Source organism: Cannabis sativa, chromosome 1 (genome assembly GCF_029168945.1).
Source record: "Cannabis sativa cultivar Pink pepper isolate KNU-18-1 chromosome 1, ASM2916894v1, whole genome shotgun sequence".
In the NCBI taxonomy this organism is placed as follows: Eukaryota; Viridiplantae; Streptophyta; class Magnoliopsida; order Rosales; family Cannabaceae; genus Cannabis; species Cannabis sativa.
Genome location: NC_083601.1, coordinates 19,420,393 through 19,492,481, shown reverse-complemented (window position 1 = coordinate 19,492,481; position 72,089 = coordinate 19,420,393). Strand labels below are relative to the sequence as shown.

Here is a 72,089-nt window from a genome sequence, read left to right as displayed (position 1 = left end):
CACGTCATTAGTTATCCATTGTTATAACCCTAATGTGATCAATGATCCTCTATATAGATGATCTACATTGAAAAGGCACTACTGTTACCGCTACACCTTCAATGTATTTTATCCTTCAAACACTTAACCCTGTATAAATAATATTTCAGCTAAGTGAAATGAGATCTCCACCATTTATCTTCGTTTGGTTAAGCTCGAAGGAAATCATCCTTTACTTTCTATTTGCCAAATAGAAGCTATAGATTCCATATTTATGTTAGCGCTCCCACTCAATTGCATTACCGTGTTCCCAAAATGTACTGTATGTATCACTCTGACCCAAAAGTAGGCTCAACTAACAAATCAAAGAACACGAGTAACACTCTTGAGATTGAACCTAACCATATCAGGATTAAGATCATTTGATCTAGGATCTACAGGTGATATTAAATTGAATAGATATTACAGTAAATTTTAATATATCTAATCAAAGTTCGATATCGGTCCCTTCCGATGTATATTCCATACATCCGATACTGGTAAACTTTGCCAATGTCCAGGAAAGGACATAACACTTTTCCAAGGTGTAAGAATACCTATCGCTGATTATACCATGTCAGTCTAAATCTAGTGTTCTGACAAATCAGGGAATAAACTTTTGAACATATAATTAAGATTATATTCCACTGTGCTGACAACACTATAATCTTAACAAATTCATATGTTCTAGACTTAAAAAGAATTCATACATTATATACATATAATCATGAAATAAATCATCTGAACCATGCAACATAAAATGTTATTTCTGATCTTTATTAATAAGTAAATCTGATTATATGAAATGAGTTTTATTTAGGGCATAAAACCCAACAGTTGGCAACCCAGGTTTCTTCATCTTCCTCTTCGAATTTCCAGAGCAGTGATGAGTCTCTGAATACCATTTCCCACCCGTCTTCGTGTCGTGGTGGTTCTGCATTAATGGCGATTGACAGCCATCCGTCAGCCTCCTCTCAGCTGGGATCAGAATCGTCAACTTTGCTGACGATTTGGGGGCAGGTGTGCCATTCCATTAATGCATCCCTTACAGGTTTGATCCCCTCTCTAAAAAAATCTCATAATGATCCCTATTTGTTCTTAATCACGGCTGTCTATTCCAGTTCTAATAGGGGTTATAGTTTTAATTGCTATTTCTACCTACCTGGTCAGTGGATGGATTTGGATAATCCCCCGCCTGATCCGGTATTAAATGTCTGTCTCTTATTCTTCCTGTATCACTCGAGTACAACTCGAGATACGGAAGATCTATCAACTAGGTCTTTGATTGCTATATATTTTGCTTCCTATTTAAACCCAGTTCTAGATTTAGGGCAACTTACCCTTTTTGTGCTTTATCCATCTGTGCTTTCTTCGTGCATTCCTTTATTGCTGAAAATGGAAGACTTAGCTAGATCTTTTTCTGCAGCCCTTCACCTCACTGATACTGAAAACACAATTCACTCCCTTGCTGAGCATGTCGACCCAAATGAGGGACTTCCACTAGCCCCACCCCAGTTTCACCTTATGGCCACCCTTTTCACAACGAAAAACTTTAACCACAATGCTCTCAAAAATTTTCTGGAAAAACACTGGAAGGGACGTTTCCCAGTGAGTGTTAAGGAAAGAGCACCCAATTCCAACCTGTACCTTGCTGCTTTCCATTGTGAAGGAGATAGACGTAGAACCATCCTCAACCAACCATGGGTCTTTGACAAGTGCCCTATCCTGCTGGAAATTCCTAATACCGACTCCACTCTATCCCCAGAAACCAAGAAAAAAATTCCCTTTTGGGTTCAAGTTCACAATATCCCTTTCTCTCGAAGGTCTATCTCCCTTGCTAAGTTGTTGGGGCAAATTGCTGGCACTCTCCTTGAAGTCCATCAGCCCTCTCTGCTTGAAACCTGGGGCTCTTACCTTCGAATTCGTATTATGTTTGATGTTACCAAACCTTTACCCCGTGGCATTCCTATTATGTTTCCAGGCCTAGCTTCCCCAACTTGGTTAGAGTTGAAATATGAGGACATACCTGATCACTGCTACTACTGTGGTCGTCTAGGACACTCTTACCCTTCCTGTACTGAGTATATGAGAGCCTCTGATGAGTCTACCCAATCCCCACCCCTTCCCTATGAAAATGTCTTGCGAGGAACAACCCGTCAAAACCATGGCCCTTTTGGACTTCTCCCCAATCCGTTTCTCCTTAACTCCACATCCATAGTGTCCCTCCCCAATGCTCCTACACTCAACCCATCCACCACCAACTTGATACCAGTCAATCACCCTTGGGGACAAGTCCTGCAACAAGATTTCTCATTCCACAACAACCCAACCAATTACTATGATGCTGCGGGGCTATTTCTAGGCTCGAACCAAAACTTGGGAAACACTTTGCTTACGGATCATGGAGCAGGCCCCTCAAACTTGGGTCCAATCCATTCCTTTGCTCCTCCTGGACAACATCAATCTCTCACACCCTCAGGCCCAAATGTTGTGGCTCTTTTATCGGTGGCCAGTGGAGGAAACTTATTGTGCTCTGTTTCCCCCCAACAGTCATCCACTCCAGGGTCCCGAGGCTCATCTTCCCCATCTTTCAGCCAGCTGCAAGCCCCCCCTGATGATTTCAACTTCCACTGCCCAATTGGATTCTCTTCCTGTTGCTAACCTTGCTGAAATCCCTTCGCCTCTGGCTTTTGCTATAGGCAGTAACGATGTGCCACCCCGCCGTCCTCCCCAGAAGAAGAACCAAACCACTAGCACGAGTAGTTTCAAAAGGCAATTGGATACGGTAGGCAATGAACAGAGGGAGATGCTGAAGAGACATAGACCTCATTTAGGCCAGGATGTGGTGGAAGTTGTCTCGAGTGAAGAGGCAGGTCCTGTGGATTAATAGGCTTGCCAAGAGTAATGAATCTCATCAGCTGGAATGCTCGTGGGCTTGGGAGTGATCGAGCATTCCGAAATCTCTCCCTTCTTGTTAGAATGTATAAGCCCTCTTTACTTTTTGTTATTGAAACTAAACTGTGTAAGAACTCTGTTGATCGTTTTAAGTTTAAGTTAGGCTTTGATTTTGGTTTTGAAGTCCCCCGTGTTGGTCTTAGTGGGGGACTTCTTCTTTTCTGGAACTCGGATTTGGATGTAATTATAACTAATTACTCTGTTAATCACATTCACTGTTTTATTTCGTCTGCTGTGTTTTCTAATTTTAATCTTACTGCTTTTTATGGTGCTCCTAATCCTGGAAATAGATCTCATACTTGGGAGTTATTATCCAGGATTGGGCTGTCTTGCATTTCTGTTCCTTGGTGTGTGTTAGGTAATTTTAATGATTTCTTAACCTGGGAGGATAAATCTAGTAGTAATCCTAGGAATGGCCCCTCCCCTCTTTTCCGCACTTTTATGAACAAATTTCACCTTCAAGCCCTGCATCCAAATGGCCCTCGTCTAACCTGGACCAACAACAGTCAAGGTAATAGAAACACCCTGGAACGCCTTGACTGGGCAGTTGGGAATAGCATTTGGCATTCCCAGCATCCCAACAGTACCCTAAACCATCTTGACTTTTTTGGCTCTGATCATAGAGCCATCCAACTCTCCTTCAATCAAACCCATAATTCCCAATTTTCCAGGAAAAAAGACAAACGATTTCTTTTCGAAAATGTTTGGCTTTCTGAACCACAATGGAACGATGTCCTTTTGGAAGCTTGGTCTTCCAACACCCCAAGTGATGACCCCTCCACAAATCTTTTTTTAAAGCAATCCACTTGTGCCACTTTTCTTTCCAACTGGAAGCATAAAGCCTTCTTTGGTTTTCAGAAACGAATTAAGCAAGCCCAACTTGCCCTTGAGCAGGCTAGGAATTCTCAAGACACCTCTTCAAAATCCTACTCTCGACAAAAGGCTCTCCAAGCAAACCTTGATTCTCTCTTGTTCAAGGAGGAAACTTATTGGAGGCAGCGTTCTCGTATTCAATGGCTCAACTTGGGTGATAAGAATACTCGCTTTTTTCATAAGTTTGCTTCTAACAGGAAGCGAAGTAACAAGATTGATTCCCTGACTTCTGAGGATGGAATTGTTTTTCATGACTCTGATTCAATCCTCTCCCTAATTCAATCGTATTACTCAAACCTGTTTACTTCCCAACATCCCCATGATCTAGATATAGAAGCTGGGCTCTCTGACCCCCTTCCTAGGATTGACCCTTCACACTGTCAACTTCTTGAAGTAGCTTTCTCTCCCTCTGAGGTGAAAAAGGCCCTCTTCCAAATGGGACCTGATAAAGCTCTGGGTATAGATGGTTTCAATAACCAATTTTATCAAAAAAAATTGGAGTGTTGTAGGCAAGGATATCACTGAAGCTGTTCTCAATGTTCTTAACAATCTTACTGATATCTCTCAATTCAACACCACCCTTGTCACCTTGATTCCTAAGGTTAGGAAGCCAGTTTCTCTGAAGGACTATCGTCCTATTAGCCTCTGTACAACTATTTACAAAATCATCTCGAAAGTCCTTGCTAATAGGCTTAAGCTTGTCCTCAGCCCTTTGATTTCCCCAAATCAGAGTGCTTTTCTCAAAAGCCGTCTCATTTCTGATAACATTCTTATGGCCCAAAAAATTTTGCATTCCATCAAAAACAAAAAGCATGGAAGGGTAAGTTGGATGGCTGTCAAGCTTGACATGGCCAAGGCGTTTGACCGAGTGGAGTAGAAATTTCTACAAAAAATCATGGAAAAATTTGCGTTTCCCACTCGGTTTATCAAATTGATCATGGCATGCATCACCACAGCCACATTCAAATTTAACCTTAATGGGCAAGCTATGGGGCTTGTCACTCCTTCTCGGGGGATTAGGCAAGGTGATCCCCTCTCCCCATACCTCTTTCTCATGTGTGCTGAAGGTCTCCCATCCATTCTTAAGCGTGCTGAAAGCCATGAGGAGGCTTTTGGTATCAAAATTGCGCGTACTGCCCCAAAGATTTCTCACCTCCTCTTTGCAGATGATAGCATTTTATTTTGCAATTCCAATATCCAGGCGTGCAATGCCATTAAAGAGGCCCTTGATCAGTACCTAAAAATCTCTGGCCCGCAGGTTAACTTCCGAAAATCTTCTATGTTTTTCTCCCCAAACACAAGCCTTTCCTATCAGACCCTTACTCAAGACTACCTACAGATTCCCACGACAAATCACTTAGACAAATACCTTGGTTTGCCTCAGTGCTTTGGTAGGTCCAAGAACTCCTCTTTCAACTCTCTTAAAGATCGAATTTGGTCTTACTTGTCAAAATGGCAAGGTAAACTTCTCTCAAAGGGAGGAAAAGAGGTCCTTCTAAAGGCTGTGGTCCAAGCTATTCCCATCTATGCTGTGTCGGTCTTTAAGCTTCCTGACTCTTTTTGCAGCTTTGTGGAAAAAGAAATGGCAAATTTTTGGTGGGGAGCAGCAAATGGTCAACGCAAACTTTACTGGAAGAATTGGAAATCTTTGTGTAATTCTAAAAGTGTTGGGGGGTTAGGGTTTACAGCCCTCAAGCCCTTCAATCAAGCGATGCTAGCAAAGCAGGCTTGGAGAATCCAAACGAACCAGTCACCTTTACTCACCAAACTCTTCAAAGCCAAGTATTTTCCCAGAACATCCTTTTTAGACTCATCTCTGGGGCACTCTCCATCATATGTCTGGCACAGTATTCATTGGGGCAAATCTCTTCTCATAATAGGCCTTTGCAAAATAATTGGGAATGGGACTACTACTAAGATTCTGTTTGATCCTTGAATCCTAAACCATCGATTTATCCCCACCCCAATCCCACATTCCCTAGTTCATGTTTCTGATCTCCTTCTACCCAGTGGAGATTGGAATATACCCTTGTTGCAAACACATTTCCAGCAGGACATTATAAATGACATTCTGTCCCTCCCTCCCCCTGATAACTCCCAGCCGGATTCCTACTTCTGGCAGCACACCCCTTCAGGCCACTATTCTGTTAAAACCGGCTACCATGTTGCAAAACGATCCATAAACTCAACACAACCTTCCTCTTCAGACATGGGAACCCTTACCCGTTAGTGGAAATCCCTCTGGAGTCTTCCAATCCCTCCTAAGATTAGGCACTTCATCTTTAGGCTTGCTCAGAACTCCATTCCTACTGCTGAAAATCTTTATCATAGGCACTGTCTTAACTCTCCTATTTGTCCTAGATGTCATCTTTGTTATGAGTCGGTACAACGTGCTTTGTTTGAGTGCAAGAATATGAAGAAGGCTTGGTCAGGTACGTCTTTTAGATCTTCCATAAAGGATACTAAACACTTGCACATGTTGGATATCATTTTATACATGCAGCTTAATTTTTCAGCAGGTTCTTTTAACCTATTTCTTTGTATGTTATGGAAGTGTTGTAATGGCATGAATGCGGCTGTATTTAGGAACCATGACTCACATCCACTGCGCATTGAACAAGAAGCCCAGGATTACTTTGACTTTTATCAAGCAGCTCAAGACAAGCGTACGATGCAGCCCCAATCTACCACAGATCTTAATAATTTGACATGGGAACCACCACCTATGGGAACTCTCAAACTCAATGCTGATGCTGCAGTGTCTACCCACCAGAATAAAACAGGAGGTGGGGTTATAGTTCGTGACTCCACTAGAAAAGTAATTGCAGCAACATCCTTCAGTCGCTCGGGACAGCTGCAACCAAAAGCAGCAGAAGGCTGAGTTTTGTGGGAAGGTCTTAAATGGAGCCTTCACAATGGAATTAACATTGATCATATAGAAGTGGACTGCAAAAACCTACTCACTGATTTACAATCAACTGATGATAATCTTTCAGGCTATGGAACCATAATCAACGCTATTCGACGGATGTTATCTTTGCTCCCCACTGTAACCCTTCACCACACTCGAAGGCAAGGGAATACAGCAGCTCATAATTTGGCACAAATGTCCATAGGGTTAGATAACACATGGTGTTGGAATAGCCAAAACCCTTATCCTTTTCCTTTGTAACTCCTTGGGTCTTTACTTTCAAAAAAAAAAAATTATTACCTTTCTTTTATTACATGTACTAAAAGATGAAAAATATGGCGATTTAGCAATAATTTAGTAATTTTTATTTTATTTTGGGCAATTAACTAAAGCAAAGTAAATTTAGCAAAAAAGGCTCAAAGCAAAGTAATATTAAGTGACGTATTCTAAAGAAATCATGACAAAATTATTTTGCACTCTTATTATTTTTTTTCTTCTATCACATAACTGCAACATACAAGACCATGTTTCTTTATTTTTTTTTAAAATAAAAAATTTTATGAGCTTTGGTAATCTAATATGTACCAATTTTTCATATCATCGAACAAATTCAGCTGAAGAATCTCATACATACTTTACGAAACACAATTGGAGACCAAACCATAATTCTCCCTATCAATATCATCAACCCAATACTCTTATTCTTTTTCATTCTATAATAACAACAAGCTCTAATATGTGGGAATAAAAAGAATACACACAGTTAGAGCATAATGTCCCTCTTCTACGTACATAATACATATCTATATATGCACTGTTCACACTCATGAAGCTTCCAAACGACACTCCAATGCAAATTCAAAAACTTTGTCATCCTTTCTATATGCAAGAAAATGCTCCAAAATACAAAGATGAAAAGAGACCCCAAAATCAGAGCCTATTTCTTTACACTCTTCTTCCAACAACATATATCATAATAGTACTATTATTTTCTATTTTATAATATATTATGTTTATTAGATGTTTCTGTATGTCCCTTCAAAGAAAGCAAAAGCCCCATAAGCAAACAACTTGAGGTTGAGGATAATTGCCAATTTCACAGCTTTCGTTTTCCCTTGATCGAGTTTATAATCTTCTCAAGCCTCCACCCATCGTACAACTACAACCTTTCAATGAAAGTGCCGACCTTGATGTCAGTACGTCTGGGCTAGGGCAAAACACTGACCCAAGTCCATCTCCACCGTTGATCATGTTGACTGATTCTGATTCTTCTTCGGTAATTGACGATGATACAGCCTCGTCCATTGGATCAGGGGAGTCGCAGCGAGAGCTTTGAGCGCTTTTAATTTTAACGAAGTCTCCACTAACCAAGTACTTGAACTCCGGCATTTTGAACGGCGGAGGAGGTGGTGGCGGAGGTACTTTCGTGTAATGAGACTGTAGCTGTTAAGTTGGAGAAGACGGAGTGGAAAAATCGTAATTATTTTTCGCAATTCTCTGCTTCTTCTTCCTCTTTCTCTGATTATACAGCGAAGTTATAGCCATGGTTATTTCTCTTTTCACATTGCTCTGTATTCTTTCTAGTTTCTTCTGATTCAGCCGAATCCGTGCCGGTGACGGCGGAGGTCTGGGAGGAGGAGGAGGCATAGGTGGTGGAGATCGAGCTTTAGTGAATTCACTACAGTGAAATTGGGCATTCTAATACTACAAAAAATTGTGCCTAATAGATAGCTATCAGAGGCGAGGCGACATATCACTCTTCAAAAATCACTTCTAATATTTCGCGCCAAAAATAATACTTTTAGAGCATATTTTTTGAAGATGCTATAAATCTACAATCATCTAAATATATAATATTTTATTTTATTTTATTTTTCATATACATTTTAAAAAGTATGAAAACTATTGAGATTAAAAAATTATTATTAATAATCAATAATATGTGATCTGAATAAAATAACTCATCACAAAGCTCAAAAAAAAAATATATAAGTGTATGGAAGCTTTATTACTCATTCACAACACATTCTATTTTTTTGTTAACATATACATAGCACAAAATAAGTATTCTACAAATAAAAAAAAAAAACCAAAAGGCCTTAATAACCTAAAGCTTTTGACAATAATCCTCTGTGAAAAAAAATACAAATTAATTTCAGTTTTTTACTTAATAAACTCAAATATTTTTTTTAAAAAAGAGAAAATCAGATTAAATAAGAAAAAAAAAATTAATAAAGCATACTCCTAAAGTTATAAACGAGAAAAATCCCGCGAAAATACAACAAATATTTTTCAAGTTATTAAATGTGTCCCCTAATACTTTTAGGGGCGACACTGGCGACATTTCGTTGCCCATAATTGTTTACAAATTAAAAAAAAAAAAAAACAGATTTTTTAAGGAGCTACACAATGTTATAATTGTTTGAGGCCTCTAAATTTGTTGCCCCTAAAACTTGAGTTTGTTGCAGTGATTCTCTATCACCATTTTCATCTGGCTTCTCCACCATCTCTGTCCACTCACCTAATTGATACGTTCTTCTCCATATCAAATGATTCTTCGGTTTCGCAGGTGGAGGCGGCAGAGCAGGAAGAGGAGGAGGCGTAGGTGGTGGAGATCGAGCTTTAGTGAATTCTCTATCACCCTCACAATTTTCGTCTAGCTTCTCCACTTTCTCTGTTCTTCTCGGAGGCGGCGGAGGAGGAGGAGGAGGAGCCGGCGACTTAGGGGGCGTAGAAGGACGAACAACAAAAGTATCAACTGGAACTTCTTTAATTTCATCTTCTTCAACTTTGCTTCGTTGCCTTGATCGATGTCGATGATCAAACGACACCGTTTGGCGGTACTTCTTGATATCGAAATCATCAAAGAATAGGAACTGAAACTTCTGATCGTCTCTGTTATCATCCCAAACCGATTCTTGCCTTAGATCTGGATACGAGCTACTACTCCTCCTCAACCGAAGTGTGGCAGAATTTTGATTAATTTGCATTGAATTTTGATTTGTTGGATATATTTAATTTTAGTTTAGTTTGGTTGGAAGGGAGAGAAGAGTAGTAATGGATGGATGGTATAAAGCTTATAGCTTTTGTCAAGTTGTTGACTTGAAGCTTTTCTTCGGGAGCACACACAGATAGATACTGAGCTGTATGAATTATAAAATATTCATATAACAGAATTTTTGGTTTATGAGAAATTCATGGGTGACTTTTTATTTATATTAAAAATAAAATGGTTTATTATTAAAAATAAAATGGTTTATGAGAAATCCATAAGTCACATCAATCAACATTCCACATAAAAACCCTACAACACCTAAGGATTTGACCATGCATTACCCATGGTATATTCATTGGGAATACCCAACTTTATGGATACTTACAGATACACTTGTAAGGACAATTCTAGGGATTACCCCACCAAAAACACTATAAATACCCCCTCAAAGCTCATTAAATGGGATCGAGAATCTTGGGCTGCATATGAGCAAGTAGAGTAAATACTCACCAAGAACATTCTCTGTATTTATAATGGTGAAATTCTCCCAAGTATAATATCTGTATTAAATACATCCATAAATAACAAAGACTCGTGGACTAAGGCTCGTTAACACCCCAACCACGTAAAAATCCTTCTCTCACTTTCTTAAAACTCAATAATTTTATAATATTTTATTAGTTGCCGAAAATCTCGGTCAACAGACATTAAAGTCGAATAATTTTTAGTTTATTTTTGGATTAGTTTGAGAAAAATTTGTCGTTAGATAATCAAGATTTCTTAAAATTAATATATTGTATTCAGTATACTTTTAATTTGCAACACCAGGATCCGTGGGCTGTTGCAACAAACTACAGACCAACTTCCGGAGACAGTTTGTCGCCGCAAGAAAGGTTAATCTGGAGGTCAGTGCCTTGACTAATATCAAGCAACTGCCCACCGAGACCTTGAAGAATTACATAAAGAGGTTCCGAGAGGAAGCCTCGAAAACCAAGAAAGTTGACGACGGACAACAGCTTGCACTTCTCCAAGCAGGCATCCGTACTGGGACTCCTTTCTGGAATGAGATGCAGTAAGAAGGAGCTGCAAGCCTCCAGGACTTCCAGAAGAGAGTCCAAAAATATATCAACCTTGAAGAAACCCAAATCGTGGCTTATGGAGGATACTATCCCACCGGAATAGCAGGGTACATGCCCGGAGTATCGCCCTCGGGTACTGCCCCGACCACAACTCCACAAGCAAGTGGCATACAATTCTCTGCTACCCCCGGATATAGCCAAGGCCAAGCCTTGGCACCGGCATCATCCCATTTTGGCAACCCGTCCGGAGTGAATGGACAAGCTCCTTCACACTCTGCTCCGGCTGCTAGCCTGACAGGCCCTTCCCAGGGTTCGAGGAGTAAAAGATCCTCCAAAGGCAGCACCCGGACGGGAGAGAAGCGCCAGAAAAAGGGGTACACCCCCCAGTATACTCAATACACGGAGTTGTCGGACTCTCAAGAGCGTGTATACTTTGCTACTAGGCAAAATACACATTACCGGAGACCACAACCGTTGTACAAAGATAGCTCCCGGAGAGATCCGAGCAAGAGATGCGAGTACCACAACGACATTGGTCATAGCACCAATGAATGTAAGAATCTCAAAGACGAGATCGAAAATATAATCCGATTAGGCCACCTCTACGAGTGGATCAAGAACAGGTTGCCCCACCTCAATCCGTGTCAGGCGACTGTGGGTATGCCTCAGGGAACACCGGGGGGTACAGCAGGAGTATTAGCTCCAGCTGCTCCCACGGGCGACGCCCAACATATCCCCGGTCTGCTGCCCCGGCCTAATGGGAGGGTAGCCATGATCTCCGGAGGTCCCCATATCAGAGGGACTACTCGCAAGGAGCTTAAGCGATACGCCGGGGCCGCGAAACACAATGAGGTGTGGGAAGTTACTCAACTCCCAGCTCAAAGGCCCCGGTTGATGGACCAACCCATCACGTTCACGGAAGAAGACGCCAAGACGGTGCGCTTCCCTCATCATGACCCGTTGGTCATAGAGACCCCCATCGCGAATAAAGTGGTGGCCAGAGTCTTAATTGACAATGGAAGTTCCGTGAACTTACTCTTCAAAGAAGCCTTCACCGCGATAGGCTTAACAGACCGGGACCAATAACCCAGTGGGTCCTAGCTCACAGGGTTTAACGGGACGACTCTTATCCCAATGGGAAAAGTAAGGCTCCCAGTCACCTTGTGCCCGGACACCCCCCAGAGCACATTCAAATACTGCACCTTCGTAGTGGTGGACTGTCCGACAGCCTACAACGCGATCCTCGGCCGACCGGCCTTGGTGGACTTTGGCGCAGTCACATCGATTTGGCACCTGTGCCTAAAGTTCCCTACCCGGGAGGCCGAAATCGAAACTGTGAGGGGAAACCAGGGGGAAGCAAGACAATGTTACAATGTCGCAACCCACCTGCCCGTGCTAATGGTCCGGGAGTCAGCTGAGCCAGAAGTGGCTGAGGAGGATGAGTTGGACCCCCGTGTGGGGTCCGAAAGAATTGTGGAACCAATGGAGGACGTCGAAGAAGTATCAGTGTGCGACATCAACTCCACTAAAGTACTCCGGCTAGGAAAGAACCTAGATCCGGAGGAAAAAGAAAAAATAATAAAAACACTGAAGGGCGCCATCGACATCTTTGCATGGCGCCAAGAAGACATGATTGGCATAAGCCCTCATGTCATCACCCACGTACTCAACGTCAATCCGGACATGCCTCCCGTCCAGCAGAAGCGACGCCCACTCAATTCGGTGAAAGCCGAAGCTCTAGAGAAAGAGGTGGACAAGCTTTTGACTAACGGCATGATCCGCGACGTATACTATCCAGATTGGCTGGCTAATCCGGTCCTGGTGCCCAAGCCGAACGGAACTTGGCGAGTTTGTATAGATTTCACCGATCTAAACAAAGCTTGTCCAAAGGACTGCTTCCCGCTGCCCAAGATCGACCAGATGGTAGACGCCACTTCTGGATTCAAATTGCTATCCTTCATGGACGCCTATGCTGGGTACAACCAAATAAAAATGCATACGGCAGACCAGGAGTGCACTAGCTTCAGGACCGATAAGGGGGTATACTGTTACCTAGTCATGCCCTTCAGACTGAAAAACGCCGGAGCAACCTATCAAAGAATGGTTAACCGGATGTTTAAAGGCCTCCTGGGGCGAAACATGGAGGTTTACGTGGACGACATGCTCGTCAAATCCAAAGCATGCAACAGCCATGCAAACGACTTAGAAGAATGCTTCGAAGTTGTCCGAAGATACGGCATGAAGCTCAACCCAAAGAAATGCACTTTTGGGGTCAAATCAGGAAAGTTCCTGGGCTTCATCGTCAGTCAAAGGGGGATTGAGGCAAATCCGGAAAAAATCCAGGCTCTCCTAAGCATGCCATCCCCCAAAAAACATAAAGATGTGCAGAGCCTGACCGGAAAGGTAGCTGCTTTAAGCCGCTTCATCTCACGATCCACGGACAAGTGCATACCCTTCTTCAACGTGCTAAAGAAGTGCCAAAAGTTCGAATGGTCGGACGAGTGCGAGGAGGCATTCAAAAAGCTAAAAGAGCACATGGCCAAGCCTCCTATCTTATCAAAACCCGTCCTCGGAGAAGACCTATTTCTTTATTTGGCTGTCTCCGAGCACGCGGTCAGCGCTGCCCTAGTCCGGGAAGAAGAGAAAACTCAGCATCCCGTGTACTATGTCAGCAAGCGCATGATAGGGGCCGAAACAAGATACCCGGTCATTGAAAAATTGGTGTTTTGCCTCCTGATGGCGTCAAGGAAGTTGAGGCCATACTTCCAAGCCCATCCGATCAAAATTCTGACCAATCACCCGCTGCGACAGGTCCTCCAAAAACCTGAAGCGTCCGGAAGACTCCTCAAGTGGGCAATGGAGCTAAGTCAATTCGACTTGCACTACATACCCTGAATTTCGATAAAAGGCCAAGCCTTGGCGGACTTCATTACTGAATGCAACGAAGCCGAGGCAACCGCGAATACGCCGGTACCGCCAATCCCCACATGGAGGGTATTTGTAGATGGAGCCTCCAATGAGAACGGTTCCGGAGCCAGAGTGGCTATGGTATCACCAACCGGACTGCGACTCCAGGCGGCCCTACGGTTTGACTTTGCAGCTTCAAACAATGAGGCCGAATATGAAGCCTTGATAGCAGGGCTGAAATTAGCAAAAGCTGTAGGAGCCAAAAGAGTGGAAGTCTATAGTCATTCCCAACTGGTCGTAAACCAGGTATCCGGAGAATACCAAACCCGCGGCGAGCGAATGGCCGCGTACGTAACAATAGTCCGAGAGCTGCTCCACGAGTTCACGGACTACAAAATAGAAAGAATCCCACGAGAAAAGAACGCTCACGCGGACTGTCTGGCTAAGTTAGCCTCGGATAGCGAAATCGAAGAGCTGGGGGTAGTACCAGTGGAACGCTTGGCAGAGCCAAGCATCAAAATAAAAGAGACCACGCTAACAGTTGGGCAAGAACCCAACTGGATGGTCCCCATCATAAAATACATAACAAAAGGTGAGTTGCCCCAAGAAAGGGCACTGTCTCGGAAGATTCAGTATCAGGCTCATCGTTATGTAATGATGGACCAAATTCTCTACCGAAGAGGACTCAGCATGCCTTATTTAAGGTGTGTATCGGACCCTGAAGCTAGACAAATCATGCTAGAGGTCCACGAAGGGTTCTGTGGAGATCATACGGGAGGACCCAGTCTCTCAAAGAAAATATTGAGGCAAGGGTACTTCTGGCCAACAATGAAAAAAGATTGTACATACTATGTCCAAAAGTGTGACTCGTGCCAAAGGTACGCGAACATACCGACAGCTCCTCCAAATGAAATCACCCTGATGACTAGTCCCTGGCCCTTCGCGGTTTGGGGAATAGATCTTATTGGGTCCCTGCCAACAGGAAAAGGGGGAGTAAAGTATGCAATAGTAGCAGTAGACTACTTCACCAAATGGACGGAGGCTGAGCCTATGAAGACAATAACTGCTAAAAAAGCACTAGACTTTGTTATTAAAAACATAGTGTGTCGATATGGCTTGCCTCACAAAATAGTCTCTGACAATGGAAAGCAATTCGATTGTGAGGAATTTACCGACTTCTGCAACCAACACGGAGTAGTGAAAAGCTTCTCCGCGGTGGCAAGACCTCAAACAAACGGTCAGGCGGAAGCAGTCAATAAAATCCTAAAGGTCACCTTGAAGAAAAAGTTGCTGGCCTGCAAAAACAACTGGCCTGAAGAGTTGCCAAGGGTGTTATGGGCCTACCGGACGACCCCCAGAACCACGACCGGTCACTCGCCCTTTTCAATGGCGTACGGTTGTGAAGCGATGGTCCCGGTGGAAACGTTATTCCCATCCCACAGGAGGACGACTTACGATCCAGCCACGAATCAAGCTTTGCTTCAAGAGGCTTTGGATTAAGTCGAAGAACTCCGGGATGAGTCTCAAATACGGATGGCAGCTTATCAGAAGAAGGTGACCAAGTATTTTAACTCTAAGGTTAAAAACAGAAAATTTGCTATTGGGGATATGGTCCTAAGAAGAGTCTTCCCAGCCACCCAGGAACCCGGAGTGGGGGTACTTAGGCCAAATTGGGAAGGACCATATGAAATCGAGGACGAAATCGGCTCTGGCACTTACAAGCTAAAAAGAATGGATGGAACCATTGTGCCAAGAGCCTGGAATGCCGATCACCTCAGAAAATATTACCAATAGCAAAGATATAACTTAGACTTTGTTCAAAGAGTTTGTACCGTCCAAATGTATACCTCCTCTACATGTTGAATAAAACTGAGTGCCTTAAAAACAAAGTTTCTATGCCACTCAGGGGGGTACTAGGGTATACCGCACAGACAGACAGAAAAAAAAACTAAGTAAAATATCCTAACCCAAAGAGCAGGTCAAAAAGTATGCACAAAAATAAAAAGCATAAGTATAAAAATCATGATCCAAAGGACAGGTCAAAAAAGAGAAATATGTGGCAAAAGAGATCACATATAAATATCCTAGCCCACAGGGCAGGTCAAATATATACAAGTGGCCCGGGGACAGGCCTTAAAAAATTGTCTCCCCTTCAAATAAAAAACAGCTACCTAAATATATTGTCCCAAGGTAGCATCAACTATGTATAAAAAGAAAAAATAATAATAATAAGAGAAGTGGGTGGAATCCTGGTTGTACTGGGTTAATCTCAAGCAGCTCAGTCAATACGCGGAGGAAGGCGAGGTCCGATACGCGCCTCTACCATGGCATCAAGCTTCTTCTTCTTCTCCCGAAATTCGGCAATCATTTCCTCAGGTTTGGGGTAGAAAGTAAGCTTGATATTTTGGTCGTTGGTAGACCAAGCCATGAAGACACCATCATCAAAGCGCTTAGGGCACTGGCCGCAGGAAACGGGAGAGAGAAGCTCGACTCTTTTTGCCTTCTTGGAGGCTTGTTCCTTGAAGTCCCTGAGCTCCTTCAGCTCCGCGGCTAGGGCGGCCCTGGACTCTAAGTTTGCTTGGTGAGTTTCCTCTAAGGATCTCACCTTGGAAACCATCTCGTCCAAGGCTTCCCTGGCCTCCCGGAGCTCCCGCTTGGCCTTTGCAGCGGCCTCACTTTCCGCCCTCAGCTCCTCTTGATGCTGGGCCTCCAGCCTGTCCCTCCGCTGTGCCTCATCCCGGATCATGGCCTCCGCCTGTGCTTCCCTCCGCTTGGCCTCCTCCTCATTGGCCTTGGCAGCAGCCTCCCGGTGCTCAGCAGCCTCCTGGTAAAGCTGCCTCTCCGCAGTAAGATCCTGAAGGACCTTCCTGACGTCGTTCATGTCCCCAAAATCAGACAGAACGAAGCTGTGGTTAATTATGTTCTTGGAGAGGCGGCCAGCCTCAGCAGCAAGCTGAACAACAATACAAGTGTAAGAAAGAATCCCCAAAAAAAGAAAAATAAGGGGAAAAGCAAAATTACAAAGCACTTACCACAGTAAGGGAGTGGCAGAGGTCCTGGACCTGGAAGATAGAGTTTAGGGAGGCACAAGTTGCGAACCGCTTAGGCGCGCACCGGGTAAGTTGAGAAGCAAACTCATCAGTCATCTCCGCGGCGAAGGGAGCCAAGGTGGGCCCAAGGAAGCGACGGAACCAGTCCGACAGGGGGTCCAAGTTTAGGTCCCACGGATAATGGTACTCCGGGTTGTTGATGGTTTCTTGCACCTGAACCCGCAGAACCCTCCTAAGGGCTTCCACCTCGGCAAACCCCCGGGAGTATTCGTGTAACGCCCTAATCTATAGGGACGCCACGTGTGTGATTTTATAAACTAGTTTAATACTAATAGAATAATTAATTATTAAAAAACCGTGATAATATTAAAAACTTGACTAAAATAAAACACTAAAAATGGACATTATAACGGCATAAAAAGTGTGTTCCGGGAATCCCTGTTGTAAAAAGTTTTGCTAAAGAAATATGTACGACAACCATTTAAACATAAAATCAAAATACACAGCAGATACAGCCAGTCTAAAACAACTCCTGGCAACTCGGCACGCAGGCCGGCGAGGTCAATATGTACATTGCTGGAGAAGACTGCCACCTCATGGTTGATCTAGCTTTTCTTTGCCTTTACCTGCACCACATAGCACCCGTGAGTCACAATGACTCAGCAAGAAAAGTAATAATAACAATCATATAGCTTATTATTCGAATATTGTCATTTATACACAATAAGAATCAAACCATCACACTTTGTTCATAAGATGAAATCCAAATCACTACGGCATACGCACGAATAAACATTAGTATACAAATATTTGGTAATACAAAACCATTATACCAATAATGGAATTCATATTCATTTAATCATATAAATAATATATATGTTACCTCATAAAGCAACCATCTTCATGACATCATGTTGCCTAATTAGGCAAGTCGATGCTTTAATCTGATGATCTTGTATTGTATCGCCTAATCAGGCAAGCCCATGCCATAGCCTGGCACCCATATGTCGCATAACTGCATCACCTAATCAGGTGAGCCTATGCCCAAAAACCTGCACCCATATATCATACAATTGCATCACCTAATCAGGTGAGCCCGTGCCACAATCTGGCACCAATATATCGCATCGTCTAATTAGACGAGCTCGTACCTACGCCCGGTACTTATCATGTCACTGACGCCTGTACTTACGCCCAGTACGTCGCCAGGAAAATCGCATCACCTAATCAGGTGAGCCCGTACCTACACTCGGTACTCATCATATATCACTAACACCCGTACTTACGCCCAGTACGTTACCAGGAAAATTGCATCACCTAATCAGGTGAGCCAACATATCACATGCATAATATTATCACATTATCAATACTCAACTAATCAATCTTTTCAATATATAACTATATTAACTATATCTCAATATTAATCAATTCATAACAATACTAATTGTATTACATACAACGTACTATGCAGTACAATATACTTTTCAATATATAACAATATTAACTATATCTCAATATTGATCAATTCATAACAATACTAACTGTATTACATACAACGTACTATGCAGTACAATATACTTTTCTATATATAACAATATTAACTATATCTCAATATGGATCAATTCATAACAATACTAATTGTATTACATACAGTGTACTATGCAGTACAATATACTTTCCTTACCTTTAATCCAGATTCATATATTTCAGCCAACCCAAGTGGAGAACTATCCCCGATGATTTCAGCCCTATGTCACAACAACGATAAACCAATAAGTGTTTATCCCAAAACACTGCTTATATTCACATAAGACAATCGAGGGTTTTCTACCGAACCCCGCAGTATAAATACACTAAAATAAAACTTATATTTTGGCTCTAAAACATACACCATGTTGTAGAGCTCGTCGCAATCTTCGAAACGGTATATAGAATGTCCAAAACGGACACCTGAGTCAAAAGTTATGACAAAAATACGATTTCTGATCTCTTAGGAATTTCTATAAACTGTGAAATACGAAAATTTCAATTTTCGCACTCACCGAAACACTACCAAAACTTATCCAAATCACTCCAAACTTCACAGGGTGCATGTATGCCATAAATACTACCATCCTTACGTAACAGAAATAAAAATCGACCCCTTAAATGAAAAACGCCATTAACGTTCGGACTAAGCTTTAAAAAGTTCCAAACTCGATTTCTAACTCAAAAATCACTTCTAATTCAACAAGAAAATATCGAAACTAGTCCCATGACTACCCGAGAACAATTCTATAAGGTCAGAACCTTCATAACTATTCTAATTCACAAAACCCCTATACGAAACCAATTGTTTTTAAACTTAAAACGAAATTAAACCATACCTTAAGCTTTCCCTCTTCAAAGATTTGCTATTCTGCTACTACCAGAGCTTAGATCGCTAAGTTTTGGATTGAAAATTGAAGAAAATAGATATAAGGGGAGAAGGTTTTATCGAAGGAGGGAGAACGAGGGTTTCGTTCGTCGAACTGTTCTGTTTCACTGATAACTTAATATATATATATATATATATAAAAGTTAACTTACGTTAACTTATATATAAATAATATTATAATAATAATAATAATAATAACAATAATAATAATAATAATAATAATATAATATATTAATAATAATAATATAATAATATTAATAAAAACTTTATTATTAATAATTATCTTATTATTTCTTAGCCACTAAGAAATCTCTATTTTTAGGGTATTTGGTCAACTTCGAGTACTCTAAAATACCCCGATATTTCTAAAATCAACTTATCCCAATAATCTCATCAATATTTCTATATAAAACTGTTGTGACATTTTTGGCCTCCAATCGGGTCTCCAGGGTCGCCAAACTTGAAAATATTTTTATTTCACAAATAACTCATATTATATCCACGTATTTCAAATAAATCCCCGTAATTAACAAATTACGCTTATATATCCACTTATTGAGTCTCCGGGGTCGCCGAACCTGAAATATTTTTATTCCACATATAGCTCATATTACATTCACACATGCTATATAAATCTCCGTAATTAACAAATTACGATTATTTACTCACTTATAGCAAAATTTAAATTTTATGCTGAAATAAATTAGTAGGATCATAATCCCACTTATTACCTGATTAATTCATAATATCAATATAAACCCTAATTATTTACCATTTAACTTATCGGGATATTACAACCATCCCCTCCTTATAGAAATTTCGTCCTCGAAATTTATTTAAACAATTCGGGATATTACCCCAATATTTATGATTCTAATTCTCAAATTGCTGCTTCTATCTTACTGTTTTTTTTATAGCACTTTCTTAACTAGTAGAATTGTCTCATTTCATCTTTCTAGTCCAAAACCTGGACAAGATATTTTTCTCATATAATAAATTTGTCTGAAGTTTAACATCGTCACAACTCAGAACATGGGTCGAGTCTGATTCATATTTTCTCAACATGGAGACATGAAACACATTATATACTCCGGACAACGCAGGAGTTAAGGCTAGCTAATAGGCTACCTAGCCTATTTAATCCAGTGAACATGTATATAATAGTTCTCTTGTACCACACTTATTAAGGTACCTAACCAGTGGTACATTTAATTATCACTTTTTAAATAAACACCTCATAAGGGAAGATATTATTCTAAGATATTCTAACCTTTATCAAATATGCTCACAGTATATTTCTAATATTCTATTGATCTTCGCAGGTTACCCACCTTTCAAGAATAAAGCATTATACTATTTTCGCTTTAACTTCCATGGTTCTCAATAACCTTCTTTAATTCTTAACATCATAGCCAAAAATATCAACCTTGGAATTTTACAAGATTAGACTATTCCTTTGTATGAATTTTGTATTCTCATTTATAGTATAAATTGTCTACACTGATAGACAACATATTAACTCTGTATGTCCAATCGTTACTACTCGGTCAAAATCATAAGATCCCATAGTACATAATTCATAATTATGTCTTTCTATTCCTTCTATGAGATCTCCTAAGCTGATCTACTGACTTAACTTAGTAACAAGTTAAGTATTCATTTCTGATAGATATTAAATTAGAGCACTTCTTATTTCCACCCACTTACTTGTCTCAATACCTTGTAAATTTCTGCTTATTAACACATCACTTCCTCTTAATAATTTCTGGAACGACTACCGATTTTGCATCCTAATATGAATCTTTCTAGCGTACTTTGTCCTCACTCATACACTTCCCGGGGTGACTCCCCGAAGGATTTCCCATCTTGAGATTACCCCAACTTAAATATGCTTAACTCCAAAGTAAACTCATGGTGGGTTATCAGAAAGTAGAGGCCCCCCTTTTTTTTTTTTTTGTTCTTAATTGTATTTCTTGCTTTCATTCTTTCATTAATAAAATTAAATTGCCATCACTCCCTTCATAAACCTCTTGCAATTCATCATTGGTTTTTGTTCACTTAAACTTGAGAAATTCCCATCTTATTGTCAACTTAAATCTTATTCATCTCCACTTATTTTAACTTGTATCAATTTCCCTTGAATTGACACAACTTTTAATTAATTTTTTTTTTCCAATCATTTACGATTAACCACCATTATAAAGTAATTTGATTAAACCTATACAGTAGAGGCAACACTGCTCATACCAGGTACCCACAACTAAACTGAAAATACCCATTTCCCGAATTCTCAACTAATAACAATTAATTAAAGATCATTCCTTGATCCTGAAGTTTCTTTTCATCATCACCACTAAGGTTTCACTCCCTGATTCATATGATACCATTGCTTCTCTGCAATCATCACTATCTTCATACTTCGTTAACCACTTTAAAACTTATTCTACACTCAATTATATAACTCGTTGTTTAATAAACAACCTACTTTGTGATCCAACATCCACCAATCACTCAATTACGTGTCTATTAAATTGCATCTCAATTCATAAGCTTTTCTCCATTCTGGGTGAGTATGCCTTTCCATAATTGCACAATAAAGTAATCTTTTCCCAAAATGTCAATGGTCTCCTTATATACCATATTGACTATCCAGTCAATTATAAAGTACTCTCCATCATTACCGTATCACCTTAAGTAATTTAGGTAATCTTCTTTACTTCAGTGATACCACTACTCTTCCTGACGTTCTTTTATACGTTACACACTTTATGCCTCCATTGGGCCCTTACGCCCATAGAATGATGGCTCTTATACATGACTTCATCACTCTAGTTGTTTCTTGGACTGACGACTGGTCCCACGAACCAATCCAAGTGTTTCTAACGTGCTTTGCTCTGACTCGCACGCTTCATGGGAAAATTTCCTAAATGAAACCACCCCAAGTCAAGGACACTCAACCATGGAGTTCCTTCATGCCGAGCTGCCAAAACAAGATGCTTCTTGCTAACATAGGTAGTCCCACTACTACATAATCTCAAAATTACTACACAATCATCACCTTCAATTCATCTGGGATTCCAGACAATACTCATAAATTGTCCCACCTTTGGTAACGCTAGATCACTTCTAAACAAAAGATTTTGTTATTTGAATCAATTAGATCGATGCCTCCATTAACTACTCATTTTCTATATTCCACTAGGGAATATCAACAATTTAACTCATATTGTCATCTTTCTAATCTGTCTATCCTGTTAAATGGATTACCATTAAATAACATACATGCACAGTCCATTCAGATTTCTTGATGTCTCTAACTAAATGTACAATGTTTAATATCAATAGTAATTATAATATTGCCCATAAATTCTAACTTGAGTTGGCCGAAGGACCGATATCCCTGTCCCCTTGAGTCATAACCAGCACTTGGGCAAGACCCGTACACTTTTCTCCTTTAACATAAGTCTTTCTTAACTACGTGTAGGTTCTTTTCAGATGACCCGCTACCCCATAAAAAAAAACAAGATATGGCTCTAAATTGGCTCAAATGGCGCCTTTTTGCATCTTGAACACTCAGGATAAGGTCACCATCTCTTATACTCACTTTGACCGCTATCATGGTCACCCTAGAACCTTTCGTTTTATCCCATAATTTGTGGTTCATTTAGTTTTTGCTTCTTGATCTATTAGTAAGGTGGCTTCATATATTCCACCACATCTAGTGGTACAACAGGAAGTCTCGGTAGTATAAGAACAGACACAAGATGAGCCTGCTATCTTTTTAAATCTTAGATTATTTTTTTTTCCTTGTCGTCTAATCATGTCCTATATAACAGAATTTACATGTTCCCAGCATTATGGCAATAAATAATTCTCTTCCATATTGTTTGCCCTGAGCCCAAATAGCTCGCTAATCAGACTATTTGATTGCCCTTACTGTATAACTTATCACATATTTAGTCCACGTCTTCTAACTATTTAAAACTCAGACGGATATTAATATCAATATGCATATACCATACACATATTCTTATCAAAATTATCAGTATGTTACTTTTCCCAACATACTTTATAATTGCTTAGGCAGGTAATCCAATAGCAAATAATATAAATACTTACTATATACCATGAGTCGACCTGTCCTCGCAGCAAATGTACATATTCGACCAGTCTTCAGGACCTTTAAAACCATGGCTGCTCTGATACCAAGTTGTAACGCCCTAATCTATAGGGACGCCACGTGTGTGATTTTATAAACTAGTTTAATACTAATAGAATAATTAATTATTAAAAAACCGTGATAATATTAAAAACTTGACTAAAATAAAACACTAAAAATGGACATTATAACGGCATAAAAAGTGTGTTCCGGGAATCCCTGTTGTAAAAAGTTTTGCTAAAGAAATATGTACGACAACCATTTAAACATAAAATCAAAATACACGAGATACGACCGATCTAAAACGACTCCTAGCAACTCGGCACGCAGGCCGGCGAGGTCAATATGTACATTGCTGGAGAAGACTGCCACCTCATGGTTGATCTAGCTTTTCTTTGCCTTTACCTGCACCACATAGCACCCGTGAGTCACAATGACTCAGCAAGAAAAGTAATAATAACAATCATATAGCTTATTATTCGAATATTGTCATTTATACACAATAAGAATCAAACCATCACACTTTGTTCATAAGATGAAATCCAAATCACTACTGGCATACGCACGAATAAACATTAGTATACAAATATTTGGTAATACAAAACCATTATACCAATAATGGAATTCATATTCATTTAATCATATAAATAATATATATGTTACCTCATAAAGCAACCATCTTCATGACATCATGTTGCCTAATTAGGCAAGTCGATGCTTTAATCTGATGATCTTGTATTGTATCGCCTAATCAGGCAAGCCCATGCCATAGCACGGCACCCATATGTCGCATAACTGCATCACCTAATCAGGTGAGCCTATGCCCAAAAACCTGCACCCATATATCATACAATTGCATCACCTAATCAGGTGAGCCCGTGCCACAATCTGGCACCAATATATCGCATCGTCTAATTAGACGAGCTCGTACCTACGCCCGGTACTTATCATGTCACTGACGCCTGTACTTACGCCCAGTACGTCGCCAGGAAAATCGCATCACCTAATCAGGTGAGCCCGTACCTACACTCGGTACTCATCATATATCACTAACACCCGTACTTACGCCCAGTACGTTACCAGGAAAATTGCATCACCTAATCAGGTGAGCCAACATATCACATGCATAATATTATCACATTATCAATACTCAACTAATCAATCTTTTCAATATATAACTATATTAACTATATCTCAATATTAATCAATTCATAACAATACTAATTGTATTACATACAACGTACTATGCAGTACAATATACTTTTCTATATATAACAATATTAACTATATCTCAATATTGATCAATTCATAACAATACTAACTGTATTACATACAACGTACTATGCAGTACAATATACTTTTCTATATATAACAATATTAACTATATCTCAATATGGATCAATTCATAACAATACTAATTGTATTACATACGATTAATACTATGCAGTACAATATACTTTCCTTACCTTTAATCCAGATTCATATATTTCAGCCAACCCAAGTGGAGAACTATCCCCGATGATTTCAGCCCTATGTCACAACAACGATAAACCAATAAGTGTTTATCCCAAAACACTGCTTATATTCACATAAGACAATCGAGGGTTTTCTACCGAACCCCGCAGTATAAATACACTAAAATAAAACTTATATTTTGGCTCTAAAATATACACCATGTTGTAGAGCTCGTCGCAATGTTCGAAACGGTATATAGAATGTCCAAAACGGACACCTGAGTCAAAAGTTATGACAAAAATACGATTTCTGATCTCTTAGGAATTTCTATAAACTGTGAAATACGAAAATTTCAATTTTCGCACTCACCGAAACACTACCAAAACTTATCCAAATCACTCCAAACTTCACAGGGTGCATGTATGCCATAAATACTACCATCCTTACGTAACAGAAATAAAAATCGACCCCTTAAATGAAAAACGCCATTAACGTTCGGACTAAGCTTTAAAAAGTTCCAAACTCGATTTCTAACTCAAAAATCACTTCTAATTCAACAAGAAAATATCGAAACTAGTCCCATGACTACCCGAGAACAATTCTATAAGGTCAAAACCTTCATAACTATTCTAATTCACAAAACCCCTATACGAAACCAATTGTTTTTAAACTTAAAACGAAATTAAACCATACCTTAAGCTTTCCCTCTTCAAAGATTTGCTATTCTGCTACTACCAGAGCTTAGATCGCTAAGTTTTGGATTGAAAATTGAAGAAAATAGATATAAGGGGAGAAGGTTTAATCGAAGGAGGGAGAACGAGGGTTTCGTTCGTCGAACCTGATACATTTCAACGATAACTTAATATATATATATATATATAAAAGTTAACTTACGTTAACTTATATATAAATAATATTATAATAATAATAATAATAATAATAATAATAATAATAATAATAATATAATATATTAATAATAATAATATAATAATATTAATAAAAACTTTATTATTAATAATTATCTTATTATTTCTTAGCCACTAAGAAATCTCTATTTTTAGGGTATTTGGTCAACTTCGAGTACTCTAAAATACCCCGATATTTTTAAAATCAACTTATCCCAATAATCTCATCAATATTTCTATATAAAACTGTTGTGACATTTTTGGCCTCCAATCGGGTCTCCAGGGTCGCCAAACTTGAAAATATTTTTATTTCACAAATAACTCATATTATATCCACGTATTTCAAATAAATCCCCGTAATTAACAAATTACGCTTATATATCCACTTATTGAGTCTCCGGGGTCGCCGAACCTGAAATATTTTTATTCCACATATAGCTCATATTACATTCACACATGCTATATAAATCTCCGTAATTAACAAATTACGATTATTTACTCACTTATAGCAAAATTTAAATTTTATGCTGAAATAAATTAGTAGGATCATAATCGCACTTATTACCTGATTAATTCATAATATCAATATAAACCCTAATTATTTACCATTTAACTTATCGGGATATTACAATTCGTCCATGGCATAGTTATGCTTAGCTATCCGGAGCTCTTGCCTCGCCTCGTCTCCAGGAACCGGAGTCAGCACAATGTTGGCAGGAGCAGGATGCTCTTCCATGGGAGAGACCCCACCATCAAGACCGTGGGCCGGAGTGTCAACTCTCCGAGGCCGCTTGGGCTCTTCCTGGGCAATCATTTTGCCCTTACGCTTGCGAATCAGAGCAATTTCTTGCTCTTCTTCACCTTCTTCAACTTCCTCAGGAAGAGCCCGGAGCCCTCCTGCACCTTCTTTAACTTCCTCAGAAAAGCCCCATTGCTTTTCTTGACTTTCTCCCGGCAGCACCTCCTCATCATCCACTAAATCAATATTGTCGAGGGGAGCGCTGGAAGAAATCTTTAGAGCAGGGGCCATTGGGGAAGAAGTAAAGGCAGGAGGAGCCTCAGGAGTGTGAACCCCAGCAAGCTGATCCAAGATGGCGTCCATGGAGATACCTGCTACAACAAAAATAAGCAAGTGTTAGAACATCCGTGGGAAACCACCGACGCAAGATATGGCAAATAAGCTAGTCCTACCCGGACTTCCTAATTCGGCCCTAGCAAAGTTCTGAAATTTTATGCTGGCAGCATCATCTCCGAGATAGCTATCCGAAGGCCGGAACCAGTTGGATGCAATGTAAGCTGAAGGACCTAAGGGAACGGGCTCTGGAGGACCAGAACCCATCCGGGACCGACCTAGGAAATCTCCTAAGTTTGAAAAATAAAATTCCTTCAAACGATCCCCCCACCGGGTCGAGGGCATCATGAACCTATACAGACGCTCGTCGAACCCTACGGGCCTACGATTGGCATACTCGCCAACAGAAGGAACATAATGAATTACCAAAGGAGACTTACCGCCGGCGCCGGAAGTGCTGGCACAAGGAGCCCCAGTGTTTGGCTCTGGAACCGAAGGCTGTGGCCTGGGAGCCCTTCTCTCCGATGAATCCCCAATGTGAAGGGGCTTCCCGGCACGATGATCTCCAATCTCTTCTTGAAGAATCTTGTCAAAAAATTTAGCCTCGGACTTCCCGGCAATCGCCTGACTTCTTCTCTCCACTGGGCTCCCAACACGGAGCGCCCTCCCGGAGGCCGCCTGGGCCTTAGAGTACGCCTTCTCCTGGGCCTTCCGGTAGAGATACTCCTGGTATTTCTTCTCTGCCGTGGCGATGATCTCGTCCCGGAAGGTCTTCTCCGCGACCGGCGCCCTCACATTGGGACAGATGACCCGGAAGAGGTTAGAATCCTCCACGGATTGATGCAGAAGGATAAGTTTGGCCTTCCTGCAATTCTCCGTGGTGACCAGACCCCCGACGTCAAGATCGGCCCGGTCGTAAGAGGCAAAGGCCTGGGCTCTCCGGAGAAAGGCCTGGGTAGGGGCAGTCCGTTCATATGGAGGGATCCTCACCCACTCAGTGAGGAGCTCCGGATGGTCCATTGCCCTAAATCTGGAGGAAAAGAAAAAGCGATGGCGATACTCCTTAACGTGAGTCTGCCTATTATACGGGACCACCCCTTCGTTAGCAGGGTGGGCCCGGAACCCATAAAAACCGTCCTTAAGTTTGTCCCCCTTCTTGGGGACGGAAACAAGTTCATAAAAATACAAAATTTCCGCCGGGCGGAGAGATCCCCATCCTCGGGCGGCATAAAAAAATAAATAAGCCTGAAAGCAGGCGGTAAGCTTGGGGAATGAGTTGGTATGGCGCAAGGCCGACAAAAACTAGAAAATTAACAAAGTAATCCTGAAGAGGGAGCACGGCACCGGCCATCAGGTGCATTTGGCTCCAGGCTCCGAAGCCGCCGTAGTTGTGGTTGGGCGTCTCCGCGTCGCGAGGTGGCCGGTGGTAGGTTCCTGAAGTGGAAGGCTTGATTCCAGCAACCTCCACAATGTTCTCCAGTTGGTGGGGACAGGTCAAGGTCGAATGAAGCTCAGCCGCTTCCCATCCGGTCGCCCGGGACTTATACCCCTCCTGGGCAACGAGTCCCAGGGAGACCTCTTCGAGGGTAGCCATGCGCTTACCACTTTTCTTTGAGGACTTTGAGCCGGAAGCAGACATTTTTCTATTCTGTAAAAAAGGGTAAAATTCCAGCAGTTAGGCCCCGTACCAAACCCTAAATCAAGAAAAAGGGAATGGGGGTCCCCTAACTGCTGGAAAGAGGCCCCCTCCGGACACGTGTCATACAGGAAACCCTAGAAGGATTCCCTAGACAAGTGTCGGGTGCAGTAAATTCACAGAAGACGGCTTTACGCGATAAAGAAAACAGAAAGAAAAGATTCTGTTCTATGCCCTAAGCAGCCATTAAACGAAGAACGTATGGCTTTCTACAAAGAAAAATGCACAACAACAATAGAGGCATGACAATGGCGATCCTACCACTAGAACAGTAAATTCAAACAGACTACATGAAGAACTTAAACACTTGCATGCCCAGAAATCTCGAATGCAAACCCAGAAAAGAACAAACAGAATAAGTAATAGTATGCCATTCAGTAATAGAACAAAGGATGCAAAAACTTACGATGAAGTGTTGAACTGGGGGTCCTGATACAAGTCGAGTGAAGACGAGAAGGACTGATAGCAACGAGCAAAGAAGAACTGGGAAAATCGCAAAGTGTTTGAAGGCTTCGTTCTAGGTCTGAGAATTTTCTCTCTAGGAAATTCGAGCAAAGTTTGCAAGAAATGGGAAGTAACCGAAATGAAGAAAAGATGGTGGCTTTTATAGGCAAAAATGCATGAGGAACAGGCGTCATCACCTACCAATCGAACGGTGAGGGAAGCGCACGATTCAAATGCCCAAAGATCAACGGACCGGATTGATTTACAATAAAGGCGGTGGAAACGCTTGAGTATCCGTCTGACACCATTAATGCGCCGTATCAATCAATGGGCGTGAAACGAATCGACCTCTGCAAAAAGTAAATTGCTGCATTAAATGCCATCATTAAATACACCCTCACGTGCTCAAGGCTCGTGCCAGGAAACCGAGGAGTCAACCGGAGGCACTTGAGCAAGCCTTGTTTTATTTTTCAAATAAACAAGACTTGGGGGGTAAATGTTGCCCTTAATTTTGCCGAATATATGTGGACCAATCAGACAGGGACACGTGGATCAAGCAATTCACAATATTTGCTAAGTCTTTAGGCCATAAGGTAACGTCCCGGATGTAGGTCCCGGAGAAGGCATATGGAACTCAATATGCTCCCGGAAGCTCACATAACGCTAAGGCATCTCTGCGAGGTGTCAGATTTCTCCTGAGCAATCAAGTCGCATTAAATGCCGCATGGGAGGAAGCGTGTTGGGACTGCTACACGCAATAAAGTCTGACGGCACAACCTCCAACGAGCAGCGCCACAGTAATGATCATTTAAGTCTAGCGACGGCTACACTGTGAAGAGTCACATCAATCAAAAGGCAATAAGGACATTCCACATAAAAACCCTACAGCACCTAGGGATTTGACCATGCATTACCCATGGTATATTCATTGGGAATACCCAACTTTATGGATACTTACAGATACACTTGTAAGGACAATTCTAGGGATTACCCCACCAAAAACACTATAAATACCCCCTCAAAGCTCATTAAATGGGATCGAGAATCTTGGGCTGCATATGAGCAAGTAGAGTAAATACTCACCAAGAACATTCTCTGTATTTATAAGGGTGAAATTCTCCCAAGTATAATATCTGTATTAAATACATCCATAAATAACAAAGACTCGTGGACTAAGGCTCGTTAACGCCCCAACCACGTAAAAATCCTTCTCTCACTTTCTTACAGCTCAATAATTTTATAATATTTTATTAGTTGCCGAAAATCTCGGTCAACAGACATTAAAGTCGAATAATTTTTAGTTTATTTTTGGATTAGTTTGAGAAAAATTTGTCGTTAGATAATCAAGATTTCTTAAAATTAATATATTGTATTCAGTATACTTTTAATTTGCAACACCATTATTTACATTAATTAATGTAAAATGTATTATTTATTTATTGTACATTAAAAATAATTTTAAACAATAATGAATAATATTTTTTGTTCAATTATTTATAAATAAAGTAGAAAATACTTAACATAAAATTAAATATACGTGTTTGGCATATACGTGCTTGACACGTAGCTTTTTTCTAGTATATATATATATATATTTACGTGTTAGAATTATATGAATGACATGGTACTTTTAAAGTATTTTAAACACTTTTAATTATTTTCTTTTTAATTTAAGTCAATTAATTATACATCTTTGATTTTAATTATATAATATAAATATAATAAATTAATAGTACAGGTACAATTACAAAATTTGTGTTTTTCATATCAAAATTCTTAAATTATTCTTTTTATTAATTAAGCAACACTACTAAATAACTCTAAACTTATATATGTAAATATATTTGGTACCGTATGTTCTATTTAAATACAAGTTTGGTATCCTGTATTTTCAATAATATTTATTTGATACTCTGTATTTTAAAAACATACATATGTATTTTAAAAACATACATATTTAGTACCCTAAACTCAAAATTTTTTGATAAAATTTTATTAATATAATTAAATTATCTTCAATTATACAAATTCTAGATTCAAATTTAATTATTTAATTACATATAAATGACAACCGTTTGACTAAATTAATAAAATTATATTGATTAAATTTTACTTTAGGATACCAAATGTGTATTATTTCAAAATATAAGGTACTAAATAAGTATTATCGAAAATACAAGGTACCAAATGTGTTTTAAGAGAAAAAATAGGGTACTAAATGAGTATATTTCCATATTTTTATCTGATTGGTTGATATTTCTGGTTATGTTTTTTTTTCTATTTTTTTTATTCTTTTGTTTTTTAGAGCATACATTCTTCATCTTTCTAAATTCTCTAATTCTATATGTATTTTTTCAATATTTTTTCTTTTCTTTGTTCATAATGAGCAATAGTAATAATAACATCAATAGACAACATTAAGATTTTAATTTTCTATTGGTATATATTTTCTTTCTATATTTTATAATATGTTTTTTTTGATAGATTACTAATTATTTTCAATATGATCTATTTATTCTTAATTTCTCACTCATCAAAATATTTCTTGATAATTTAGAGACATATCGACTTTTTTTTATATTGACAACTTTACCATCATCATAACTTCAGATTATATATTCATGATTTATTCATTAGGCTCGATTTTCTATTAGTATTTTTACTCTATCTATATTTTTAATATATTTTTTTTGGTAAATTATTAATTATTGTCAATATGATCTATTTATTTTTAATCTCTCACATATCAAAATATTTTTCGATAATATGCAGACATACCGCCTTTTTTTTTTATGTCGACAACTTTAATATCGTTATAACTTTGAATTATTCATAATTTATTCATTAGTCTTGATTTTCTATCGGTATTTCTTTTCTCTCTATATTTTATCCAGGTAGATTACTAATTATTGTCAATATTCTTTGTACTTTTTTTAATCTATTATATATATAGACTCTTAGGTTGCGTTTGATTGAGAATAAAAATTTAAGAATAGGAATGAGGATGAAAATAGGAATAGTAATGGAATAGTAAAATTTAAAATACATACAAAATTTGATAAAAAAAAATCATTATATTTTTTCTCATGTCATATAATAATTTTTCTCATATTTTAAAATATAATATTCATTCTACCAAATCAGTGGAAAGATTATTCCAATATTTTAAAATGCAACCAAACGAAAGAATAGAATAAAAATTGTTTCATTTCCCTTCTATTCCATTCTATAATTACCTCCAACCAAATGCCACCTTAATCTTTCTTTCACTCATCAAAATATTATCGATAATTTGGAGACATAGACTTTTTTTAAGACAACTTCAAAGCTAAATTAACTTTGAATTATTCATGATTAATTCATTAGCATATAAATTATTCAATTTAGAGAAAAGTCATTTTTAATGCTAGGCTCTTGAGATTCATCAAAGGTCATAAAAAAACTATTATTAGAATAAAATTGAGGATATAGGCGTTGACATAACATCATTAACACTCTACACTATTTTTTTATTTTTCTAATTTTTTTGCTCAATTTTAATCTACATTAATTTCTTTTCAAATAAAAATTCTATATTAATTAATAATTGAAATAAAAATGGAGCATATATAATCATCAACATAATAACTGAAACCCCTAATCTCCACGTTATGTATATACTTTCTTTCTAAAAAAATCACGTGTATAACAAAATGGCAAACTAATCTCCACGTTAAACCTTATTAATTGTATTTTTACCAAGTATTTCAATTTAAAAAAAAAAAAATATTATAATAATAGTAATAATAAAATATCAATGTTTGAACTAAAAAAAATCAAATACTAACATAGTAAATTAATTTATATATATATATTTACGTCGCCACAAAACAAGCGATTGATAATATTAAATTTGTTAATCTAATTTATGTTTTAAATAATTATTATAATAATTACAAAACTTAATATTTATCTATAGTAATTGCTAACTATTAAATTTTTTGGATATTTAAAATGTTATAAAATATACTCCATATTAAATAATAATAAAAAAAAATTAATAATCATCAAAACAATTCTAACCTTTTTTTTTTAACATAGAAATTTAGATAAAAAAAAATTGTTAACATAAAAAAAAAAAACCGTATGCATCGATATAGAAATTTAAACCAACCTTTAAAAAAAAAATCTACAACAATATTAAATAATAATAATAAATAAGTATGTATTGTAACAAAAAAACATAGTTGTATTCCTCTCCTTTAAGTAATGATAATTATAGGGTTCAATTATCAAAACTAAAAATGATAATTTATTTATATATTATGAAAGTTATACAGCAAAAAAATATGCTCTTTTTATTTTATTATATTTATATATATATATAAAAAATATATATATCTAACATTATACCATACATTTGACATTTATAATTTATTAATTAATAACTAAAAAATGAAAAAGATCAAAATATTTTATAATATAACAAATTTATTGTTAGAAAACACTAAAAGTATAAGAAATTTTTAGCGACTACTTCGGTATTGAATGTAGTGACTACTAACAGTAGCTTTAAAATTATAAGAAGAATTTTCTATAAATTTATTAATTATTTTTTTTGTTAGATCTTTATTTTATTTTATTTTTTAAAGATTGTTCAATTTCAAATATTTTTTTTTCATTATAATGTTATTATAAAGTGAGTACTTAACTCATTTTTAATTAATTTGTTTTATGTATAACAAACCTATTGAGAATGATAGTAAAGTGAGATGCAATGATGTGACTACAAGTGAAATATAATGATAATTTCTATAGATTTATTAATTGTTTTTTTAATCTTTTCTATAATATTCTACTCGATATATGATTTATAAAAAAAATTAAAAATTAAAGAAGTTAATTAAAAATATCCACAACTTACCGTCATTTGAATTTAAATTTGATTAGATACATCTCTGTCTCTATTTTTATTATTAATTAGTTGATTTTTTTTCTTTTTTTTGGTGCATTTCCTTTTAAAATAATATTAAATTTTGATTTAATATAATTTTATTTTTAATTATCACTAAATAAAATACAATCATATTCGTCATTTAATTTCTTAAGAGAAAATATAGAATGACTTTATATGATTTATAGAGCATTCATCCAATGATATGTCATTGAGCTAATTCGAAATGAAAAGGCTAAGAGGAATTAGGATAATTTCGTTTTAAATAAGAATCCAACGATGCTCCGATTAGCGAGAGTCAAAGTAATCTTATTTATACAATCTTCTTGTTTCATATTGTAAAATACTAGTCTAAGGTGTCATCAATTGATGAACAGCTAGATGTTGCATATACAATATTTATCTTTCGAGATCTAACACTATTATGTTAGTCTAATGGTGAAAATCCATTAGGGATTTATCTCATTAGAAAAACAAACCAAGTTAGACCAACAATGAAGATTCGAAATTAAACTACAATTTAATAACAGAAAATAACATGGTTCAATATAAATTCATACACAATTCAGAAATTATTAATCACATAGCAAGTAGGAATGACAAGTGAAAATACTAAAACATACAATCCTAAATAATTTTTAATGTCTTCAACAAACTGATATCAGTGTCCCGTTTAGGCGAGAGTCAGTGATAGTACCATCCATTGAATAGAGTTGTCAACTCATCTAAAATGATAAACATTCTAGCAACCTTTTATTCGATCAAGATTGGAATCCGCGTTGTTTCGTTTAGGCGAGAGTCAAGGCTATTCTATCTTATGAGCTTCCACCATTGTTTCATATTTTGTAAGTCAAATACAGTCGCCACTATTAGGGTGATCAATACCATATAAAACACTTACAAATATACTTATCTTTCGAGATTAAACGGTGCTAACTTGTTAATGAACGTTCCTCCATTAGGGAGGATTACTCACTAAAACAATAGCTATGTAAAACCAACAATGGAGATCGAATGTCCTAATAATAATAAAGCTCATTATTTAAAGAAAGTTATATTTTCTTCTGAAACTTATTTTAATTTATTTATTTTAAATATATATATTTATTTAATTAAAATTTCCAATTTAGAATGAAAAATTCTAAATATAAATTTTAATGTAATATTTATAAATTATACTTAGATGGATATGAAAATAACGTGAATTATTTCCATCTTAGTAATAATTTCTATAAATATTTAGAAAAATATGCAATTTAAGTTGTTTTAAAATTAATTTAAATTAATTTACAACTCAAATTTAATTTTCTATAAATATATATTGCATTTCGAAAAATGAAGTGTATAAGAATACTACTTTCGAAAATGCTTTAAAATAAAATAAAAATAAATCCTGGAAAAATTATCTTTATTATATGTTGGCCCAAAATTAATTAATAAAATTAATTTAGAACAAAAATATAATTTTCCTATTTAGTTAAATATTTAAGAAAAAATTTAAATATTTAAGTATCATGATTAAGAATCAACTTAAATATTAATTTTCTATTATTTAATTAAATATCACTAGAAAAATACTTTAAGCAAAACAGATAATATCTATCTAGACTTTCATTGACTAATTAATTCAATTGCTAACTATAATATATTTAGTTCATTTATTTTAATTAATCATTAAATGAAAAAATCATTGATTTAAGTTGGTCCAAAATTAAAAAAAATATTTTTCAAATAAAATTCGAAATTTCTGCATCAAAGTGATGCAATTTCGAAATTGTGAGAAAAAGATTAATAAAATATATTTGAAAATTATTCAAATTTAAGTTATTCTGAAATAAGATTCCAAACTTAAGATAATTTTCAACTTTAATTAAATGACATGAAAATTACAATATTTAAGTATCATGATGAAAATCAACTTGGATATTGAAATTTTTAATTTAATTAAATGTATTAAATTCAAGAAATAAATAATTAAGAGGAAACTTAATTATTAATTCTAGTTTAATACTAGGAAAATATACTAAACTTAGATTGTACCAAAATTAATTATGAAACAATTAATTTCACAATCAATGATATTTTCCTATTTAATATTAGAAATAATAACTAGTACTAGAAATAACTATCTAGAATATTAACCAAGTGTTTTTCTAAAATTAACTTTAAAATATTAAAATGAAAAATAAATTTCATATATTTTAAAAGTTAATTATATTGCTAATTCAATTTTAATTTGGTTAGACTAATATAATTAACCTAATACAATTATTTAAATCAGGCAAATGGGCCTTCACAATTGGGGTAGTTCATGTGAGGGGGAGCTGGGTTCAGTATGTCGTACCCACTTCTATAAATAAACAATTCAAATGATTGTTATTGGCCCCCAACTCTCACACAAGACCCAAAAGAGAGGAATTTAACCTTTAAATAAACAATTGTTATTTATTAAATAAGCCCAAATCTAATTGGGCCTAAATAAAATTACTTATGTCTGATTTTATTTTAGCAACCTAGTCTATTTACTTAGTAAAACTTAAATGGACTTCCTATATGCATCTAAGCCCAATAGCAAACATATAGGCTCACACAGGTCAAATGATTTGGATGGGCCCTATAATGTTACTAGGTTTACACAGATGAAAGAAGTACAAAATTTACCTCTTACAAATTATTTATAAGATCTATTGACAATTGGACTATGATTAAAATCAGATCATTAGATCTGTCAACAAGTTAATCATAGCAATTTAGATCAAATAAATAATAGGTTTGTTAAATTTTTTTGAATAAACAATATAAATAAATAAACAAACATTGTCCATGTAACAAATGTGAAATAAGTTATTAATATAATTAAATTATTATTCTTAAACTAACCAATTAAATTTTGAAAATTTAGGGTTGTTAAAACAAACCTTGAAAATCTCAAAAAGGAAACTAATTTTAAAATATCTAGGTTTATTTGAATCAAATTAAATTAAATATCAAATAAGATCAATGATTTGAAAGGAAAGAATCTTCAAAATCACTTTCAAATCTTATAATTTAATAAAATAAACCAATTTTAAAATAGATTTGGTTAGATAATTATTATTTTAGGAATAAAATAATAAATAAATAATAATTACCATAATTATATGTCAAAATATCTCAAATTAATCAATATTCAAATTTCTATAAAATATCTAAGTTATTTAAATATTCAAGATATGATTTATAAATTTCCAATAAGGAAAAAAAAATGATATATATAGAAAAATATCATTTTTAAACTTATAACTTATAAATAATTAAATATTTAACAAATAACAAATTTTGAATTTGAAAATATTATGGTAAGTGTATCTATAAAAATATCTATGTTAATTTCAAATTTATTAATTATTTCATTTGTCATATAAGATAATTTTAATATAATATTTTAAATAAAAAAGACAAAAGTTATCTTTTAATTTAAAATATGTTAAATATCAAAATATCTAATCTTATAATTAAATATGTTGACGCGGTTTTTCGTCAACGGATCTAAGAAGATCGTAAAAAGATGAACACAAGCAATAGTTAATCAAAGTAAACCGGTTTGCAAAAAGAAATTCACGATAAACGAACACAAGAATTTTATAGTGGTTCACCCCCTTTCAGCGGTAATAGGCTAGTCCACTTGGAGTGTTATTGATCTCAATGCTTGAGGTGAGTTCTCCAGAGTTATGTTCTCCAAGAGTTCACTCCTCAAGTGAGTTTTTAGAATTTGAGAGAGGGAGCTCAAGAGTATGATCTCGTGAGTATCAATTTCAGGGTCCCTTTACAAGTGATTTCACCCCCCTTATATAGATATTCATCTAGGATTTAAAATCCCTTAAACATAGGAATGCCCTCCCGTAACTATAGTTCGGTTAGGTTCAAGATACATAATAATAATAAAATAATTATTTAAAAAATAAATATCTCTTCACTTATCACTTTTTGACTATATTTTCGGAGCAGCTCTAACAGCACGCGTCCCTCGTATTTAGCGGACCCGGATGGTCATGGGTACCTGAGGGGAGCTAATTGGGTCGGTTCGTGCCCATCAGGTCCTTGAGATAATTTGACAGCTGAGGAGCCCTTTACACCTTAGCACCTGACGGTTGCACCTTGGCATCTGACGGAGTTGGGAGCTTAGTGCGCCCACAATGCCCCTCTTTAGCCTTTGAGCTCCTCCTTGGTCCATGAGCTCCTCTTTGGCCCTTGAGCTCCTCCTTGGTCCATGAGCTCCTCCATGGTCCATGAGCTCCTCCATGGCCCATGAGCTCCTCCATGGCCCTTGAGCTCCTCCTTGGTCCATGAGCTCCTCCATGGCCAATAAGCTCCACCTTGTTGGACCTCCATATCTAGAGTAAAATTCAGGCACCATTATTTTGGATTTTTTGAGAGATAACATTTGCCCCCCAAGTTTATCATAACTTTATAATGTTATGATGGACTTGTAGAAAAAATAATCCCCGTGCGCTTGGACTTCACACCCGCATATATTGAGTGCTATGAGAGTGTAGACATGTAGAAGACCACCAATATTTTTAAGCATCTTTGGACATAAATAAAAGAAGTGAAATAATAAGAAAAAAAATTAATTAATCCTTATAGCCTTGAAAAAGGCCTCTCCTCTCTTCACACCCCATCCATTCTACTCTTTACTCTATATTAAAAATAAAAGCTTTTCTAAAAACCCTCTCAAATAGCTCCAAGAACCATTTCAAAGGAATGCTCAAAGTAGAAACTAGAGATTATTGGAAGGGATTCAAGCTTGGGCATCACTATTGAGTAAGTTTCTCTCATCCATTCACTATTTAATTCTGTTTTCCATGTTAAAATTCATAGAAAATATGAACATCGTAGTATTCTTTGAACTTTTTCACAAAACCCTCTTTTTACATATTTGATTTTTCCTAATGTTGTGAAATTTGGCTTGAAATTTTTGAAATCTATGAATGAAACTTTGCAATGTAGGCTATGGGTTATCTTAATCCACTCTTTATTTTAGAAATGAGTGAGATTTATGCATTTGGTGTGATTTGAGTGAACTTTTTGGAAAAAATGAAGAACATGATGATGATAATGATGAACATTTGAAATTCCTACTTTTGATCCAAAAGACATTTAAAATGGAGGAAAAAATGTGTTTGTGGTTATTTAGGCTTTAGAGGATAATGACAAAAAAGTAGAATAGGTTGAAATATGTAGGAATTGATGAGTGTGGATGTGTAGAAGCTTACTCCACACCTATTGATGCATATATATACTTTTTTTTTTTTAAACAAAGTAATAATACCAATTGGGTCTCCTCTTGTCTCAATTGGCTCCACTTTCCCTTGTTGGAGGTCATGGAGCCATTCAATAGGCTCAACTTTCCTTTGTTGGAGCTCATGGAGCCATTCAATAGGCTCCACTTTCCTTTGTTTAGCTCCACTTTCCTTTGTTGGAGCTCATGGAGCCATTCAATAGGCTCAACTTTCCTTTGTTGGAGCTCATGGAGCCAATCAATAGGCTCCACTTTCCTTTGTTGGAGCTTATGGAGCCATTCAATCGGCTCCACCTTTTTTTTTCAGCTCCATTTTAGGAGCCTATGGAGCTCATGGAGCCATTCAATCGGCTCCACTTTCTTTCTTTCAGCTCCATTTTTTTTCTTTTCAGCTCCATTTTTTTTTTCTTTCAGCTCCATTTTTTTCAGCTTCATTTTTTTTTTCAGCTCCATTTTAGGAGCCTATGGAGCCATTTGACCCCTTTGTAGGAGCTTATGGAGCCATTTGCTCTTTTGTTGGAGCTCATGGAGCTACACATATTGCTTTATTTATTTATTTATTTTTATTTTTACATATGTATATACCAAGAATACATAGAGGAAGTTGATGCTTCAATAAAATTCTAATATACCCAAAACAAGCCAAAAAATAAAATAAAATACTTTTTTTTTTAAAAAAAAAAATTTAAATTCATTTAGCATAGTTAAATTAAATTAGGTTTATTCCAATCCAACTTAACACAATTAGATATTTCCAATTTGATTTAAATCAAATTTAGTTTACATCTAATTTTTGTGATTGAATTAGTTTTTATCTAATTTATTTTAATTAACTAGCCTCACTACCTTACCAAGTGAATTTAACTTAGCATTTTTTTTTTATTTATTTTTTGTTACCTCATTCCATGCTTGTATGCTCATTCCACATACTTGTGTTTGTAGATGTATGCTCGTGACCATTGGGGAGGCGACAACCATATTGACGACGACCTCCTTGCTCACCTATACTCAGACTACCGGTCACCTCCAAATTCATCTGATTCGTCGTCTTCTCCTAGCCCTTTAAGTAGTAGTGAGTCGTCTGGCGGATCTCACGAAACTACATGTCCTATTCATAGAGTGAAGAGATTGAAAAGAATCCTCCCACGCTGGGCTTTGTACTTTTTGCACGAAGGAGAGTGCTCCACCCCTCACGCTATTACAGAGATGGCCAATCCTTCCTCCCAAGACGGCCCAGAGGAAAATGAAGCTCATACTGCTCCTCAAAATCCTCCTACCCAAAAGAGGCGGACTCAGCAAGAGGGAACAGCTCCACACATGGCGACCCAAAAACAAAAGAAGCGGAACCAGCAAGAGGTTCCGCGCATGGCGCCTACCTTAGAGGCAAAGGCACGCTATGATCAGAGTACTTGGGATCCCAACGTCTCAATCGAACGTCCAGACAGCAGTTTGGAGTCGTCCGAGGTGCAAAGTTACCTCTCTTTGTACCCTCTTGGTGAAGGGGTGAAGGTAGTCCCAGCGAAGAAAGGCCAAAAAGCTGGCTCTCCCCCAGGTGATTCCTGTGCTTGGACGAAATACCACATCGAGGCTGGAGCGACCTTGCCACTCCATGATTACTTTCGAGAGGTGGCGAACTACTTTGACATTTTGCCAGCCCAAATTGCTCCTCATGGGTACCTGGCCTTATCTGCTTTGTTCATAATATATCATCAGAAGGGATGGGGAAGACCTTCTCCTCATGAAATTCACTACCTCCTTTCCTTCCGGACTTGCCCGTCCATGAACCATTCAGAATACTTCTACTTTATGAACCGAGAACGGAATCAGCCGTATGTTTCTGGTATTTGTAGCACAAACCGCAGTGACAAGCATCGGACGTCCTACTTTTTTACAACCCCCATGGACACTACCCACCGGGCTTTCAACCATACGGGTACATATTCCAGACCGATCCCAACCGAGGAGATGATACAACATGCGGCAGCCTTGACAGCTATGCCAGACGCTGAAAAATCAGCTCCAAAGATTGTAACTCCAGAGACGCTCAAGTTAGTGGGATTGTACCCTCTTGAGCATAACACAACTGTCGCAAGCACAATCGATGGACCTGATGCTCCTGCTATTCCCATTGACGGGGGGAATCCTTCTCATGGGAACTTTACTACAGCCGACTCTTCCATCCACATGTCTTTACCACCCACTACTTCGAGGAGGGACACTGGAGTGATTGTTGGTGTTGATAGCAATCCCGAGGATACTACAATGCTCAATGATTATAGCTCTGAAGGTTCCTTTCTCTCCTTTTTTTTTAATATATACTTATTCACTTTTTTTTTTGACATACCCATATGATAACATTATGATGTTGTGTGTATTGTGATATTAATGATTTTTTTTTTACAGATTCAGATATGTTCCACCAACTAATTGCGAGTTATGGTGAGAGTGAGGATGTTAATGAGTCTGGAGGAGAGGAAAGTGCTCCAGACCTTCCTCTAGTCCCTCGAGCCTGCTCCCAACTGAGGAAGCCTTGTCCTGCCGCGGTAGAAGGCGAGGAGAATGCTCAAGCCTCTCCTTCTGTCCCAAATATTGGTGGCCGCATGAGGAGACCTTCCATCGTGGTTCCCATAATTCGTCCCGATGATGCCACAATTCAGATGCTAGAGTCTGTGCATGACAACATTGACCTCCTTGTTCGAAAAACTGCAACCGTTGAGGTGGTGCGTGACATGTCCAACTACGAAGGTGATACTGTCACTAAAGGAGTCCAAGACATCCTTCGGGTACGTGATGGATTATTTATCAAACTGTATTGATAATAGCCTATCTTCTTATGTGCACGCTCATATTTATATGATCTCATATCCTTTTATTGTGCTGACACCCTTTCATTCTCTTATTTTTTTTAGGGTGTGACTCAATTCATGGTCTCCAATCTTCAGTCTTCAAATTTACAAGAGAAACTAGCTACCGCAGAAACAGCCCTTAAGGAGCAGAAGAAGCTCTTCGCTCTTTCGGACGCAAAGCATGAGCGTGACAAGGATGAACTTAAGGAAATTCTTGGTAGGAGGCTGACGGAACTCAATAATGCGCAGACCCGGCTGGAGGAGAGAAAGACTCAAGTGAATTATTACATTGATCAGAACTTTGATCTTGCGAAGAAGAATACGGCGCTAGAGAAGGCGCTAGATACAGTCACTAAAGAACATGACTCAGCGGTTAAGGCTTTTAAGGACACCATTCAGAAACTTGAGGAAAGGGCAGCGAAAGACCGTCAGACCTACAAGCGCGCCTTCGACGACCAATTTTATCAGTTGTGGAAAAATAACCAAAAACTTAAACTTAACCTTTCACACATGCCTCCCCAGACTAAAGATAAGGAGCTTATGAAGTGCAAGGCAAGACTCCTTCGAGAAGCCACGCTTCCTTCCACGACTGATATTCCCGGTGGTTCTACTTCTATGGACCCGCCTGAAGATACTCTTCCTTGAGAGTTTTAGCCTTTGTGCTATTTATCCCGAGCGCATGTGCTCCTTAGTTTTATTATCTTTAGACAACTTTTATGGGTAATTTGTGTTTTTCTTTCCTTGGTTACTTTTCATCCAAGTACTTGACACACTCTATTTTTTCTAAGTTATCCTTAGTTAAATAGCTAATTAAATGAGTTTGCTCTTTAAGCTCTCTTGATGAACATGTTTGACTTACTAGTTTTTGTTTAGAGTTAATTCTCTTTTCTAGATTAAGTGCTTATCATGTATATAATTAAATCCACTCTCTATCCATTATAATTTTTAGTCTAAGTGTTTGTGATTTTAAAAAATTCACCACTTTTCTAAAATTATTTTTGTTTATGAAAATTGTAGGATTAGGTACGAGTATAGTTAAATCCATACCCTTATGCCCCCCAAGTTACTAAGGTTTGACTATTATCCTTGGTGACTTGTTTTTGGGTTTGGCAATTTAACTATATTTTGAATAAATATTTTTATTCTAGCGTTGAAAATAACAACTTTAAGAATTTCTAAGAATATGACAATCTAATGAAGATCTTGGTCATAAAAAATAAAAAGTAAAAATAAAAATAAATAACTAAATAAATAAATAAACTAAGAGGAAACTTGGCTAAATATCAAAGTAAGGTAAGGACCCCCGACCGAGGAGGACTTCCACCTATTGGTAGTATCGCCTCAAGTGCTCACTGTTCCACGCTCGCGGCACTTGCTCCCCGTTAAGGCGAGCGAGCTTGTATACTCCAGGCCTCAAGACAGTTTCGATCTGATACGGTCCTTCCCAATTGAGCCCAAGGACCCCAGTTGTTGGATCACGAGTCGCTAAGAACACCCTTCTTAACACCAAGTCGCCTATTATAAACTCCCTATTCCAAACACGAGAGTCATAATACTTCTTTACCCGTTGCTGGTGAGCGGCATTACGTAATTGTGACTCCTCTCTTCTTTCATCGAGTAAGTCTAGGGCCTCCTCCAGGAGTAGGTGGTTACGGTGTTGTTCATAGTACTGATTTCGGTGTGAGGGGACTTGGGTCTCAACTGGGAGCATGGCTTCACTCCCATAGGTGAGTGAGAAGGGAGTATTTCCTGTAGCTGTTCGGTGTGAGGTCCTATAGGACCAGAGTACTTGTGGAGCTCCTCCGGCCATCTTCCTTTGGCAGCCTCTAGGCGCTTCTTTAATGTAGTCTTCAATGTTTTGTTTACTGCCTCAACTTGTCCATTTGCTTGTGGGTGAGCTACTGAAGCAAAACTCTTGACTATACCATTCTTCTTACAAAATTCCGAAAATAAATCACTATCGAATTGTTTTCCATTATCTGATACTATTTTTTGTGGAACTCCATAGCGACATAAAATGTTTTTCACGACGAAGTCGAGCACCTTTTTTGAAGTTATGGTGGCCAAAGGTTCTGCCTCAGCCCATTTTGTGAAGTAGTCTACCGCGACTACTGTATATTTAACTCCACCCTTTCCTTGTGGTAGAGATCCAATCAAATCTATCCCCCACACAGCAAAGGGCCACGGGGAGGTCATAGAAGTGAGTTCCACTGAAGGGGCTCGTGGTACTGTTGAGAAGCGTTGGCACTTGTCACACCTTTTTACATACTGGAGAGAGTCTTGACTAATAGTAGGCCAATAGTATCCTTGCCTTATTATCTTTTTAGCTAAGCTATCCCCTCCGGCATGGTCCCCACAAAATCCTTCATGGACCTCCTTCAATATGCCTCGTGCTTCTTCAACTGTCACACACCTCAATAATGGCATGGAGTATCCCCTTCTGTACAATTTTCCATCCAACAGAGTAAACCTTGGTACCTTATATAGCAACTTCCTTGCCTCACTCTTATCAGAAGGGAGACTCCCAGTAGTTAAGTAATCAATGAGTGGAGTCATCCATGTTATTTGAGTATCGACCAGCTCCATATCAGCCTCTTCATTTTCCTCCACATTGATACTCGGTTTAGGGAGGAACTCTACTGGGACAACGTTGAGTGTATCAGCTTCCTTAGTGGTGGCCAACCTTGCTAAGGCATCAGCATTCGAGTTTTGTTCACGAGGTACTTGTTCTATAGAGTAATACTCAAATTGTTAGAGTTGTTTTTGTACTTGCGAAAGGTAAGCCGCCATTTTTAATCCTCTTGCCTGATACTCCCCCAATACTTGATTGACTACTAGCTGGGAGTCGCTAAAACAACGAATTGCTCTCGCACCAAGCTCTTTTGCTAGCCTCAGCCCAGCCAATAAGGCCTCATACTCGACCTCGTTATTGGATGCTTCAAACCCAAACCTTAAGGCTGAATGAATTCTATACCCATCTGGGGTGACAAGAATGATTCCTGCCCCCGAGCCGTGCTCGTTAGATGACCCATCAACAAACAAATGCCATACACATTCTGGTAATTCTCTCGCACTATTTTCCTCTGGCAACCCAGTGCATTCAGCGATGAAGTCGGCAAGTGCTTGCGCCTTTATGGTCGCCCTAGGATGGTATGTGATTTCAAACTGACCCAACTCAACTGCCCATTTAAGGAGTCGACCTGAGGCCTCTGGTTTCATCAATACTTGACGTAAGGGCTGATTAGTTAGGACATGAATGGGATGTGCTTGGAAGTAAGGTCGTAGCTTTCTTGACGAATGGACTAGGCAAAAAGCCAGCTTCTCCATGGTGGGATAACGTGACTCTGCTCCCACAAATCGTTTGCTGATGTAATACACTGGCTTCTGAATCTTCTCCTCTTCACGCACCAATACCGCGCTCAATGCATGCTCAGTTACAGCCAAGTATAGGTATAACACCTCCCCCATGATTGGTTTTGACAAGATAGGGGGTTCAGCCAGGTGTTTCTTCAATGATTGAAATGCTTGTTCACACTCTTCTGTCCATTCAATCTTAGTGCTTCCTCGCAATAAGTTGAAGAATGGTAAACACCTATCGGTGGACTTGGACACGAAACGATTGAGTGCAGCTATGCGTCCTGTCAGGCTTTGGACATCCTTCTTTCTTTTTGGGGAAGGCATGTCAATTAGTGCCTTTATCTTCTCGGGGTTTGCTTCAATACCTCTTGAGTTAACAATAAAGCCAAGGAACTTGCCTGATGATACCCCAAAGGAGCACTTGAGTGGGTTCAACTTCATGCTGTATCTTTTCAATATAGAGAAACACTCTTCCAAGTCGTCAACGTGGTTCTTTGAGAGTTTGGATTTGACGAGCATATCGTCCACATACACTTCCATATTGACTCCAATTTGATCGGCGAACATTTTATTTACAATTCACTGGTAGGTAGCACCGACATTCTTCAACCCAAAGGGCATCACATTGTAACAATAAAGCCCCATGTCAGTAGTGAAGCTCGTGTGCTCCTGGTCCGCCACATTCATGGGTATTTGGTTATATCCAGAATACGCATCCATGAAGGACATAAGTTCATGACCAGCGGTAGCATCTACTAGTTGATCAATGCGAGGAAGTGGGAAGCAATCCTTGGGACATGCCTTGTTTAAGTCAGTGAAATTGATGCATGTTCGCCACTTCCCGTTTGGCTTTGGCACCAACACGGGGTTCGCAACCCATACAGGGTAGAAGGCTTCACGAATAAAATTGTTGGCTAAAAGTTTGCTTACTTCCTCCTTCAAGGCCACAGCTCTAACCTCATCAAGTAATCTCCTCTTTTGTCGTTTGGCGGGCACGTCTTTGTTTAGATTCAGCACGTGGGTCATGACATTTGGACTTATACCTACCATATCAGAATGTGCCCAAGCAAATACTTCTTGGTTGTCACGGAGGAACTGAATAACAGCCTTCTTAATCTCCTTACTTAGGTGCTTCCCCACTTTTACGGTTTTGGTTGGCTCCTTTAAGTTAAGAGTAACTTCTTCAAGTTCTTCAATGGGACCCAAGTCAATACGGTCATCGCCCAACCGAGGGTCTATCTCTTCTATATCAGAACTTTCTCTTGCTCCTCTGTTTTCCACTTCATTATCGTTGTTTACCACCAACATCTGGGCCCCTGGTCGGGTTTGTCCCCTCATAGCCACATTGTAGCATTCACGTGCAGGCAGTTGATCTCCTTTGACTATTCCACTCCCGGTAGCAGTTGGGAACTTTAAGGCCAGATGCTTGATTGATGTGACTGCCCCCAGTGTGTATAACGCTGGTCTACCTAAAATGGCATTGTAGGCAGATGGTAGGTCTACCACCACAAACTCCGTCATCCGGGTGACTGTTTTTGGGGCCTCCCCGAGTGTCAATGGGAGAGTGATTTTTCCTGTGCTGGCCACGCCATCTCCAGTAAATCCAACCAAATTTGTAGTGCACGGTTGTAGGTCTTGCACACTTAACCCCATTTTCTCCAAGGTTATCTTATATAACAAGTTCACGCTACTACCGTTATCGACCAAGACTCTCCTTACCCTCCTGTTGGCGATTTGAGATGTTATCACTAGTGGGTCATTATGCGGACTTTGTACATGATGAGCATCTTCATTGGAAAATGTTATGGTTTGGTCCTCCATTCGACTTTGCTTGGGAGCACGTTGTTCTGGTGTGAAAGGAGTCTTATCTGAGTTCTTGAGCTCATTAATATATCTCTTTTGAGCCCCATTGGTAATCCCTGCAAAGTGTGGTCCTCCTGATATGACCAATACGTCCTCTCCTTCCACAAGTGGAGGAATGTCCGGGTTATGTCCCAGTTGTCCCCCTTGTGGTTGTGTCGGCGGGTTAGGAGTATTGTTTCCAGGTGCCCCCTGTGGTTGCACATTGGCACGTGGGGCTACATGTTGTTGTGCATTTGCTCCTTGTTGGTTGTATTGCCTATTCCTTGCATAATGAGCAAGAGGCCCATTACGTATAAGAGTCTTTATCTCATCCCTCAAGTTTCGACACTCGTTGGTGGTATGGCCAATGTCTTTATGATATTGGCAATACTTGGATGGATCTCTCTTCGCACCACTTCCTTTCAAGGGTTCAGGTATCCGAAAGGCCACCCGATGTTCGTTTGCCACATATATGGTTTCTTGTGTCTCCACAAGTTCAGAGTATATTGTGAACATGGACTGATAACCTTTGCTCTTTTTGGCATTGTTCTGATCTCCTCCATTGTCGCCCTTTCTCTTATTATTGTGCCCAGAGTTATTGGTAGTTGGAGGGTTGGCAGTTGTTGCTTTTGGATTGGTGGAAGTTGTTGTTGTAGTAGCTGAAACAGGTTGTCCTGAGGGAAGAGGCAGGTTGTTAGCTAACCTGGCTTCCTCAATGTTTATATATTTTTGGGCCCTTTTCATAAATTCGTCAATAGTGGGGGCACCTCTCCCTTGGAGGCTATCCCATAGTAAAGATCCATGAGTTATGCCTGCCCCCAAGGCCATGAGTCTCCCACTGTCATCAACGTTCTTCACCTTGGCCGCCTCGATGTTGAACCTATTAATATAGGCCTTTAGACTCTCACCGGGTTGTTGTTTTACATTGGCCAAGGAAGAGCATTCAGGTTTTCGAGACCTGGCAGCACGAAATTCTTTTTTAAAATCACTCGACAATTTGTCCCAAGAGGTGATTGAATGCTTCTTCCATTTGTTGAACCATGTTTTTCCTGCTCCTGTCAAGGTCACCGGGAATAACATGCACTTCAGATCGCCACTCACTTGGCTTGTCCTCATTAATGTGTTGAAATCACTAATGTGGGCTCCCGGGTCAGTACTTCCATCATATTTTGTCATAGTGGGCATCTTGAACCCTTGGGGGTATGGCAATGCCGAGATGTGAGGAGCAAAAGGCTCAGGTTCCTCATCAGAATCGTATCCCCCGACACTTCCTTGGGCATTCATTAACTGCTGAATTTGTTGTTCTAATGCTGTTATCCGTGGGTCATTTACCACAGGAGCAGGAGCATTGAGACCGGCCGGTGGAGGAGCGTTCACATTAAGCTGGGGTGCATATTCTCCTTGTTGTGGAGGAATGTCATACTCTGCCCGATAAGGAGCCTCCCTCTGTGCGTGCCCCCTGTTCAAGTGGTCTCTCAAGTCAGGTTATCGCCTTTGGTTCAGATGGTCCCGAAGGTCAGAGCTCCTTGCATCACGTGGGGGGTATCGAGGGTGCTCCTCATAATATGGAGGAGGTGCATTGTCTTGAACACTCACAGATCGACTCCTTGAGTCGGAACGGTAACTCTCCCCCATGAAGCTCACCGTCCTCTGTTGTTGCGGCCCCCGAGGTGCAGGCCGTTGTTGGGCATATGATTGTGTTGCGGCAGTCCGAGATCTTGATAAATAACTATCGTCTCGGGGTGAGTAGGGTCGTGCACGCTGTGGTCTAGTCTCCCTGGGTGCTGGTCTCGGACAGACATAGTTATCACGAGAGATGGTGCGTTGTCTTTCCCGTCCATATCCCCTAGGTTGAGGTACCTGTCGAGCATGGTTGTCTCGGTAGTCTTCTTGCCCGTTTTGAGGGGGTCGAGGCAAGTCTTGACTTGGAAGGCGACTGGGAGGTGCTTCCCTCTGTCGTGACCTCTCCCTTGGGGCTGGTTGATGTGGTGCTTGTGCATTAGTACGTGGAGGCTCAGGATGCCTTATTGGTGATGGTGGGAACCTGATTGGTGAAGGAGGGTTCCAAACATGATCTCTTCCCCTCTCGTCCACACCAATATCCCTAGGTGCTGGAAGTGGTTGAGATGATGGGATCCCATTATTGTGTGTCGTGCCCCTCTCCTCACGGGAGTCTCCTCGTGGGGGATCTACAGCATTGTCTTGTGGGGCAGTAGGTCCTCGTGCATCCCTCCTAGTTTGTTGCTGTGTAGGAGGGCGTACATTATTCCTCCTATTCTCACGACCTGAGGTTGTTACTCGTGGTCTTTGTTGGGATGGAGGGCGCTCGCTCCTCCCACCATGGTTGTCGTTCTCACGAGAAGGTCGTTGTGGTATGGCACTAGCATCACGACCTTGGGTTGTTGGTGACCTAGATCTCTCTTGACCTTCGGGAGGTAACGTCTTGAACGACTCCCACGGGGTCGTCCCCTTCTCGCTGTACCAAGACGCCCGCGGGTTCCCCTTCTTTGTGGCCTTGTGGCCTCCTAGGCTCCATACCTCTCTTGCCACTCTTTGCTGAGCCTGAGAGTCTCTTCTAAACGCTGGCGCAATGCCTCATTCTCCATGTACACCTCATGGACGTTGGTAGTTCTCCGTACACCATGGGATGGTGACGATGAGCTTCCTGCATCTTGGACCCGACCTTCGTCGTCAGGTATTGCTTGTTTGCCTGGACGTCGAGAAGTCCCTTCACCAGCGGGCTCAACGGGTTGGTACTCTTCATGGTGTTCCATGGTGTTTCCTTCGTTCATGGGGTCATCATGATCCTCCTCCTCATAGTTCGTCCGTCTTGTACTCACCATGATGGTAAAGGGTGATTAACACTTGTGCTCAAAGCTCTCAATGAAAGCACCAAACTGTTGACGCGGTTTTTCGTCAACGGATCTAAGAAGATCGTAAAAAGATGAACACAAGCAATAGTTAATCAAAGTAAACAGGTTTGCAAAAAGAAATTCACCATAAACGAACACAAGAATTTTATAGTGGTTCACCCCCTTTCAGCGGTAATAGGCTAGTCCACTTGGAGTGTTATTGATCTCAATGCTTGAGGTGAGGTCTCCAGAGTTATGTTCTCCAAGAGTTCACTCCTCAAGTGAGTTTTTAGAATTTGAGAGAGGGAGCTCAAGAGTATGATCTCGTGAGTATCAATTTCAGGGTCCCTTTACAAGTGATTTCAACCCCCTTATATAGATATTCATCTAGGATTTAAAATCCCTTAAACATAGGAATGCCCTCCCGTAACTATAGTTCAGTTAGGTTCAAGATACATAATAATAATAAAATAATTATTTAAAAAATAAATATCTCTTCAGTTATCACTTTTTGACTATATTTTCGGAGCAGCTCTAACAGCACGCGTCCCTCCTATTTAGCGGACCCAGATGGTCATGGGTACCTGAGGGGAGCTAATTGGGTCGGTTCGTGCCCATCAGGTCCTTGAGATAATTTGACAGCTGAGGAGCCCTTTACACCTTAGCACCTGACGGTTGCACCTTGGCATCTGACAAAGTTGGGAGCTTAGTGCGCCCACAATGCCCCTCTTTGGCCTTTGAGCTCCTCCTTGGTCCATGAGCTCCTCTTTGGCCCTTGAGCTCCTCCTTGGTCCATGAGCTCCTCCATGGTCCATGAGCTCCTCCATGGCTCATGAGCTCCTCCATGGCCCTTGAGCTCCTCCTTGGTCCATGAGCTCCTCCATGGCCAATAAGCTCCACCTTGTTGGACCTCCATATCTAGAGTAAAAAATCAGGCACCATTATTTTGGATTTTTTGAGAGATAACATTTGCCGCCCAAGTTTATCATAACTTTATAATGTTATGATGGACTTGTAGAAAAAATAATCCCCGCGCGCTTGGACTTCACACCCGCATATATTGGTACTGCCGAGTGTAGACATGTAGAAGACCACCAATATTTTTAAGCATCTTTGGACATAAACAAAAGAAGTGAAATAATAAGAAAAAAAATTAATTAATCCTTATAGCCTTGAAATAGGCCTCTCCTCTCTTCACACCCCATCCATTCTACTCTTCACTCTATATTAAAAATAAAAGCTTTTCTAAAAACCCTCTCAAATAGCTCCAAGAACCATTTCAAAGGAATGCTCAAAGTAGAAACTAGAGATTATTGGAAGGGATTCAAGCTTGGGCATCACTATTGAGTAAGTTTCTCTCATCCATTCACTATTTAATTCTGTTTTCCATGTTAAAATTCATAGAAAATATGAACATCGTAGTATTCTTTGAACTTTTTCACAAAACCCTCTTTTTACATATTTGATTTTTCCTAATGTTGTGAAATTTGGCTTGAAATTTTTGAAATCTATGAATGAAACTTTGCAATGTAGGCTATGGGTTATCTTAATCCACTCTTTATTTTAGAAATGAGTGAGATTTATGCATTTGGTGTGATTTGAGTGAACTTTTTGGAAAAAATGAAGAACATGATGATGATAATGATGAACATTTGAAATTCCTACTTTTGATCCAAAAGACATTTAAAATGGAGGAAAAAATGTGTTTGTGGTTATTTAGGCTTTAGAGGATAAAGACAAAAAAGTAGAATAGGTTGGAATATGTAGGAATTGATGAGTGTGGATGTGTAGAAGCTTACTCCACGCCTATTGATGCATATATATACCTTTTTTTTTTAAAAAACAAAGTAATAATACCAATTGGGTCTCCTCTTGTCTCAATTGGCTCTACTTTCCCTTGTTGGAGCTCATGGAGCCATTCAATAGGCTCAACTTTCCTTTGTTGGAGCTCATGGAGCCATTCAATAGGCTCAACTTTCCTTTGTTGGAGCTCATGGAGCCATTCAATAGGCTCCATTTTCCTTTGCTTAGCTCCACTTTCCTTTGTTGGAGCTCATGGAGCCATTCAATAGGCTCAACTTTCCTTTATTGGAGCTCATGGACCAAGGAGGAGCTCAAGGGCTAAACCTTTCCCGAAAATCTTAAACTTATAACCAAGGGTAGTCTTAAAGACAAACAATCTAATACTGCACTAAACCTCGAGAAAATATGGAAACTAGGGTTCTGGCCTTGCAAAAATCGGCAGAGCGAAATCCCCAAACCGGTGAACCCGTTTTTTGGCATGTCTAGGGAATCGGTTAGCCAGTTCTCTTGCAAAAAAACCCAAATCTTTAAAAACTTCACCAATTCAACTCCAAATTCAACCATACTCTCCAAGATACCTGTAATACTAGCCTAGAACAGTTTTCAAACAAAAACAACAAAGAAAACTCACCAGAACTAAACATGACATAGCTGAGCCAAATTTGAGTTCCAAGAACTCAAAGTTGCTCAAACCCAAAATCACCCATCAATAATAGTTCAATCAGACATAAAACATCATTAATAACTTGTAGATAATAACCCTAATCGAATTTCTACCAAACAGAAACATAATTTCCCAAATTCACACCCTAAGCCTAACAACACCACCACCAAACAAAGAAAAGAGTTTTCTAGGGCATACCTTTACTTGAATCACTTTAGATTCAAGCCAAAACTTCAAAAAATTGAGTGATTGAAGTTGGTTTCCTACTGTGTGCTTAGAACCGAAAGAAGAAAAGGAAGGAAGGAGAAGACTCTAGGCTTATTCCTCCAATTTCTCACCTTCCTCCTAAAACACTATTGCTAAAATTTTAATTATCATTTACTTAAGAAACGCCAGCTGTCCCACTAAACAAAAGGCACAAAACAAATACATTTAGAAATTTCAATTCTACCCTTGCTTAAGCATAAATTTTTGAACGGTTTAGGGGTAAAATGATCCAACACCATAACCCCGCATAAACTTCATACTTGAACTTATACACACTAAAATTATCTATAGAAAGGTTCCAAGTTTACCCATGTGATTAAAATAACTCTCTGTTACCTTTTCTATTGTCTCCAAGCTAGAATCACAAGAATAATACATTTTGCTTTTGACATAAATAATCACATATCTATAACTTCTATATAAAAGAAAATGGTTTTGGCTTTTTATAGTTAAATTACAATAATGACCTTTTCTTTTTTAAAATAAATTTATTTGGTGCACATAATGTTGACACCACACTGAATTTATTTTTCTCCATATGTTCCTTACATAGAGTTCCTCACTAGTCAAAAATCAAATATAATAATCAAAATACATACGACAAAATTTCTACACAATGATGAGGTCTTCTACCTCTCTTGTTTCTTCTGGTCCGTGGCATGTCTTTGCCATGTTGATTCTGGTTTTGACCCTAGTCCCCTTTATTCCACTTTTGAACATTTCCCTGTGTTGTGGTAAATTCGGTGTGTTTTACTTTTGTTTTTGAGCCGTGCCCCTTTTGTTTGCGTTCACATTTTCTTTGTTGCTATTTGACTTTCCTTTCTTTCCTCTCCTTTTCAGTTTCACTGTATTTATTTCCTCCCCCCCCCCCTTTTTCCCTTTGTTTCCTCCAATATCACTGTGTTTTTCTTTCCTTTGTTTGTGGGATTTTGGTTTTTTTCATTTTTCTGTGGTGTGGTAAATCCTGTGTGGTTCTCATTTATTGTTTGGTATGGAGTTGGTGGGTAACTCTGGTTCAGTGGTTGGTAAAAATATGTCCCATGATGAGGCTACTTTGACATTAACTCCCTGTGATTCCACTGTCAAAAACTTAACTAATCTGTGTCTCTTTGGTAAAGTGCTTTCCCATGGGCACGTGAAGGAAAGCTTCATTATTGACCTTGTGAAAAACGTGTGGAAGCGCCCTGCTCGTGTGGTCCCGGTTCTTGCAACCACCATCAATAACAACTGCTTTCAACTGATTTTTGAAAAGGTGGAGGATAGGAACTGGGCTCTTCTTAGGACCCCGTGGAACATCCGTGGTAAGCTTCTATTACTCAAATCCTGGGAACCGAGTGTGCAGAATGGTTCACCGTTCATCCATACCCGCCTTTGGGTCCAGATTCATAAGCTCCCTGTGGAATTTTTCTCTGTCTCCAATGGTAATAAACTGGGAACTCGGGTGGGTAACGTAGTGGTTATGGATTTGGACGAGGAAAACCCCGCTTCGTGGGCGAAATGGCTAAGAGTGTTGGTGGAGATTGACATTGAGAAGCCTCTTCTCTCAGGTTGCTTCATCAACGTCGGCGATGAGGCGAATGTGTGGGTTCAATTTAAATATGAAAAAGTTGGAGCTTTCTGTTACTTCTGTGGACGTTTGGGGCACCAACGTTCGGAGTGTACTCTTTCAGCCCCAAACACGGTTTCGAATGTGCATGGTCGATCCTTCCCATTATATGGACCTTGGTTAAATACTGATTCTCTGTATTTGGACTGCTTTGCTGGGAAATCCAAGAACTTTTCTGCTCCAAAGACGGATTCTTCATCCTCGGCCCGTGGTCTTCGGTTGAGGCAGTGTGCTCCTCCTTTAATCGCAGACCCAGCCGTCGGAAAGGAAGTGGTTGCTGGTGTGTCTTCATCGGCGGTGGCTCTGCGAAAGACGAAAACGACTTCTCGTGGTCCTCGTTTAGTGCACCACCATGGTGCTGATGTCGTTTGGGTCCCCAAGGTCGTGGATGGCGTGAATGAGAAGGCGGGTTCAGGCGAGCGTGCTTCATTTGTTGCCGTTAGTGGTAATGAGGTTGGGGTGAATTTGAATATTAGGGGAAAGTTATCTGAGTCCTTTCCCTGTTTAGAGACCTCGAAATTAGTAGTAACTCCTGGAGAGCCGTTGGTCAATGGTGGGTTGTGTACTAATGTTGTAACGTTGGAAGGTGGGCCGAGTAATGACAAGAGTCATTTGGGCCTTGGGGTTGGTGGGCCGGGCAGAGATGTTCATTTGAGTGAAAGGCTTGAATTGATTAGTAATGTGGGTATTGGAAGTGAGGGTGTTTTGGTTGGTGGGCCAGGCCGTGGGAAAGAGTTGGACCTTAAATGGACTGATGGGTCCATTATTTTAGTGAGGCCGACTATCACTATGGATTTAATTGGTGAGGAGAGTTTTGATGGTAATGTTGGGCCACGTGGGAATGGGAGTGAATTGGTGGATTTGGTGAATAAAAATAATACACATGAGATTTTTGCTAGTTGTGCCGTGAACCAAGATGATGAGGAGAGAGCTTTATCTCATTTTCTTAAAGCCCAAGAAGAGTTACTTTTTGATCTTAAACATTTTGGGAAGTTGGATTTGTATGAAATTAAGAAAATTGGCGGTGATATTGGAGTGAAGCCATCGTCGGAAACTAATGAGCGTACCACTCCTTTCAAGAAGAGGAAATTTGAGGGCTCCGCTTCACTCTGCACCCGTCCTAACAAAATCGTTAGACGTCACCCGGATGTTGTTAGAGACTTTCCCTGGGACATTTGTGAGAGGGACCTTGGGTCGAAGGCGGATTTTGATGATATTTCTGAAGAACCTACTGAGGTGTCGAGCTCTCCAAGCTGTAATAATGGAGTTAGGAGGAGCCATCTGATTGGCTCTTTTGTAATTGAAGAATCTGGTTCCAGTCTTTCCGTGCACTCGGTTAACCCTGTGGAGGAGAATGTCATATCTCCTCCACAGGAGCCATGAGAGGTGTAGCCTGGAACTGTAGAGGGTTGGGGCAGACCTCTACAGTTCGCGAACTGAAGTCCCTGCTCAGATCGCGCTCTCCTGATTTTGTTTTTTTGACTGAGCTCAAGGTGGATGCTAATCCGCTGGTACGTATTCTAAAAGCCTCTCATTTTTACTTTAATGTTTTTGTGCCGCCTATTGGTATTGCGGGAGGTATTATTTTAGCTTGGAAGTCTGGATTTTGTTTTGAATGTATTTCTTGCTCTCGTAACCATATTTCGGGGCTTGTCAATTCGGATCCCCCTTCCCACCCGTGGCTCCTCTCGTGTGTGTATGGTCCGCCTTATAATCATGCTAAAAAACACTTCTGGTCAGAGATTATGGCTCTAGGGGATAGATTTGGTGGTCCTTGGTTGATTTTTGGGGATACTAATTTTGTTCTTAGTCCCTCGGAGCGGGAAGGATCTATGGGACGTGACCCTTTCATCCCTTTCATCTCCCAACTAGTGGAGTCTCGTGGCCTAATAAATATGCATATTCAAGGAGATATGATGACCTGGGATAATCATCGGTCTGGAAAAAAATCATGTGAAATCTGCCCTGGATAAAGGTATTGTGAATGGAGCGTGGCTTCAGCTGTTTCCAAAAACTGCTTTGTGGTCTGTTCAGACGAGTACTTCTGACCACAGACCTTTATGCTTGGACACGGGGGGAATTGCTCCTAAATTCTCCAGATGTTTCAAGTTTGAGGAAAATTGGACGCGGGATTGCAGAAGCAACCTTATTGTTGCCAATGCCTGGGATTCAGTGGCCCATCCTTGGGCCCCTGCTCGAGTTTTTAAAAAGATTGGCGCTACTCGGGTAGCCTTCCTTCAATGGAATAGAACCCAATTTGGTAAAATCGACGGGGTCATTCGAGAGCTAGAACAAAATCTGGACCAGATGCAACAACTACCAGCTGGTTCCAGAGACTGGAGTTCAGAGATTGAAGTTAGACGAAGATTGAATGAAGCCCGAGCCAAAAAAGCGATTTATTGGAAGCAAAGGGCTAGGATCTCGTGGCTTAAGGATGGTGATAAATGCTCTAAATTTTTCTTCCTTTCTGCTGCTATAAGAGGAAGAAGAAATGCCATTGACTGCATTCTGAATAAAAACAATGAGTGGATTAATGACCGAGCACTGATAGGACACGAATTCCTGGACTTTTTCAATAACATTTTTTCTGGTTCTGACAGTAATCGACTGATGGACTGTGGTCATCTATTTCGAGAGAAGATTTCTATTGAGAATCAAGCTGATGTTGTTTGTTGCCCTTCCCGTGAAGAGATTAGAAGAACTTTGTTTGCCATGAGTAACCACAAGGCTCCTGGCCCTGATGGAATGTCAGTGCTTTTTTTCAAACACTACTGGGAGTCCGTTGGAGATGACTTTTGCGATGCTGTTGAAGATTTTTTTGTCAATGGTCGAATGCACAAGGAAATTAATTCGACGAATGTTGTTCTCATCCCTAAAATGCAGAACCCGAAGAAACCAAACCATTTCAGACCTATCTCTCTCTGCAATGTGCTGTATAAGGTTATATCGAAGATTATTACAAATAGATTAAAACCTATTCTTCCTTCTCTAATTTGCCCTACTCAAGCTGCGTTTGTTCCAGGAAGGAATATCCAGGATAACAATGTTATGGTGCAAGAAATTATTCATTCCTTCAATAGGAAGAAAGGTAAAGAAATTTTTTTTGCGATCAAGATTGACCTTGTTAAAGCTTATGATAGAGTGAGCTGGAAATTTATTGATCACGTTCTACGGAATTTCGGATTCCCACAACAATTCTGTAGTTGGGTTTCTCAATGTATTACCACTTCCTCCCTCAATATATGCCTCAGCGGTGGCCCTGTTGGTAAGATTCTTCCTTCTTATGGCCTTCGTCAAGGGGACCCGTTATCTCCCTATCTGTTCATCTGTGCTGCGGAAGTGTTGTCCAGACTTTTGGAGGAAGAGTTAGGAAAAGGAAGTATCCATGGTATTAAATTGAGTAGAGGGGGCCCGGTGCTATCCCATGTCTTCTTTGCGGATGACCTAATTCTGGTTGGTCGTGCCAACTTAATTGAGGCCAAAGGCTTTTGGAATTGTCTTGAGAAGTTTTGCGAGTGGTCTGGTCAGAAGGTCAATAAGCTTAAGACTTCCATATTCTTTAGCAAGAATACCCCTGATGGCATGAGGAGAGGAATTAAAGAAGCTCTGGGTCTAGATTCTCCTGAAGGGGTTACTAAGTATTTGGGATTACCCCTCTTCAGATCTAGACAAAAAGATGCTGATTTTAACTTCATTCTTGACAATCTTACGTCAAAGTTACAAGGCTCGAAGGCCAAAACTTTATCAAAAGCCGGCCGGGCTACTCTTATTAAATCGGTGGGCTTGTCCATGCCTATTTATGCCATGCAAACAACCAAATTGTCTAATCGCCTTGTGAATCGGATTGATGGTCTAATTCGGGATTTCTGGTGGGATTTTGAGAAAGGAAACCATGGTCTTCATCTTAGAGCCTAGGACAAACTTTGCCTTCCCAAATCGTTGGGAGGACTGGGTTTTCGAAAACGAGGGAAATGAATCTTGCCTTTTTGGCGAAGTGGGGCTGGAACTTATTATCAGGAAAGCAGTCGTTATGCTCTAAGATTCTGGAGGCCAAGTACCTGAGGGGGAGAGAGTTTCTCAAATGCAGTTATAAAGATTCTGACTCCTGGTTTTGGAAGAATGTAGTTAAAGCAAGCACAATCCTTCGGAAAGGAGCGTGTAAAAGGGTGGCAGATGGAAGAGATACTAGTATCTGGAGGGATCCTTGGCTCCCTCACTTGAAAGTTTTCGTTCCGAAACCAAAAGAAGGTGTGGTGCAGGATAACAATTATGTTGCGGATCTCTTGACACCCGGGGGTGGGTGGGATATGGGAAAGCTTCATAATCTCTTCGACCACGAGACCATTTCAGTTATTCTTAAGGATGGAAGTCCTCCAGGTAGTGGCAAGGATAGTTGGTTATGGACTTTGGAGAGTAATGGGCAATTCTCTTGCAAATCAGCCTATATTGTCCAGGCTTTGGAGAGAGCCCCCTACTGTGATGTTGCTCCTTCTCTGTGGAATAAACTCTGGAATAGTAAAATTATGGAGCGCCAAAAGGTTCTTTGGTGGTGTATCCTCTCTAATGCCCTTCCGGTTAGAGCAGTCATTAGCAAGAGATTTCCGATTGATGATTCAAAGTGTCCTCTCTGTGGAGGGGGGGAGGAAACCATGGAGCATCTCTTTCTAACTTGTGATGTGGCGATGCACTTGTGGCGTTCGTCTCCTTGGGGTATTTTTCCTGTGTGTGATTCGGGCATTCGAGTCTGGGATTGGGTGAAGTTCATCTGGAGCCTTAATAATAGAGGTGTTAGGGCTGAGGATGTCTTTCTCTATGCGTCTATTGTTGTTGACAATATCTGGCGGATGCGTAATGATGCGGTTCACAACAACATCCCTCCGAATATTCTGAAATGAATTGACATTATTTGTTCTTCTTTTGCAGAGATACATACTACCTTTTTGCCGAGTCCTTTGCCGTTGGTGAGAGATAGCTGGATCCCACCACCTCTGGAGTGGATCAAATTTAATTGTGATGTTCGTGTGGGATTAGAGAGTATGTGTTTAGCTATTGTTGCAAGGAATCATCTGGGAAGGGTGATGAGTGTTCACACGTCTCGGTTGGGTTTCTGTGATGCTCTTTGTGGAGAAGCTGCGGCCTGCTGCTTGGCGATGTCCGTTGCGATAGAGCTCCAACAGAAGTTTATAATAGTGGAGAGTGACTCGAGGATAGTGATCAACGCCCTTAATGGGAAGGCGTCCCATTGGGCTCTAGAGAACTATGTCTCATTTTGCACTAAGTCTTCTCCTTTTTTCATTGGTTGTAATTTCTCTAATATTAGTAGGTCTTGTAATTTTATGGCCCATAATGTGGCTTATTGGGCTTTTAACAACCGGATGTACGGATCTATTCCGATCGACTCTTTACTGGAGAACATTTTGTGTAATGACCGAGAGGTCTAGTTTCTTTTTATATATAACTACGCTTATTTTCAAAAAAAAAAAAAAAGAGTTCCTCACCAGTCTCATGCCAAGTGTGCAATCTAATGGACTAATTTTTTTTTTTCTTTTTTATTAATTTTGTTTTAAAATATATCTCTACTATAATATTTTTGTGGGTAAATAGCGACATAAGTACTCAAAGGTTTATGTTTATAAGCATCATAAACCCAATATTTATTTTTAGCAGCATAAGTACCTAATGTTTGTAAAACTGTAATTTTCTTCCAGTTTCGTCAGTACAGACTCTGTTTTAAATTTATTAAAAGAACATTTGGAAGTAACTGATACTACATATTTCTATCTAGACCCAATGATCAAGAATTTAGGCCTTATATGTGCCATGTTTAAGATAATTAACAGAGTCTGTACTGATAAAATTAGAGAAAAATTACAGTTTTACAAACATTGGGTATTTATGCTGCTAAAAATAAATATTGAATTTATGCCGCTTACAAATATAAAAACTTTAGGTACTTATGCTGCTATTTACTATATTTTTATTTATAATAGATGCAAAATACAAGACCAGCTCATGAATTCACCAGCTTCACTTACTGCAGCAGCATTTGAAGAGATTGTTGAATTATTACTTTCTTGCAATGCAACATTGTTGATGAATGCCAAATCTAAGGTTTGTATTCTATTTTTAGAAATTGACAAATTATTACATATTTTATTTTTAAATCTTGTCATCTTCCAGAGTTGAGATGATACACAAGTAAATGTCCTAAAATTGCTATGTGCTTAAATTTTTTTGCTTATAACATTTTATTTGTTAAGTTTAAAGAAAAGAATGTTATAGTTTGATGAATTATCTTACGTTAAGATCATGCATTTATTTGATTAATCATAAAATATTGAATATGTAGATACTATACTTTATTGTCAAATAAAATTTGTTCATGGCTAAAATATTCTAATTTATGTCTACTCTTTCTTATAGATTAAAAATTAATTGATATATATATATGGGTGACTATTCAATGGTTACATTTTTATTGTAACCATATGGTTACATTTTTCTTTAACCTGTAATAACAGGTTACTAATAGGTAGACTTTCCTTTTTTAGATTTAATTAATTATAATTAACTATTTTCTTAAAATAATTAATTAAATAGACATTCCTTTTTTAGAATTATTTAATTATAATTAACTATTTTTTTAAATAATTAATTAAATATTTAACAAGACCTCTTTTAGCAATCAATATTTATATTTAAATCCTTACTTGAATTATTTTAATAATTAAGCCATTTAATTATAATATTTACAATAAAATTTATTTTTTTACAAAAATTAAACTTCTTTTGACACAAATTAAAATTCTCTTCTTATAATAAATTTTCAAATAATTAATTATTTTGAAATGATATTAAATATTTTGTTACAATTATATGAACTAAGTATGAGGCCTCAAGCTAATCAATCGATAACAAGTGCAGCCATTTTTTTTCTAAAAGTCCTTCAACTTATTTCATTTTTTACTTTTTAAATATTTAAATAAAAAAATTAAATAATTAAGTGTAATAATTAAAAATTAAGATTACAAGAATAATAAAATTTAAATTATGAAATTATATTTGTATAATTTTAAATTATAAAAAGTTTTGCTATAAAATTTTAAATAATTTAAGTATAAAAAAATAAATTGCTAAAAGATCCTTATATAGTAATAAATTACAAAAAATTAATTAATGATTATAATTAATTTAATTTTAAAATATAATTAATCTTAATTAAAGTTTTATAAGGAAATAAATGATTAGGTTACTTTCAGGTTACAAGTTATTTATTATTTATTTTTATTTAATTTCCAAATTAATCACAATCATTTAATAGTAATCCAATGGCTTAAAAAAATGTAACCATAATGGTTACAATAAAAATGTAACCATTGAAACCTCTTCTATATATATATATATATATATATATATATATATATAAATAAATATATATATAATGGGAGCTAATACAATAGGTATTGTAATTTTTACCTATTGATAGGTATAATGATTTATAGTCATTGATTTAATCAAATGGCTTAAATTAAGTCTTGGAAACTACACCATAATTAATATGTTTTTATTTATAATTAATTTTAAATATTAATTTGGATCCAACTAATAATACTTCAAAGCTAACTCCAAACCTATAATTTTTCTTACTTATTTACCTTATTATAACGTTTTATAATTTTAATTAATTATTTTTTAATTTTAAATTATATATTAATTTTATTTTCTATTTAACAATATTATAGCTAAAAGAGTACAAAATATTCAAGTTATTTAATCCTAAAATAATCAATACAATCAACAATATAATCATAGTGTAAGTGATAAAATTCTCTTACATCAACTACAATGCTTATATTGATTATTATAAGTTGAACATGTTATAATTTTCTATAAGTATAATTATTGTTTTAAAATAAATTTAATTAAAATATATTTTTATGTAAATTTAAAATTAAAAAATATAAAAAATTAAATTACATTTTTAGTAGATGTAAAATAAAAAGTAAAAAAAATTATGGTTTGGAGTTAAGTTACTTAAATCTATAATTAATAATATTCAAGATTAATTATAAATAAATATATTAATTATGGTGTAGTTTTCAAGAATTAATTTGAGTCATTAAATTAAATCAAAGGTTATAAATTATTATCCCTATTGATAGATATTTTACTCAATACCTACTGTAATAATCCTCAATACAAAAACCATTAGATTAAATATACAAGTCCTCAATACAAAAATTCAAGCCTTTTTTTTTTTCATTTTATGATGTGTAATATTAAATTTGGTTTAGTTCTTTACATTATTATTTGTATATTTTGTTACTAATAGATTTTTATAATTGTTATTTTATAGTTAAATATGATAGATGTTGCTTCTGATTTTGTCCAATATACGTGGACCAACCAGATAAGGACACGTGGATCAAGCAATTTACAATATTTGCTAAGTCTTTATGCCATAAGGTAGCGTCTAGGACGTAGCCCCCGGAGAAGGCACATGGAACTCCATATGCTCCCGGAAGCTCGAATAACGCTAAGGCATCTCCAGGAGGTGTCAGGTTTCTCCTGAGCAATCAAGTCGCATTAAATGCCGCATGGGAGGAAGCGTGTTGGGACTGCTACACGCAATAAAATCTGACGGCACAACCTCCAACCAACAGCTGCACAGTAATGATCATTTAAGTCTAGCGACGGCTACACTGTGAAGAGTCACATCAGTCAAAAGGCAATAAGGACATTCCACATAAAAACCCTACAGCACCTAGGGATTTGACCATGCATTACCCATGGTATATTCATTGGGAATGCCCAACTTTATGGATACTTACAGATACACTTGTAAGAATAACTCTGGGGATCACCCCACCAAAAATACTATAAATACCCCATCAAAGCTCATTAAATGGGATCGAGAATCTTGGGCTGCACATGAGCAAGTAGAGTAAATACTCACCAAGAACATTCTCTGTATTTATAAGAGTGAAACACTCCCCAAATACATTCTCTGTATTAAAGACATCCATAAATAACAAAGACTCGTGGACTAAGGCTCATTAACGCCCCAACCACGTAAAAATCCTTCTCTCAATTTCTTACAGCTCAGTAACTTTATAATATTTCATTAGTTGCCGAAAACCTCGGTCAACATTTTGGTGCTTTCATTGAGAGCTGAAGAAAGCTACTGTAAACGAACACTTGACTTCACAAACATTGTGGAGACTAGAAGTACTCGTCAGCCTCGCCCTCTCGAAGATGCTCAAGACCCGAATGAGGAAGATGTAGCCTCAAGAGCAGCTGAGGGTTCCGAGGAAGAAGAAGGAATTCCAGATGATGACTACGAGGGAAACCTCGATGAGTATGCCTACGACGAAGGTAGTTACTCGGAATTGGTGCTTCTCAGACAAAAAGCTATCGATCACGAAGCCGAGATCGAAGCTCAGAAAGCGCAAAACCAGAAAATGCAAGAAGTGATGCTGGCCATGCAAAAAGCCATGGAGGCGGCTGGCATTCACGTGCACCCCAAGGCAATGACCGCTGGACTTGGCAAGGAACCAGCGACGTCCTCGCCTAGTTCCCAACAACAGAAATCTAGGGAGCCTAGCCCTATAAGGTACCCTGCTGAAGGGAACCAAACAAAAAACCCTACCTCTACCCAGGACGAAAGAAAAAGGCGCAGGATCCGCGAAAGGTCCGCTCAGATTTCCCTAAAGGGAAAGGTCCGCAAAGGGGCAAGCCCCAAAAAGGGAGCTTTGGCCCTCAGGATCGAGAGGACCGAAAAAGCGTTTCCGTGCACCAAGAGCTTGGGGGCAGAGGGAGAAGAGGACAGAGGTGTCCTCCCGTTGATCTGAGAAATCAAATCAATGGAAACCAAGGTAATCTCCGAGATCACCTTGACCAAAAAAGATACGGACCCGCGGTCTCCACGGGTACGTTAAATGAAGAAATTATGGCGGAACTCGCCATACTTCGAAAAGACATTGCCCGAGTCTTCCGGAGACAAAAAGGAGACGACTCCGACTCAAACAGCGAGGATCGGAAGCAATGTGCGAAGCACATCTTAGAGGCGGAGCTCCCTAAGAACTTCAAGATGCCCGAAATGGCAGCTTATACCGGGAACTCCGATCCTAGCGACCACTTGTCACGGTTCAACCGTGTCATGACGGTCATGAGGGTCAGCAATGACGCCAAATGTCTGTGCTTCCCGCTTACTCTAAGTGGGTCCGCGAGGAATGGTTCAAAAGATTGGAACCGGGATCCGTGGGCTGTTGGAACAAGCTACAGACCAACTTTCGGAGGCAGTTTGTCGCCGCAAGAAAGGTCAACCTGGAGGTCAGTGCCTTGACTAATATCAAGCAACTGCCCACCGATACCTTGAAGAATTACATAAAGAGGTTCCGAGAGGAAGCCTCGAAAACCAAGAAAGTTGACGACGGACAACAGCTTGCGCTACTCCGAGCAGGCATCCGCACTGGGACTCCTTTCTGGAATGAACTACAGCAAGAAGGAGCCGCTAGCCTTCAGGACTTCCAGAAGAGAGTCCAAAAATATATCAACCTCGAAGAAGCCCAAATCGTGGCTTACGGAGGATACTATCCCACCGGGATAGCAGGATATACGCCCGGAGTATCGCCCTCGGGTATTACCCCGACCGTAACTCCACAAGCAAGTGGCATACAATTCTCTGCTACCCCCGGATATAGTCAGAACAAGCCCTTGGCACCAGCATCATCCCATTTTGGCAACCCGTCCGGAATAAATGGACAAACTCCTTCGCACTCTGCTCCGACTGCTAGCCTGGCAGGTCCTTCCCAGGGCTCGAGGAGTAAAAGGTCCTCCAAGGGTAGCACCCGGACGGGGGAGAAGCGCCTGAAAAAGGGGTACACCCTCCAGTACACTCAATACACGGAGCTGTCGGACTCCCAAGAGCGTGTGTACTTTGCTACTAGGCAAAATACACAGTACCGGAGGCCACAACCGTTGTACAAGGATAGCTCCCGGAGAGATCCGAGTAAAAGATGCGAGTACCACAACGACATCGGTCATAGCACCAATGAATGCAAGAATCTCAAGGACGAGATTGAAAACCTAATCCGGTTAGGCCACCTCTACGAGTGGATCAAAAACAGGTTGCCCCACCTTAATCCGGGCCAGGCGACTGTGGGTATGCCTCAGGGAACACCGGGGGGTACAGCAGGGGCATTAGCTCCAGCTGCTCCCACGGGCGACGCCCAGCACATCCCTGGTCTGCCGCCCAGGCCTAATGGGAGGGTAGCCTTGATCTCCGGAGGTCCCCATATCGGAGGAACTACTCGCAAGGAGCTTAAACGATACGCAGGGGCCGTGAAACACAATGAGGTTTGGGAGGTTACTCAACTCCCAGCTCAAAGGCCCCGGCTGATGGACCAACCCATCACGTTCACGGAAGAAGACGCCAAGACAGTGCGCTTCCCTCATCATGACCCATTGGTCATAGAGACCCCCATCGCGAATAAAGTGGTGGCCAGAGTCTTAATTGACAATGGAAGTTCCGTGAACCTACTCTTCAAGGAAGCCTTCACCGCAATAGGCTTGACGGACCGGGACCTCTCGCCTAGTGGGTCCCAGCTCACAGGGTTTAACGGGACGACACTTATCCCAATGGGAAAAGTAAGGCTCCCAGTCACCTTGTGCCCGGACACCCCCCAGAGCACATTTAAATACTGCACTTTCGTAGTGGTGGACTGTCCGACAGCTTACAACGCGATCCTCGGCCGACCGGCCTTGGTAGACTTTGGCGCAGTCACATCGATTCGGCACCTGTGCCTGAAGTTCCCTACCCGGGAAGCCGGGATCGGAACGGTGAGGGGAAACCAGGGGGAAGCAAGACAATGTTACAATGTCGCAACCCACCTGCCCGTACTAATGGTCCGGGAGTCAGTTGAGCCAGAAGTGGCTGAAGAAGATGAGTTAGACCCCCGTGTGGGGTCCGAAAGAATTGTGGAACCGATGGAGGATGTCGAGGAATTATCAGTGTGCGACCTCGACTCCACCAAAGTACTCCGGCTAGGGAAGAACCTAGATCCGGAGGAAAAAGAAAAAATAATAAAAACACTGAAGGGCGCCATCGACATCTTTGCATGGCGCCAAGAAGACATGACTGGCATAAGCCCTCATGTCATCACCCACGTACTCAACGTCAATCCGGACATGCCCCCCGTCCAGTAAAAGCGACACCCGCTCGACTCGGTGGAAGCCGAGGCTCTGGAGAAAGAGGTGGGCAAACTTTTGACTAACGACATGATCCGCGACGTATACTACCCGGAGTGGCTAGCCAATCCGGTCCTGGTGCCCAAGCCGAACGGAACTTGGCGAGTTTGTATAGATTTCACTGATCTAAACAAAGCTTGTCCGAAGGACTGCTTCCCGCTGCCCAGGATCGACCAGATGGTAGACGCCACTTCTGGGTTCAAACTGCTATCCTTCATGGACGCCTATGCTGGGTACAATCAAATAAAGATGCATACGGCAGACCAGGAGTGCACTAGCTTCAGGACCGATAAGGGGGTATACTGTTACTTAGTCATGCCCTTCGGACTGAAAAACGCCGGAGCAACCTACCAGAGAATGGTCAACCGGATGTTCAAAGGCCTCCTGGGGCGAAATATGGAGGTTTATGTAGATGACATGCTCGTCAAATCCAAAGCATGCAACAGCCATGCAAGCGACTTAGAGGAATGCTTCGAAGTGGTCCGGAGATACGGCATGAAGCTCAACCCAAAGAAATGCACCTTTGGGGTCAAGTGAGGAAAGTTTCTGGGCTTCATTGTCAGTCAAAGAGGGATTGAGGCAAATCTGGAAAAAATCCAGGCTCTCCTGAGCATGCCATCCCCCAAAAAGCATAAAGATGTGCAGAGCCTGACTGGAAAGGTAGCGGCCTTAAGCCGCTTCATCTCACGGTCCACGGACAAGTGCATACCCTTCTTCAACATATTGAAGAAGTGCCAAAAGTTTGAATGGTCGGACGAGTGCGAGGAGGCATTCAAAAAACTAAAAGAGCACATGGCCAAGCCTCCTATCCTATCAAAACACGTTCTCGAAGAAGACCTATTTCTATATTTGGCTGTCTCCGAACACGCGATCAGTGCTGCCCTAGTCCGGGAAGAAGAGAAAACTCAGCATCCTGTGTACTATGTCAGTAAGCGCATAATAGGAGCCGAAGCAAGATACCCAGTCATTGAAAAGTTGGTTTTTTGCCTCCTGATGGCGTCAAGGAAACTGAGGCCATACTTCCAAGCACATCCGATCAAGATACTGACCAACCACCCGCTCCGGCAAGTCCTCCAAAAACCTGAAGCATCCGGAAGGCTCCTCAAGTGGGCAATGGAGCTAAGTCAATTTGACTTGCACTACATACCCTTAATTTCTATAAAATGCCAAGCCTTGGCGAACTTCATTACTGAATGCAACGAAGCCGAGGCTACCGCGAATATACCGGTACCGCCAATCCCCACATGGAGAGTATTTGTAGATGGAGCCTCCAATGAAAATGGTTCCAGAGCCGGAGTGGCGATGATATCACCAACCGGACTGCGACTCCAAGCGGCCCTACGGTTCGACTTCGCAGCTTCAAACAATGAGGCCGAATATGAAGCCCTAATAGCAGGACTGAAATTAGCAAAAGTCGTAGGAGCCAAAAGAGTGGAAGTCTATAGTGATTCCCAACTGGTCGTAAACCAATTATCCGGAGAATACCAAACACACAGCGAGCGAATGGCCGCATACGTAACAATAGTCTGGGAACTACTGTTAGGTTTTATGCCCTAAATAAAACTCCATTTCAATGTAATCTATTTTATTCAACATCAATAAAGAAACAGAAGTATTTTTCATTCATTTGTGTATGTTTTGGCTCACTTTATCAATTGCTTGTCTAATTGATTTATAAATTCATCTTAAACCCTTTTCACATACTTGATCATGTTTATTGTGCTGTCATCACATTGGAAAGTAAACATGACTATGTGAATAAAGTTTCCTATATTTATCAGACACAGGGTTTTACTGATATGATAATCTACAACAAGAGTTTACTTGTATTTGGAGAAATACTATGTTCTTTCCAGAACATTGGTTAAAGTAAAGCTCAGGTTGGATGCATGGAGTATGCATTGGAAGGGACCGATATTGAACTTTGACTTAGATTTAATTAAACTTACCGTAAAATCTATTCAAGTCAATATAGCCAAGTTGATCCTAGATCAAATGATCGTAATCCTGTTATGATTAGGCTCAATCTTGAAAGGCTATTCGTGTTCCTTTGAATTGTTAGTTAAGCCTACTTTTAGGTCAGGGTGATACATACTTTTTGGGAACACGGTAGTGCAATTGAGTGGGAGCGCTAGCATAAACATGGAATCTATAGCTTTTACCTGGCGAATAGTAAGCAAAGGATGATCTCCTTCGAGCTTGACCAAACGAAAATAAATGGTGGAGATCTCATTTCACATAAGCTGAAATATCATTTATACGGGGTCAAGTGTTTTAAGGATAAAATACATAGTAGGGTGTTACGGTAATTTAATCCCTTTACTGTGTAGATCATTCATATAGAGGATCATTGATCACATTAGGATTATAACAATGGATAACTAATGATGTGTCTATATGGTGGAACATATAGAGCATTCTATATACTGAGAGTGCAATTCTAAGTTCTATGCGTGGATTCAACGAAGAATTAATAAGTTAGTGAATTTTAGTACTAAATTCTTGATCTACTTATTGGAAGCTCAGTTATATAGACCCATGGTCCCCCCACTAGTTGAGATAATATTGCTTGTAAGACTCATGTAATTGGTTTTGATTAATCAATTATAATTCACGAATTAGACTATGTCTATTTGTGAAATTTTCACTAAGTAAGGTCGAAATTGTAAAGAAAGAGTTAATAGGGGCATATTTGTTAATTATGATACTTTGTATGGTTCAATTAATAAATATGATAAATGAAAATATTATTTAATAATTATTTATAGTTATTAAATAGTTAGAATTGGCATTTAAATGATTGAATTAGGAAATTGGCATTTTTGAGAAAATCAGATACAAAAGGTGTTAAAATTGCAAAATTGCAAAAATCAAGGCCCAGTCCACCTAGCCATGGCCGGCCACCTTTATAGGTATTTTAAATTGATTTTTTTCATTATTTTAATGCCATATAATTCAAATCTAACCCTAGTGGAATGCTATAAATAGATAGTGAAGGCTTAAACTTTATATGTGTTTAATTTATCGTTTTAGAAAGTTCTTATTTAGGATGTTAATTAACATACTTGTGAGTAGATCTAAGATCCTGGTAAAATAATTTCCAACAACTGGCCTCAGAGCCATGGTAATTGATTTACTTGGAAGAAATTTGGACTTTAAAACGATTGCTTCTATGTTCTTTGGATGGTATCATGTTGTATTGAGTGTTATTTGATGATTGATTGATGTTTGTGAAATTTTCGTGAAAAATAATTGCGATTTTATCTCTGGAATTATTATTATTGGATAGTATGGAAAAAATTAAGCAAGTTAGCCTTTTACAGAACTTAATTTGGATTTTATTTGGATTAGTTATGATTTTTTGAAGATTTGAAAAAATCGGGGCTGTGCTGATATTTTCCTGCGATCGCAAATCTGTCCGTACAGTTTCGAATTTTTTTGTTTTTCTTCAATTTTTCATGCTTTTTCATGGAATTAACTTCCAATTTTTTGTATAGTTTTGTATTTATACTATTATTATTCCTAATTCAATTCTAATTATCATTTTTAATTAATTTAATATTTTTTTAAAATTTAATTCAAAGATATTAGTGTAATTTGAATTTGAATAGAATTAGTATCTATCTTCTTGCTTAAAAATCTATCTTATTTTTAAATTTGATTATATTTTTTTTTAAATTAAAGGTCAGATTTTATAAGATATTTATAAAATCTTTTAAGATATTTGAAAATATCTTATCTTTTAAGATATTTTTAATTATATCTTATCTTTTAAGATTTTTTTTAAATCTTTTTAGATATTTTGACCTTATTTAAATTTAAAATAAGATATTTATAATCATGAAATTTTAAATAGATATAAGATAATAGTAGGTTTAATTTTAAATTTTTTTTATTATTTTCGAAATTTAAATTTTATTTCCGAAATTAATTTTTTTAAAAATTTTATTTTATTTTTCAAAATTATTTATTTAAAATTAAATTAATCCTACTTCCAACTATCCAGCTAACCCTGTTGCAGGAGTATGTGTTTTAACTTGTGTGTAAGTTTTCAAAACCTATTATTACTTGATTGCAAATAGCCATGGTTACCTTTTGCCAGATCTAATGATCTGATGGCTCCCTTGGTCAAGATAATAATTTGTAACAGGTATAATTTACAATCTTCTTTCATCTGTGTATGACCTAGCAACATGATAGGACCCATCCAAAGTGTGCCTGTGTGAGCCTATGTGTTTAATTTTATTATAGATGCATATAGGTTAATGTTGCTAAAATAAATTATCATAGTTCTTGATAGAATTTATTTAGGCCCATTTAGTTTTTGGGCCTATTCAATTAATAACAGTTGTTCTTATTAAGGTTAAATTCCTCTCTTTTGGGCCTTGTGTGAGAGTTGGGAGCCATAGAAGTGGGTACGACATACTGAACCCAGCACCCCCTCACACAAACTACCCCAATTGTGAAGGCCCATTTGCCTGATTTGAATGACTGTACTAGGTTAATTACACTAGTTTAACCTAATTAAAATTGAATTAGCAACATAATTAATTTCATTTATTTTGAAATTAATTTAGAAAATCATAGTTTAAAGAATTTTATATTCTAAGCTAAACTATATGTATTTTCTTGTATTTAATTAAATATAGAATTATAACCATCTAGATTCTTTCTGGAACTTAATTTAAATTTTTCATTAAATATTCCTATTTAAGTTGATATTTAGTTATCTACAACTAACCAACTTAAATCTGAATATCTTTTGAATTCAAAATTTCATAATTAAGTTGAGGAATTTTAGGCATTGGTTATTAAGATTCTTTAGATATTTTTTAAGTTAATATCTTTTCAAATATTAACTTAAAATGGAATATCTTCAAAATTAAGTGGTTAAAACTTAATTTTAAATTTAATTAAATCTGATTTGAAAGATATTTAAGTTGATTTTTTAGATTCTTCTAAAACAACTTAAACAAGATATTTTCAAATTTGTTCCATTTTATATTCAAGTTTATTTTTTGAATTTAATTAATAATTGAAAATTAATTAAAGTTGATTTTTTATTTAAATCAATTTTGATTTTTAATTTTTCATTATTATATTATGGAACTTGTTCGATATTTATTTGAATTTATTTTTTAAATTTAAATAATAATTGAAAATTAAATAAAGTTGATTTTTATTTAAACCAACTTTAGTTTGTAATTTTTCATTATCGAATTTAAATGATTATACAAAATACATATATTATTTTTAAATAATGAGCTTTTAATCAAGAGACATTCGATCTCCATTGTGGGTTTTACACCGCGTTTGTTTTAGTGAGTAATCCTCCCTAATGGAGTAACGTTCATTAGCAATTTCGCACCGTTTAACCTCGCATGATAAGTAGTTTGTAAGTGTTTTGTATGGTATAGATCACCCTAATGGTGGCGACCATACTTGACTTGCAAG

The 72,089-nt window shown here is 38.6% G+C and overlaps 3 protein-coding genes across 3 annotated transcripts; 1 reads left to right on the top strand and 2 right to left on the bottom strand.

The window, feature by feature from the left end:
- Window positions 1-7,882: 7,882 nt before the first annotated feature.
- LOC133030341 (formin-like protein 14) lies at window positions 7,883-9,747 on the bottom strand. The gene is made up of 3 exons (XM_061103019.1): window positions 9,164-9,747; window positions 8,321-8,435; window positions 7,883-8,200 (listed from the first exon to the last, which is right to left on the bottom strand). Exons 1-3 carry the CDS (start codon window positions 9,745-9,747, stop codon window positions 7,883-7,885), a joined length of 1,017 nt encoding a protein of 338 aa, XP_060959002.1.
- Window positions 9,748-40,091: 30,344 nt separating this feature from the next.
- On the top strand, window positions 40,092-42,810 carry LOC133030328 (uncharacterized). The gene is made up of 2 exons (XM_061102996.1): window positions 40,092-41,436; window positions 41,553-42,810. Exons 1-2 carry the CDS (start codon window positions 40,092-40,094, stop codon window positions 41,963-41,965), a joined length of 1,758 nt encoding a protein of 585 aa, XP_060958979.1. The 3' UTR covers window positions 41,966-42,810.
- Window positions 42,811-45,931: 3,121 nt separating this feature from the next.
- LOC133030310 (uncharacterized) lies at window positions 45,932-50,037 on the bottom strand. The gene is made up of 3 exons (XM_061102939.1): window positions 49,733-50,037; window positions 48,791-49,670; window positions 45,932-48,640 (listed from the first exon to the last, which is right to left on the bottom strand). The coding sequence occupies exons 1-3, from the start codon at window positions 50,035-50,037 to the stop codon at window positions 45,932-45,934; spliced, it is 3,894 nt and encodes a 1,297-aa protein (XP_060958922.1).
- Window positions 50,038-72,089: the final 22,052 nt, after the last annotated feature.

Excerpts from the sequence above, each read along its gene's own strand:
- LOC133030341 (XM_061103019.1), bottom strand. The coding sequence starts at position 9,747 with ATGCAAATTAATCAAAATTCTGCCACACTTCGGTTGAGGAGGAGTAGT. Across the intron at positions 8,436-9,163 it reads TCAAACAATTATAACATTGT|TGAATTCACTAAAGCTCGAT; the intron begins GTAGCTCCTTAA and ends ATTTCACTGTAG. Across the intron at positions 8,201-8,320 it reads TAGAAAGAATACAGAGCAAT|CTACAGTCTCATTACACGAA; the intron begins GTGAAAAGAGAA and ends CCAACTTAACAG.
- LOC133030328 (XM_061102996.1), top strand. The coding sequence starts at position 40,092 with ATGTATGCTCGTGACCATTGGGGAGGCGACAACCATATTGACGACGAC. Across the intron at positions 41,437-41,552 it reads CAATGATTATAGCTCTGAAG|ATTCAGATATGTTCCACCAA; the intron begins GTTCCTTTCTCT and ends TTTTTTTTACAG.
- LOC133030310 (XM_061102939.1), bottom strand. The coding sequence starts at position 50,037 with ATGGTGAGTACAAGACGGACGAACTATGAGGAGGAGGATCATGATGAC. Across the intron at positions 49,671-49,732 it reads AGCAAAGAGTGGCAAGAGAG|CGAGAAGGGGACGACCCCGT; the intron begins GTATGGAGCCTA and ends GTCTTGGTACAG. Across the intron at positions 48,641-48,790 it reads CCGACTCAAGGAGTCGATCT|AGGGAGGCTCCTTATCGGGC; the intron begins GTGAGTGTTCAA and ends GGGCACGCACAG.